The following is a 72089-nucleotide window of genomic DNA, read 5'->3' on the forward strand; positions in this document are numbered from 1 at the left end:
CATGCTGGAAAAGGCATTGTTGGGTGCCAAACTGCTCTTGGACGGTTGGGAGAAGTTGCTCTTGGAGGACATTCTGGTACCATTCTTTATTCATGGCTGTGTTTTTAGGCAAGACTGTGAGTGAGCCGATTCCCTTGGCTGAGAAGCAACCCCACACATGAATGGTTTCAGGATGCTTTACAGTTGGCATGAGACAAGACTGGTGGTAGCGCTCACCTCTTCTTCTCCGAATAAGCTGTTTTCCAGATGTCCCAAACAATCGAAAAGGGGATTCATCAGAGAAAATGACTTTGCCCCAGTCCTCAGCAATCCACTCCCTGTACCTTTTGCAGAATATCAGTTGGTCCCTGATGTTTTTTCTGGAGACAAGTGGCTTCTTTGCTGCCCTCCTTGAAACCAACCCTTGCTCAAAGAGTCTCCGCCTCACAGTGCGTGGAGAAGCACTCACACCAGCCTGCTGCCATTCCTGAGCAAGCTCGGCACTGCTGGTAGTCCGATCCCGCAGCTGAAACAGTTTTAAGATACGGTCCTGGCGCTTGCTGGTCTTTCTTGGGTGCCCTGGAGCCTTTTTGACAACAATGGAAGCTCTCTCCTTGAAGTTCTTGATGATGAGATAGATTGTTGACTGAGGTGCAATCTTTGTAGCTGCGATACTCTTCCCTGTTAGGCCATTTTTGTGCAGTGCAATGATGGCTGCACGTGTTTCTTTAGAGATAACCATGGTTAACTGAAGAGAAACAATGATACCAAGAACAAGCCTCCTTTTAAAGTGTCCAGTGATGTCATTCTTACTTAATCATGACTGATTGATCGCCAGCCCTGTCCTCATCAACACCCACACCTGTGTTAATGGATCAATCACTAAAACAATGTTAGCTGCTCCTTTTAAGGCAGGACTGCAATGATGTTGAAATGTGTTTTGGGGGTTAAAGTTCATTTTCTGGGCAAATATTGACTTTGCAAGTACAGTAATTGCTGTTAAGCTGATCACTCTTTGACATTCAGGAGTATATGCAAATTGCCATTACAAAAAATGAAGCAGTAAACTTTGGAAAAATTACTATTTGTCTCATTCTCAATACTTTTGGCCATGACTGTATGCTGATGACCCACTTATCTACCACTCTGGACCTGTTATCACCTCCTTTCTAACCAGGATCCCACATTGTGTGTCCTCTATTTCATTTTTCTTCTCTGCTAGATTTGTAAAAATGAACATGGATAAAACAGAATGCATCATCTTTCCACCATATCATTCATCGCCCCCCAACTGACCTATCCATCAAATTGAATGGCTGCCCACGCTCCCCAGTCCTACAAACTTGGCTCTGATCTGTCCTTCAAACGTCATATCCAAGCCCTTTACACTTACTGCTGACTCCAACTAAAAAAAAGTATCTCGGGGGGGATCTGCACATTCCTCAACCATGAAACTAGAAAAACACCTGTGCACTCCCTCATCATCTCCCATTTCGACTACTACAAGCTCCTGCTCTGTGGCCTTTCTTCTACCACTCTTGCACCCCTCCAATCTATCCTAAACTGTGCTGGCTGAGTATTCCACCTGTCACCCCATTATTCCCAGGCTTCACTCCTCTGTCAATCCCTGCGCTGGCTTCCGGTTGCCCAGAAACTCCAGTTGAAAAGCCTAACTTTGGCATACCAAGTGTCACGCTGTCTCTGTATACTGGAGGTAGGGGGCCTAAGCTGACCCTAAGCTGGGGCCCTGACTAATCCCTCAACCTGGAGGTACTGTTAAAGGTACAGAGGTCCAGGCCGCCAGCGTAACCCCTACCTCCTGAAGATCCCTGCACCTCAGTAATCTAGTCCTGAGAAGGACCCCGATCACAACCAAAGGGAACAAGAAATAATATGCCCAAACACAGTATTTAGACGAACGAGACAGTACAAGGGAAAAACCAAAACCACCTTGCATACAAACAACTTCTCAACTACAACAGAGGGAAAACCAACGGAAAAGGAGATAAATGATAAAGCGAGGAAAGGGAAAAAACACTTCCAAATACACTTATCTAAGCAACTCCAAACACCACGATCCGCTCTGTCAGTCTGAATGAAATGCTTTCACCGACACCTCCCAAACAGACCAGCAGGTATATGAAGGAGTCTCACTACAGAAGTATTGATTGCAGCTGGGCGAGGCTGGACCTCATCTAGCCCAGAGAGAGAGAGAGAATTAACTCCCTCACTGCCGAGAAACACAAAGCACCAACAAGTCAGCTGCGAGAAGTCAGGCTGTGTACTCGTGACGATCTTCGTGGCAACACACCCGTGACAGTACCCCCCCTTCTACGAGGGGCCTCCGGACCCTCAGGGCCAGGTTTATCCGGGTGAGTCGTGTGGAAGGCCCGAACTAATCGGTCTGCGTTAATATCCAACGCAGGAACCCACATCCTCTCCTCAGGACCATACCCCTTCCAATGAACCAGGTACTGAAGGGACCGGCGATTAAAGCGTGAATCAATGACCCTCGATACCTGGAACTCCAAGTTACCATTGACAACCACTGGAGGGGGAGGTAAAGGTGACGGTACCACCGGCGCCACATACCTCTTAAGCAATGATCTGTGAAACACGTTGTGAATTTTAAACGTAGGGGGGAGGTCAAGGCGGAATGCCACCGGATTAATAATAGAACTGATTCTGTACGGCCCGATGAACCTGGGACCCAGTTTCCAGGAGGGAACCTTAAGTTTTATATTCCTGGTAGACAACCATACCCGATCGTTCACACTTAGGTCCGGACCAGACACTCTCCTCCTATCAGCCATACGTTTGTATCGGTTCCCCATAGTATTCAGATTCTTCAGCACCCCTCTCCATACTGAAGCGAGTGATGAGGAAAATCGTTCCTCCTCAGGAACCCCCGAAGAGCCCCCCCCACTGAAAGTACAAAACTGGGGGTGAAAACCATATGCCCCAAAAAACGGGGACTTACCAGTGGACTCGCTCCGCCTATTATTAAGAGCAAACTCTGCCAGAGGTAAGAAAGAAGCCCAGTCCTCCTGGTTCTCTGACACAAAACACCGGAGATATGTCTCCAAGCTCTGGTTCATACGTTCCGTCTGACCATTGGTCTGAGGATGAAAAGCCGATGAGAATGACAACTGCATCCCCCGCCGTGCACAAAACGCCTTCCAGAACTTGGACACAAACTGAGACCCCCGATCAGACACCACCTCGGAGGGTACCCCGTGAAGCCTCACAATCTCCCCAATGAACACCTGCGCAAGAGTTTTAGCATTAGGGAGAGCCGGAAGAGCGATTAAATGTGCCATCTTGCTGAACCTGTCCACTACAACGAGTATGACCGTTTTACCCGAAGACGGAGGGAGGTCCGTAATAAAGTCCATAGACAGATGAGTCCAAGGACGCTCCGGGATCTTCAAAGGTAAGAGGGCCACAGACGGACGGGTATGTGAGGTCTTAGAGCGCGCACAAACCCCACAGGACGCGACAAAAGTTACCACCTCCTTATGTAAGTTAGGCCACCAAAACCGACGCGAGAGGAGATCCACAGTTGCTTTACTCCCCGGGTGTCCTGCCAAAACTGAGTTATGGTGTGCCTCGATCACCTTTTGTCGCAACTGATCTGGAACAAACAGTCTCCCCGGAGGTCCAACAGGGGCATCCCCCTGAGCCTCCAATACCTCCTCCTCCAACTCAGAGCATACTGCCGAAACCACCACCCCCTCCTGAAGGATAGGAATCGGGTCGTCCGTATTCCCGGCCCCCGGGAAACTACGAGATAAGGCATCCGCCTTTACATTTTTTGACCCAGGACGATATGTAACGACAAAATTAAACCTGGTAAAAAACAATGACCACCTAGCTTGTCTGGGATTCAGACGTTTCGCGGACTCCAGATATAGCAGGTTCTTGTGATCGGTGATGACGGTGACCGGATGAACTGCCCCCTCCAGAAAATGGCGCCACTCCTCAAAAGCTAACTTAATGGCCAAGAGTTCCCTATTGCCGACATCGTAATTCCTCTCAGCGGACGACAATTTTTTAGAAAAAAAGGCGCACGGATGCCACTTACCAGGGGACGAACCCTGTGACAATACTGCTCCCACCCCTACCTCGGAAGCGTCTACCTCTACAATGAATGGCTGAGACGCATCAGGTTGAATGAGTATGGGCGCCGAGGCAAAACATTTTTTCAAAGAGGAGAATGCTTAACAAGCCTTGTCAGACCACCTAGAAAAATCCGTCCCCTTTTTAGTCATGTCAGTGAGAGGCTTAACCATGGACGAGAAAGTACGAATGAACTTCCGGTAATAATTAGCAAACCCCAGGAAACGTTGTAGTGCCTTAAGATTCTCTGGCCGATCCCACTCAAGAACTGCCCGCACTTTCCCAGGGTCCATACGAAAACCGGACGCTGAAACCAGGAAGCCTAAAAACTGGAGTTCCTGTACGGCGAACACACACTTTTCCCACTTGGCATACAGTTTATTATCCCGCAAGATCTGTAACACCTGCCTAACGTGCTCCTGATGAGACACCAGATCCGGCGAGTAAATTAGGATATCATCCAGATATATGACAACAAACTGTCCCACCAAGCGGCGAAAAATGTCATTAACAAAGTGTTGGAACACCGCCGGGGCATTAGTCAGACCGAATGGCATGACAAGGTTCTCATAATGCCCCTCCGGAGTGTTAAACGCCGTCTTCCACTCATCCCCCTCCTTCATCCTAATCAGATTGTACGCTCCCCTGAGATCCAACTTAGAAAACCATTTGGCGCCCACGATCTGATTAAAGAGATCGGGAATAAGTGGGAGCGGATACGGATCTCGGACCGTAATCCGATTAAGTTCACGGAAATCCAGGCAAGGGCGTAGGCCTCCATCTTTCTTCTTAACAAAGAAGAACCCCGCAGCCACCGGTGAAGATGAAGGTCTAATATGCCCCTTAGCCAGACTTTCTGAGATATAATCCTTCATGGCCTGCCTCTCAGGACCAGAAAGGTTATACAACCTAGCTTTAGGTAACTTGGCCTCAGGGAGCAGTTTTACAGAACAGTCATACACGCGATGAGGAGGTAGTTCCTGACACCCTTTCTCCGAGAATACATCCTCAAAGTCCGCCAGAAATGGAGGTAAGACCCAAGGAGTAACCGCACCAATGACCGTGTTCATGCAGTTTTTATTACAGAATTTACTCCATTGGCTTATCTCCCTGGTTTGCCAATTAATAACCGGGTTATGCTTAGCTAACCAAGGAAGGCCCAACACAATAGGAGTGGGAAGACCCTCCAACACGTAGCAAGACAACAGTTCTTTATGTATTGCCCCCACTTGAAGTTTTACGTCATGCACAACTTGCAAAAAACTTCCCTGCCCGAGAGGCCTGGCATCGATCGAGAATATGGGGATGGGTTTAGCCAACTCACTCAACCGCATACCTTGAACCCGGGCAAACCGAGCATCAACCAGATTAGCCCCGGCCCCACTATCCAGAAGAACAGATATCCTCTCAGTTCTTGTACCCACCACCACCTCCGCCGGTACGAGAAACTGAGACGAACCTAGGGACGAAATACCTACTCCCAGATTGCCGTCCACCACACAACCTGGGATCAACAGTTTTCCGACGACTCTTCACTCTGCAAGGGACGGGATGGACACCCCCCAATAAAATGTCCCTTTCTGCCGCAGAAGAAACACCTTCCTGCCTTATGGCGCACCACCGGTCCCCTCCCCCGAAATGATGTCCCTCCTAATTGCATAGGCTCCTCTGGACTGACCAGGGGAACCACCATATGAGGGGACCTTGTAGGAGGTGGAGTCATCACAGGGGGTAGAGTTATCCCGTACCTCTCCCGAAGCCGTCTGTCCACGCGAATAGCGAGGGCCATAGCGGCTTCCAGAGACACGGGAGAGTCATACTGTGCCAACACATCCTGTAATTTGTCGGATAAACCATGACAAAACTGGCTCCTAAGAGCCGGGTCATTCCACTGGGTGTCCGTGGCCCACCTACGGAACTCCGAACAGAATTCCTCCGCCGGACGATCTCCCTGCTGGATCCTACGTAACTTAGACTCAGCAAGGGAGATCCGATCTGGGTCATCATATACGAGTCCCAGGGCAGCGAAAAACCTATCCACTGACTGGAGAGCCGGGGAACCCGGGGGAAGAGAGAATGCCCAAGATTGTGGGTCCCCTTGTAGGAGCGAGATGACAATTCCCACCCTTTGTTCTTCACTCCCCAATGACCGAGGCCGCAGCCGAAAGTACAATTTACATGCCTCCCGGAAAACAAAAAACTTGTCCCGCCCCCCAGTGAACCTATCAGGGAGAGCTACTTTAGGTTCTGGTCCGGCTTGCTCCTGAGGATGCCAAACCTTGGACCTAACGTCCGCCAGCTCCATGGACAAACTCTGCAATTGCCGAGCTAGACCGGCTACTGGATCCATAGTAGCTGGAGAAAAACTAAGTGGGTCGGTGAAAATGTCACGCTGTCTCTGTATACTGGAGGTAGGGGGCCTAAGCTGACCCTAAGCTGGGGCCCTGACTAATCCCTCAACCTGGAGGTACTGTTAAAGGTACAGAGGTCCAGGCCGCCAGCGTAACCCCTACCTCCTGAAGATCCCTGCACCTCAGTAATCTAGTCCTGAGAAGGACCCCGATCACAACCAAAGGGAACAAGAAATAATATGCCCAAACACAGTATTTAGACGAACGAGACAGTACAAGGGAAAAACCAAAACCACCTTGCATACAAACAACTTCTCAACTACAACAGAGGGAAAACCAACGGAAAAGGAGATAAATGATAAAGCGAGGAAAGGGAAAAAACACTTCCAAATACACTTATCTAAGCAACTCCAAACACCACGATCCGCTCTGTCAGTCTGAATGAAATGCTTTCACCGACACCTCCCAAACAGACCAGCAGGTATATGAAGGAGTCTCACTACAGAAGTATTGATTGCAGCTGGGCGAGGCTGGACCTCATCTAGCCCAGAGAGAGAGAGAATTAACTCCCTCACTGCCGAGAAACACAAAGCACCAACAAGTCAGCTGCGAGAAGTCAGGCTGTGTACTCGTGACGATCTTCGTGGCAACACACCCGTGACACCAAGCCATCGAAAACATGTCTCCTCCATACATGTTTGACCTAGTCTCCCTGTACTAGTTACCTGCACGCAACCTTCCATCCTTCCAAGATCTCCTTCTCTACATCCCTCTTATCTCTTCTTGTCACAATCGCATACAAGATTTGTCCCGTTCATCTCCCCTACTGTGTAATTCAGTACCCCAAAACATCAGACTGTTGCCTTTTCTTCCAGGATTGCCTTGTATATAGATAGATAGATTGATTCAGAGATGAAAACAGTTGAACTTAAACATTTTTGCGGTGCTAAAAATGAATAGAATGCTTAAATTTGTTGATTGGCTCTAATTTTCAAGATCCAGAGGAGGTTGTAATTACTTATGACATCTTTCATGCAGGCTTAAAGAAAAATTGCGTTTTTATATTTTCATCATAATTATTGCATTGTTAGTAGCTAGTCTATTACATCATCTATTTAGTCTGTTGAGCCTTCAGTATTCTATCATCTTAGGGTGATCAATCAATTGATGTAAATACTTTTATGCCCAAAAATGACAAAAGTATTCTTGGAGTAATACCTTTATTGGCTAACCATAAAAAATATATATGTACAAGCTTTCAGAGCATTGAGGCTCCGTCATCAGGCGATATTACAAATGAATTCATAAGGCAAGGGACACAACATTTGAGAGATGTTACAGTACGACATTTGTTTATGAAGGGGGGGGTGATTCCTACTATTGATAAGGCCGAGAGATGTCTTTGGGAATGCTTTATTATTTCGAGACCATCAGGTGGAGGTGTACATTGACTCCATGTAATGAGTCATAAACCCAGGTGTTAGATTGAGTCCTGTTGTCAGTGAATTGAACATCTTTATCAATTTGAATTCCCAGATTCTTCGCTGTCGTCTTTGAAGTGACCTTATAGTACTAAAACTTTTAGATCTTTCATACAATGTCCCTGACTAGATAAATGGTTTCCCAGAGGCATGACCAATTCATTCTTAATTGTGTGTCTGTGTAAATTCATACTCGTTTGCATCCTTTGCATAGTTTCTCCAATGTAAACTACTTTTGGGCACCTTGTACAATGTATCATGTACAACACATTGGAGGATGTACATGAAAAGACATCCATGATTTTGTAGTCCTGATTTGTGTTTGGTATACGGACTGTATTTGAAGGTAATATGTGGGTACACGTTTTGCATTTTTTGTTTTTACATGGGAATGTGCCCATCACTGATGGTGATGAGAGGACACTTCTGACAAGGAGATTCCTTAAGTTAGGGGGCTGTTTGTAGGAGAGAAATGGTAGTTTTGGGAATATTTCTTTCAGTTTGTGGTCTCTATGGAATATGGTATGGATATCAGCACTAATTTTCCTCAAGATGTTAATGTGGGGGTTGTATGTGACCACAAGAGGTACCCTGTTGTCCTCCCTTTGTCTGTAATTCAGGAGGCTACTTCTTGGAAGTCTTTGAAAAAACCTGGAGTCTGAACTGAAACGTAAATTGGTGTGCATGCAAAATGTAAATGCATGTTCACATAAGGCCATTAGACAGAATATAACAAAAGACAAAAGCACAATACACAAATACCCAAAAGTAAATGGATAAATCGCACAGTGCATAAAAATAATGATAAATAATGAAGTGTATTTAGTTAACATAAATGTTGATCAAAATTTTTAATATTAGAGTTAGGACTGTCCCATAAGGGGTGCCGTGACGTGGCGGGATGGCTTTTACATTAGTTTGGTCAAAATTTTATGTTAACTAAATACTAGTGTTGAGCGAGTATGCTCGACACTGCTCAGTAATCGCCCAAGCATCACGCTACTCGGGATGTTCGGCGAGCACCGAGCATTTCCGGGTTGCTCAGGCGGGAGTTCGGGGCTCCGCCCTGCATGTTTGGCACTCTTTACAGAGCCAATGAACATGCAGGGATTGCCAGCCAGTCACTGTAATGCCGCAGCCATGTTGTTTGTGGGCATTACAGTGAAAGGCTGGCCGCACAGCGTCACTTCGAGTATTGAAAACCGGGCGCCGCCATCTTGGACACAGTCGCTCCGGATCAGACAGTGTAGGGACAGCGCTGCTGATTTAGGGAGAGATATATCCTGCAAAATAGTTAGTGTAGGGTCTGTAAAGGCTTCCAGATCAAATAAACAGTCCTTCTCAGGACTAATATCCATCCCAGATATCAGGCAGGCAGGCAGGCTGTATAGGAGACGCAGGGGTTATACCGGCAAACGGTGAATTAGAGTCCTGTGTGCTTCTGTTGCTGAAATTGCTGGATTTAGCTCCAGGTGTCAGGGGCCAGGAAAAATCCTTTTTTTTCATCTAAACCCTCTTTTTTTTTTCCTCCTTCACACTGTACAAATACCCATCTTATTAACCTTTTGGTGTCCCCCCCCCCCCAAAAAAAAAGTGTGTCTCTGATTTTTCAGACACAAATATATCTGTTGAAAGTAGTATCTAAAAAAAACAGTTTTAGTGTGTCACTCACTGTTCAGCTGCAAATATATATATTTAAAAAAGTCTGGTATACACCAGTAAATTATAACTGTGTTTTTGCTGTTCCACGGTAAAAAATCTCTATTATCCTGCTCTTGGCATTTTTTGCCGTAAGAAAAGCTAATAGTGTCTCCCTGATTTTTCAGACACAAATATATCTGTTGAAAATAGTATGGTGTAGGCCAGAGAGACAGAAGTGTGCTTTTGCTGTTCCACGGTAAAAAATCTCTATTATCCTGCTCTTGCCATTTTTTGCCGTAAAAAAAAAAATAATAGTGTATCCCTGATTTTTCAGACACAAATATATCTGTTGAAAATAGTCTGGTGTAGGCCAGAGAGACAAAATTGTGGTTTTGCAGTTCCATGGGTAAAATCTCTATATTATCCTGCTTTTCGCAATTTTTGGTCGTAAAAAATAAATAATAGTGTCTCCTGTTTGTTCAGACACAAATATATCTGTTGAAAATAGTCTGGTGTAGGCCCGAGAAATACAAGTGTGGTTTTGCTGTTCCACGGTTCAAACCTCTGTATTATCCACTTTTGGGCCATTTGTATCTAAAAAAAACTGTTTGTCGCTCACTGTTCAGCCGCAAATATATATATTTAAAAAAGTCTGGTATACATACACCAGTAAATTATAACTATGGTTTTGCTGTTCCACGGTAAGAAATCTCTATTATTCAGCTTTTGGTCTTTTTTTCATAAAGAAAAACAGTAATATTTTCTCCTTGATTGTTCAGACTGTTTAAAAGAGTCGGGTGTAGACCAGAGAAATATAACTGTGGTTTTCCTCTTCCACGGCTCTAATCTACTTTTTATTACCCTTTTTCCATTGATAGTGCGAGTGTAAGCAATTTTACTTACTTTACGATGGGCAAGGCGCATGGCAAGGGACGTGAAAGTGGTGATGGTGCGTGCAGAGGACGGGGCCGTGGCCAAGGTGAAAATGTGCCACAACCAACAGCCACATCTTCTCGCTCCCACTTCTTGACCGAATTACTAGGGAAGCACAGAACAACACCAGCATTGCAAACTGATCAGTGTGAACAGGTTATTAATTGGATAGCAGATAATACTTCCAGTTACCAGGGCACCACCACCTCCGGCCTGTCTTCCACACAGTTGACTCTTAGTAGCCGTGAGTCTCGACCGCATACTCCTCCTCACCCTGATGCTCCTTCCTCCCACCATGCGGAGTGTCGTCAGACAGCAGCTGATCCCACACTTGGACACTCTGAAGAGCTGTTCACTGGTCCATTTCCAGATTTGTACCCCTCGCCTGCTCCGCTTGAAGTGGTGGAAGAGGAGATCCCATGTAGCGATGCTCAAATATTTGAACAGCCACGGCCACAGGAAGTCGACCCCAACAGGCAGGAAGAAGCAGTGTGGTGGCCGCAGACATAAGGCGGGCAACCGTTCCATGTAACACCAACACGAGGGACGTTGCCAGTACAACCGGTAGGTCTTCCAGAGTCTGGAATTTTTTTAAAGACTCTGCTGATAACCCCAAAAAGGCCATTTGTACCACCTGCCATGCCAGCATCAGCAGGGGTGACAAAACTACCAGCCTGACCACCACGAGCCTGATTAGGCACATGGCAGCAAAGCACCCGACTTTGTGGGGTGAACCCCAGGGTCCACGACCAGTGTCAGCGGGTGTCACCACTGCTTCTTCCACTGTTGTGCGTGTAATAGAACCCCCTGTTGTGTGTGCAATGCAAACCCCTGTCCATACTGCATGCAAAGATGCCCCCTCCTCTCAGTCTTTACTTGTTATGGCAGTTTCTCAAGAAACAGCATCAACATCCACGTCCACATCCCACCGCAGCGTTCAATTGTCCATATCCCAGACCTTTGAATGAAAGTGGAAATTCGCAGCTTATGCCCCACAGGCCACAGTCCTAAATTTGCACATTTCAAGACTGCTTGCGTTGGAAATGCTGCCTTTTAGGCTGGTGGAGACGGAATCCTTCCGCAACCTTATGTCGGTGGCCGTCCCTCGGTACTCGGTACCCAGCCGACACTATTTTGCCCGGTGTGCCATCCCCGCACTACATAAGCACGTGTCCCAATACATCTGCCGTGTCCTCAACAACGCAGTTACTAGGAGAGTCCACCTGACAACGGACACGTTGACAAGTGCTTGTGGCCAGGGACAGTACATCTCCCTGACAGCACACTGGTAAACATAGTGGAAGCCGGGACCCAGTTGGACCTTGGTGACGGAACACATCCTCCCCACACCGAGGATTGCGGGCCCTATGTCAGTCAGAGTTGCTCCCACAGTGTACAGCTCCTGTACATCCTCCTCCTCCTCATGTTCAGCCTCCATCTCAGATATCACCACATCAGTTACAAGCTGGAAGCACTGCAGTACTGCCTCAGCCAAGTGGCAACAGTCTGTGCTGAAACTCCTAAGTAGAGATGAGCGGTGTTCGACTAGAACTGTTTGCCAATCTCAAATTCGAGCTGTTTTGGGCGGTGTTCGAGTTGTTCGACTAACCCGAACGATTTGCAAAAAATTCGGCTGTTCGAGGTTATGTTCGATAACTGTTCGTGCACCAAAAGCGTGTCCTGCATGTCTGGCGCTCTTTAGGGAACCAATCATGCAGGGATTGTCTGCCACTCACTGTAATGCCACAGCCATGGTGGTTGTGGCATTACAGTGATTGCCCAAATCGATGGGAACAGTGCCAACAGTGAAACATGAAAAGCCGGCAATTCAGCAGCGGCATACACCTGTACCCGACAATTTAGAACCGAAAGAATAGAGCTTCACACATAGATTAGATAGATATAAACATGTCAGCCGCATATATACGAAGTACAGTGAAAGTGCTGCTTACTGTACTTGTCATTTAGCGTAAAGGATTTATCAAAAAAAATAATAGTGTTTTCATGCACCGTCTCTTTAAAAAAGCCGGCCGGCAATTCAGCATCTGTACCCGACAATTTATAACAGACAGAATAGAGCTTCACACATAGATTAGATAGATAGAAACATGTCAGCCACATATATACGAAGTACAGTGACAGTGTTGCTTACTGTACTTGTCATTTAGCGTAAAGGATTTATCAAAAAAAATAATAGTGTTTTCATGCACCGTCTCTTTAAAAAAGCCGGCCGGCAATTCAGCAGCGGTACCCGACAATTTATAACACACAGAATAGAGCTTCACACATAGATTAGATAGATAGAAACATGTCAGTCACATATATATGAAGTACAGTGATAGTGTTGGTTACTGTACTTGTCATTTAGTATTAAAATAAAGGATTTATTATTAAAAAAATTGGCGTGAGGTTCCCCTTAATTTTAGGCTCTAGCGGAGGTTAAGCAGACGGCTGGGGCAGATGTTTGAGACCTGGGAAGGGGGTAATACCCACGGAGCTTCCCAGGCTACTAATATCAGCCCCCAGCTGAATACATAGCCTTTACTAGCTATTAAAATGGGGGACCCCCCCAATAAAATGACGTGGGGTCCCCCCTAATTTAATAGCTAGCAAAGGCTAGGCAGACAGCTGGGGGCTGATATTAATAGCCCAGGAAGGGAGCCATGAATATTGGCCCCCTCCCAGGCTAGAAACACCAGCCGTCAGCCGCCCCAGAAATGGCGCATTCATAGGATGCGCCAATTCTGGCACTTAGCCTCGCTCTTCCACGCTGCCCTGGTGCGGTGGCAGGGGGTAATAGGGTTGGGGTTGATGTCAGCTTATAATGCCAGCTGACATCAAGCTCAGGTTAGTAATGGAGAGGCGTCTATAAGACACCCCCATTACTAACCCCATAGTCAAAGTTAAAAAAAACACAAACACCCAGAATAAAGTCCTTTAATTGAAATAAAGACACAATCCTTTATTGTTCTAAATTAAACCATACTTACCGTCACGCCCATTCCAGCTGAAGCCAACGATCTCCTGCAATAAAAGAAAAATAATAAAGCAACCTCATCCTTACCTTTCCATGGTTCCCACGACAGCTTCAGCTCTGCTACATCGAGATGACAGGCTGGACCGCAGCAGAACGCTGCCATCCAGCCTCTCATCCCGCAGACACTGAGAAGCGCAGGCTTGCTTGCGCTGCTCAGCGTCTCTCTGTGACGACATCCAGATGAGCCGAGTTCATGTCCAATGAACTCAGCTCACCTCCTGCACGTCACTGACAGCGTGGGAGAATTCTCCTGCACTCAGCGCTTCAGCGTGAGAATTCTCCCACGCTGAAGCGCTGAGTGCAGGAGAATTTTCCCACGCTGTCAGTGACGTGCATGAGGTGAGCCGAGTTCATTGGACATTAACTCGGCTCATCTGGATGCCCTCACAGAGAGACACTGTGGAGCGCAAGCAAGCCTGCGCTTCTCAGTGTCTGCGGGATGACAGGCTGGATGGCAGCGTTCTGCTGCGGTCCAGCCTGTCATCTCGATGTAGCAGAGCTGAAGCTGTCATGGGAACCATGGAAAGGTAAGGATGATGTTGCTTTATTATTTTTCTTTTATTTCAGGAGATCGTTGGCTTCAGCTGGAATGGGCGTGATGGTAAGTATGGTTTAATTTAGAACAATAAAGAATTGTGTGTTTATTTCAATTAAAGGACTTTTTTCTGGGTGTTGTGTTTTTTTTAAATACTTTACTAGAAATTCATGGTGGTCATGTCTAATATTGGCGTGACCCCATGAATTTCGGGCTTAGGGCCAGCTGATAATGACAAGCTGGCCCTAACCCCTTTATTACCCAGTGAGCCACCGCATCAGGGCCCTGGATGAGTTGGGTACAGCGCCAGAAGATGGCGCTTCTATGAACGCGCCATTTTCCGGGGTGGCTGCGGACTGCAATTTGCAGCGGGGGGGGCCCAGAAAGCTTGGGCCTCCCTGCGCTGCAGATTCCAGCCCCCAGCTGCCTAGTTGTACCTGGCTGGACACAAAAACAGGGCGAAGCCCCACGTCAATTTTCTTTAAATTATTTCATGAAATAATTAAGAAAAAAAGGGCTTCCCTATATTGTTGTGTCCGGCCAGGTACAAATAGGCAGCTGGTGGATGGGGGCAGCCCGTTCCTGCCTGCTGCACCTGACTGGACACAAATATAGTGCGAAGCCCCACGTCAATTTTTTTAAAATTATTTCATGAATTTCCTGAAATAATTTAAAAAAATTGAAGTGGGGCTTCGCACTATATTTGTGTCCAGCCAGGTACAGCAGGCAGGAACGGGCTGCCCCCATCCACCAGCTGCCTATTTGTACCTGGCCGGACACAACAATATAGGGAAGCCCTTTTTTTCTTAATTATTTCATGAATTTCATGAAATAATTAAAAAAAATTGAAGTGGGGCTTCGCACTATATTTGTGTCCAGCCAGGTACAGCAGGCAGGAACGGGCTGCCCCCAACCAGCAGCTGCCTATTTGTACCTGGCCGGACACAACAATATAGGGAAGTCCTTTTTTTCTTAATTATTTCATGAATTTCATGAAATAATAAAAAAAAAAGTACGTGGGGCTTCGCCCTATTTTTGTGTCCAGCCAGGTACAACTAGGCAGCTGGGGGCTGGAATCTGCAGCGCAGGGAGGCCCAAGCTTTCTGGGCCCCCCCCGCTACAAATTGCAGTCCGCAGCCACCCCGGAAAATGGCGCGTTCATAGAAGCGCCATCTTCTGGCGCTGTACCCAACTCATCCAGGGCCCTGGTGCGGTGGCTCACTGGGTAATAAAAGGGTTAGGGCCAGCTTGGTATTATCAGCTGGCCCCAAGCCCAAAATTCATGGGGTCACGCCAGTATTAGACATGACCGCCATGAATTTCTAGTAAAGTATTTAAAAAAAACACAACACCCATAATAAAGTCCTTTAATTGAAATAAAGACACAATTCTTTCTTGTTCTAAATTAAACCATACTTACCATCACACCCATTCCAGCTGAAGCCAACGATCTCCTGCAATAAAAGAAAAATAATAAACCAACCTCATCCTTACCTTTCCATGGTTCCCACGACAGCTTCAGCTCTGCTACATCGAGATGACTGGCTGGACCGCAGCAGAACGCTGCCATCCAGTCTGTCATCCCGCAGACACTGAGAAGCGCAGGCATGCTTGCGCTCCTCACTGTCTCGCTGTGACGGCATCCAGATGAGCCGAGGTCATGTCCAATGAACTCGGCTCACCTCATGCACGTCACTGACAGCGTGGGAAAATTCTCACGCTGAAGTGCTGAGTGCAGGAGAATTCTCCCACGCTGTCAGTGATGTGCATGAGGTGAGCTCATGTCCAATGAACTCAGCTCACCTCCTGCACGTCACTGACAGCGTGGGAAAATTCTCCTGCAATGAGCGCTTCAGCGTGAGAATTTTCCCACGCTGTCAGTGACGTGCATGAGGTGAGCCGAGTTCATTGGACATGACCTCGGCTCATCTGGATGTCGTCACAGAGAGACGCTGAGCAGCGCAAGCAAGCTTGCGCTTCTCAGTGTCTGCGGGATGACAGGCTGGATGGCAGCGTTCTGCTGCGGTCCAGCCTGTCATCTCGATGTAGCAGAGCTGAAGCTGTCGTGGGAACCATGGAAAGGTAAGGATGAGGTTGCTTTATTATTTTTCTTTTATTGCAGGAGATCGTTGGCTTCAGCTGGAATGGGCGTGATGGTAAGTATGGTTTAATTTAGAACAATAAAGGATTGTGTCTTTATTTCAATTAAAGGACTTTATTCTGGGTGTTTGTGTTTTTTTTAACTTTGACTATGGGGTTAGTAATGGTGGTGTCTTATAGACGCCTCTCCATTACTAACCTGGGCTTGATGTCAGCTGGCATTATAAGCTGACATCAACCCCAACCGTATTACCCCCTGCCACCGCACCAGGGCAGCGTGGAAGAGCGAGGCTAAGTGCCAGAATTGGCGCATCCTATGAATGCGCCATTTCTGGGGCGGCTGACGGCTGGTGTTTCTAGCGTGGGAGGGGGCCAATATTCATGGCTCCCTTCCTGGGCTATTAATATCAGCCCCCAGCTGTCTGCCTAGCCTTTGCTAGCTATTAAATTAGGGGGGACCCCACGTCATTTTTTTTGGGGGGTCCCCCATTTTAATAGCTAGTAAAGGCTATGTATTCAGCTGGGGGCTGATATTAGTAGCCTGGGAAGCTCCGTGGGTATTACCCCCTTCCCAGGCTTCAAACATCTGCCCCAGCCGTCTGCTTAACCTCCGCTAGAGCCTAAAATTAAGGGGAACCCCACGCCAATTTTTTTAATAATAAATCCTTTATTTTAATACTAAATGACAAGTACAGTAACCAACACTATCACTGTACTTCATATATATGTGACTGACATGTTTCTATCTATCTAATCTATGTGTGATGCTCTATCTTTCTGTTCTAAATTGTCGGGTACCGCTGCTGAATTGCCGGCCGGCTTTTTTATAGAGACGGTGCATGAAAACACTATTATTTTTTTAAATAAATCCTTTACACTAAATGACAAGTATAGTAAGCAACACTATCACTGTACTTATTATATATGTGACTGACATGTTTCTATCTATCTAATCTATGTGTGAAGCTCTATTCTTTCTGTTCTAAATTGTCGGGTACAGATGCTGAATTGCCGCCGGCTTTTTTAAAGAGACGGTGCATGAAAACACTAATATTTTTTTTTATAAATCCTTTACACTAAATGACAAGTGCAGTAACCAACACTGTCACTGTGCTTCTTATATGTGTGACTGACATGTTTCTATCTATCTAATCTATGTGTGATGCTCTATTCCTTCTTGTCTAAATTGTCGGGTACCGGTGTATGCCGCTGCTGAATTTGCCGGCCGGCTATTTTAAAGAGAGTGTCTTCTGAGCAGTTTGTCAGCTTTTGGACACCTTTGCAGGTGTTTTCTATGTGTTTCTATGTGTTTTTGTTTGCCTGCCATTGGTTTTAACGGTGTTCGACGGTGTTCTAAGGTGTTCGACGAACAGTTCGACGAACAGTTCCTCGAACATCCCGGTGTTCGACGAACCGAACCGAACCCGAACACTACGGGGGTGGCTCAACACTACTCCTAAGCTTAGGTGAGAAACCTCACACTGCTTGTGAGTTGTGGACAGCTGTGAAAGAGCAGACAGATCTGTGGCTGAGACCGCTGAACCTACATCCAGGCATGGTCATGTGTGACAATGGCCATAACCTGGTGGCGGCTCTGAGGCGAGGCGAGATCACACACGTACCATGCCTGGTTCATGTGCTTAACTTTGTGGTTCAGGGGTTTCTTAAATCACACCCCGAGTTGCCAGATCTGCTCATCAAAGTACGCTGCCTGACAGCTCATTTTCACAAGTCGGCTACAGCTTCCGCCACCCTTGCTGTGTTGCAGCAGCATTTGCAGCTTCCGTCACACCGACTGGTGTGTGATGTCCCCACATGTTGGAACTCTACCCTCCACATGTTGCAAAGGATTTTTGAGCAGAAGAGAGCAGTTGTGGAGTACCAGCTGCAACAAGGCCGTCGATATTCAGGTCAGACTCCACACATAAGACCTCAGGAGTGGACCTGGATGTCTGACATATGTACCATCCTGACAAAATTTGAGGAGTTCACCAAGATGGTGAGTTGCGATGACGCCATCATTAGCGTCAGCATTCCACTCGTCTGTCTTTTGCAACGCTCTCTGCAGATAACAAGGCTATGTGCCCACGCTGCAGAAATGAAGCAGAAATTTTCTGCTTCATTTCTGCATGTCCTCTCCTGGATAAACGCATGCGGAATTCCGCACGTGTTTATCGTGCGTTTAACGCGCTATTTTCACATGAGGAATTGCCTTGCATTTTTTATTGCATTGCAAAGGCAATTCCGCTTGCTTAAACGCAAAATTAATTGACGTGCTGCGGATTTTTCCCCGCATCATAAACGCAGCGGAAAAATCCGCAGTATGGGCATTAAGCTTGCGGAATCCCCTTGGGGAAGATGGGGGGCAGATTACATAGCATTCCACAAGCATTTACGCTGTGGAAATTCTGCAGCATATACGCTTGAAAAACGCTACGTGGGCACATACCCTTAAAGAGGAGGCATTGCAGCCAGAGTATGATGAGATAGATCAAGAAGGCGTAGCGGTCGATTACACACAGCCGAGCCTCATTTCATCCCAACGTGCATTGGGGGACAATGAGGGAGAGGAGGAGGAGGAAGAACAGGAGCTTGTATCATGCGCTGTAGACGGTAGTACCTGTACAACTGTCATACCGTCGGTTCAGCATGGGTGGCCTGAGGACAGGGGGGAGGAGGAGGAGGAAAGCATGGTCAGTCGTCATCTTGGTGAAGACACAGAAGTCTTGCCCGCTACCAGTCTGGCACGCATGGCTGACTTTAAGTTACGCTGCCTTAACCGTGACCCTCGCGTTGTCAAAATGTTGGGTGACAGTCATTACTGGTTGGTGACACTTTTAGACCCCCGCAACAAGGAGAACTTTCACTATCTTATTCCTGAGGTGGAGAGGTCTACAACAATGGGGCAGTACAAGAAGGCCCTTGCTGCAGAACTGTTAAAAAAGTTCCCATTTGAACACGCTAGCTGCAGAGGTCACAGTTCGTTGACCAACTAAGGCGTACAAGCGAGAGAGAGGCAACTCCAATCCAGCAGAGGCAGGGGAACACTGTCAACATTCTGGGACAGTTTTCTCAGACCCTCCCTTCGGACAGAACCTGAGGGGTACTCTCACAAGGAGTGGAAAGTTTCAAATGATTGTGAGGGAGTACCTTGCCGACCGTACCAGCATCCTCCGTGATTCCTCTGTACCTTTTAATTATTGGGTATCCAAGCTGGACACTTTGAATGAACTCGCTCTGTACGCTTTGGGGGTCTTGGCCTGCCCTGCTGCTAGCGTGTTATCGGAGCATGTTTTTTGTGCCACTGTGGGAATTATAACTGATAAGCACACTCGCCTGTCAACTGACAATGCTAACAAGCTGACCCTTATCAAAATGAACAAAGGCTGGATTGGGCCAGACTTCTCATCACCACCAAATGACAGCAGAGTAACATAAAGTCAAATCCACTGTGTTTTTTCGGGAGGTATATTCCCATTCACCGCTTCACACCCACACATGGGTATATGCTTCCTCGTTTCGGCTGTTTTATGTTCTTCTCCTTATCCTCAGCCTTCACCACCACTATACCACCATGGTGACCGTGGTCCGTGTTGCCATTATTGAAAGTTCATCCGTCCTTATTTTTGTCAGCTTTTGCTTGGAAGGCATAAGCAAAGATGGTGGGAGACCCACTCCCCAATAATGGGAATAATATTTTTAAGATGCTGTACGGTATGGCTCTTGTAAGGGGCATTGCAAATTCCTCCGTCCTAAATTTTGGCAGCTTTTGCTTGGAAGGCATAAGCAAATACTATGCGAGACCCACTCCCCAATCATGGGAATAATGTTTGTAATATGCTGTACTGTATGGCTCTTGTAAGGGGCATTGCAAGTTCCTCTGTCTTAATTTTTGGCAGCTTTTGCTTGGAAGGGATGAGCAAATACTATGGGAGACCCACTCCTCAATCATGGGAATAATGTTTGTAATATGCTGTACTGCATGGCTCTTGTAAGGGGCATTGCAAGTTCCTCCGTCCTAATTTTTGACAGCTTTTGCTTGGAAGGCATAAGCAAATGCTATGGGAGACCCACTCCCAATCATGGGAATAATGTTTGTAATATGCTGTACTGCATGGCTCTTGTAAGGGACATTGCATGTTCCTCCATCCTAATTTTTGGCAGCTTTTGCTTGGAAGGCATAAGCAAATACTATGGGAGACACACGCCCCAATAAAGGGAATAATGTTTTTAAGATGCTGTACTGTATGGCTCTTGTAAGGGGCATTAAAAACGTCATGTTAAGCTACTGCGACCTTCACCACTTTTCCGAGGGGCATTAAAAGCGTCTTGTTAAGCTACTGGGACCTCCACGTCTCTTCTTTGGGGCATTAAATGCGTCTTGTTAAGCTACTGTGACCTCCACCACTTTTCCGAGGGGCATTAAAAAAGTCTTGTTAAGCTACTGGGACCTCCACGTCTCTTCTGAGGGGCATTAAAAGCGTCTTGTTAAGCTACTGTTACCTCCACCTCTTTTCCGAGGGGCATTAAAACCATCTTGTTAAGCTACTGGGACCTCCACGTCTCTTCTGAGGGGCATTAAAAGTGTCTTGTTAAGCTACTGGGACCTCCACCACTTTTCCGAGGGGCATTAAAAGCATCTTGTTAAGCTACTGTGACCTCCACCACTTTTCCGAGGGGCATTAAAAGCATCTTGTTAAGCTACTGTGACCTCCACCACTTTTCCGAGGAGCATTAAAAGCGTCTTGTTAAGCTACTGGGACCTCCACGTCTCTTCTGAGGGGCATTAAAAGTGTCTTGTTAAGCTACTGTGACCTCCACCACTTTTCCGAGGGGCATTAAAACTGTATTGTTAAGCTACTGGGACCTCCACGTCTCTTCTGAGGGGCATTAAAAGCGTCTTGTTAAGCTACTGGGACCTCCACTACTTTTCCGAGGGGCATTAAGAACGTCTTGTTAAGCTACTACCACCTCCACGTCTCTTCTGAGGGGCATTAAAAGCGTCTTGTTAAGCTACTGGGACCTCCACGTCTCTTCTGAGGGGCATTAAAAGCGTCTTGTTAAGCTACTTTGACCTCCACCACTTTTCCGAGGGGCATTAAAACCATCTTGGTAAGCTACTAGAACCACCACGTCTCTTCTGAGGGGCATTAAAAGCGTCTTGTTAAGCTACTGGGACCTCCACGTCTCTTCTGAGGGGCATTAAAAGCGTCTTGTTAAGCTACTGGGACCTCCACCACTTTTCCAAGGGGCATTAAAACAGCCTTGTTAAGCTACTGGGACCTCCACGTCGTTTCTGAGGGGCATTAAAAGCATCTTCTTAAGCTACTGGGGCCTCCACGTCTCTTCCAAGGGGCATTGAAATGTTGTTTTTAATTACCTATAACCTCCACGACTCTTCCAACGGGCATTGCATTTCCTCCTAATTTTAGTCAGCTTTTGCTTCTCAATGAAAAGGTGAAAACTAAGGGAGACCCACTCCCCAATAATGGGTAGAAGATTTTTAGTACGCTGTAATCCACGTCTGTTTCAAGGGGCATTGCAGTTCCCCATAATTTTTGGAAAGCATTCCATTCACTGCTTAGGCCCACAGTGTACAGGAGACTCAGTTGCTATAAATGGAAAAAATGGTTTAGCTAAGGCCCTCTGACCTCCATGTCATTTCCAAGGGGCATTGGAGGGCCTCAAAAATTTTGGTAGGCATTGCACTCACTGTATGCCCTCTAACTGTGTAGCCGAACCGCTCATTTTGTTACAGAAACATATCCTACAAGACATATGTTGTTGACTGGCCAGATATTGATGTGAATGGTCCCTGTTCCTCCTGCTCTTTCTCCTTTGCCACTACCTCATTCATCATTTATCACTTGAAGCTTTGTTTTAACAGGAGTCGTAGAACTGGGATAGTAGCAGGAAAACATCCAGCAATCCTCGGAGGAGGTAGGATATGCGCCAGAACGCTGACCACCTCAGGCCTCGCCGCTACTACATACATTCGCTTGGATTCCAAGAAAACAAAGCAGATGCTAACTTGTATCATCATCATCATCATCATGGTCCTCACCTTGGCACTCTCAACTCCCCTGATGGAGAAGCCAGGGCCCAACGGATGAGTCTGGTTCTCTGGTGGGTTCGTCCAATGCTGCCCTAAAGCAGGCCGGGCTAAGAAAAGTGTGTGGGGGGATGTTCCAAGGAGCGGGGCGGCTGGGGACTGAGTATGGACACCCGGATGCCTCCTGGCGGCTGGGAACCGAGTGTGGTTGGCTGCATATTTGCGCTTGCTTTGCAAGGAATGGGAGAGGTACAATTGAACACTGCCCTGGGACAAGGACTTGAACGGGGATAGTTGCAAGTCTGCAACGACAGGTGCAGGGTGGGAGGCATCTTCTCATGTACCATGAACAGGGGTTTGGCATGCACACACTACAGCAGAATAGGCTGTCCTTCCCACTAAATGCACTGGGGAGGGCACAGGTAATATTTTGGCATGCGCGCTTAATCTTATGTATAAGGCACACCGGGAGAAATATGGGCGGCTGGGGACTGAGTATGGATACCTCGCTGCCGAAGCAGCCAAGAGGTAGTGGCCAGCTTCGGCCTCCTCCAAACTAAAAGGCCCCATTTCAAGTGCAAGCTAGCAGTATGGCATTGAAGCCTGGGGGTGGGTGGGTGGCAGGCTGCACACTTACGCTTGCATTCCAAAAAAGCAAAGCAGATGCTAACTTCTATCATCATCATCATGCTCCTCACCTTGGCACTCTCAACTCCCCTGATGGAGAAGCCAGGGCCCACCGGAGGAGTCTGGTTCTCTGGTGGGCTCATCCAATGCTGCCCTAAAGCAGGCCGGGCTAAGAAAAGGAAAAGTGTGTGGGGGGATGTTCCAAGGAGAATTAGGGGCGGTTGGGGACCGTTTATGGACACCCAGCCGGGGACCGAATATGGACACCCGGCTGCCCGCTGGCAGCTGGGGACCGAGTGTGGACACCCGGCCGCCAGGCGGCTGGGGACTGAGTATGGATTCCAGGCCGCCAACGCAGCCATGATATGGTGGCCAGATTCCGCCTCCACATGCCTAAAAGGCCCAATTTCAAGTGCAAGCAAGCAGTATGGTATTGCAGCCTGGGGGTGGGTGGGTGGTTGGCTGCATATTTGCGCTTGCATTGCAAGGAATGGGGGAGGTACAATTGAACAGTGCCCTGGGACAAGAACTTGCATGGGGATAGTTGCAAGTCTGCATCTTCTGATGTGGCAAGGATGACTTCTGATGGGCACACTTTTAGGCAGTGACCTGGCTGTCAGAGAGATGCTTCCAGGGGTCTTCCCCATGCTGTTCCCATGTATTTTCAGCACTGTATGCATGTGTCACACAGCACATGGCCAGATAAGGTTGTAAAATGTTAAAATTACATTTCCCGGTGAATGCATTTGTCACGGTTGAAAGCAATACAAAAGTGCAAAAACACATAAAAATGCTACTTGTGAACATAACCCAAGGTGTGGAGCAGTATTTTTTTTTTTTTGTTATTTATTTTACCTTATACACAAGTCTTTACCCTGGAAAGGAACTTCCTTAACATATTTCACAGGAAAGCAGTTTCAGTTTCGTTTTTGAACTTTTTATTGTGAGCCTGTAAAAGTGACTTAATACCTCTGACCACATTGTTGACAGCAGTGACCTGGGGGTCAGAAATGCTTCCTGGGGCGATCCACATGCTTTCCCCATGTCATTTGAGCACTGTCACTATCGTTTTGGGCACTTGTTAGGCTTTTAAAAGACTGCCGGGGGTGCCGCCGCAAAAATGATTGGGTCTCCCATAGACTAACATTGGGCTCGTTGCTCGGGTCGAGCACCCGAGTATCACGGCGAGCTCGGCCCGAGCTTCGAGCACCCGAGCATTTTACTGCTCGCTCAACACTACTAAATACCCTTTATTATTTATCATTATTTTTATGCACTGTGAGATTTATCTATTTACTTTCGGTATTTGTGTATTGTGCTTTTGTCTTTTGTTATTTTCTGTCTAATGGCCTTATGTGAACATGCATTTACATTTTGCATGCACACCAATTTACGTTTCAGTTCAGACTCCCAGGTTTTTTCTTTGTAATTTAATGTGAATTAGTATATATAAGAGTGTGGCCGCCCTTTTTCTGAGCTGGAAGGTTCATTCTGCCTCTCAGGTCCATGCTTCAACTATTGGTTCAGTCTCTCTGCCCTTATCAATATGTATATCACTTGACAAATGGTAAGGTTTTAATATTACAGTTAGGACTGTCCCACAAGGGTTGTCGTGACGTGGCGGGATAGGTTTTATATTATTTTGATCAAAATTTATGTTAATCAAATACTAGTGATGAGCGAGCACTGAAATGCTCGGGTACTCGTTGCTCGAGTAGAGCAAATTGGAAAACTCGAGTGCTCGATCCAAGCAACGAGCCCTATTTAAATCTATGGAAAACTCAAGCATTTTTCCGGCAGATTCCACCGGTGGTCTGCAGAGGGCCTAAAAATTGCCCAAATCGATAGGGACAGTGCTCAAATGACATGGGAACAGCATGGGAAAGACCCCTGGAAGCATTTCTGACTCCCAGTTCACTGATGTCAACAACGTGGTCAGAGGTATTACACCACTTTTACAGAATCACAATAAAACATACAAAAACGAATCCAAAATGGATTTTCCTGTGAAATATGTTAGGGAACATCCTTACTAGGGTAATGACTTGTATATAAGGCAAAATAAATAACCAAATCCAAAAATACTCCTTCACACCTTGGGCTATGTTCACACATAGGATTTTTGATGCATTTTTGAACTTTTGCATTGCTTTCAACCAAGACAAATGCATTCACTGGGAAATGTCATTTTAACATTTAACAGCCTTATCTGGCCATGTGGTGTGTGACACATCATCAGACACATGCATACAGTACTGAAAAGACATGGGAACAGCATGGGAAAGACCCCTGGAAGCATCTCTGACTCCCAGGTCACTGCCTAAAATTGTGCCCATCATAAGTGATCCTTGGCGCATGCGAAGATGCCTCCCACCATGCACCTGTCATTGCAGACTTGCAACAATCACCGTCCACGGTCCTCGTCCCAGTGCAGTGTTCAGTTGTCCCCACCCCATTCCTTGGAATGCAAGCGCAAATATGCAGCCAGCCACCCATCCACAGGCTGCAATACTATACTGCCAAATTTTTGACAGCTTCTTGCACTTGAAATGTGACCTTTTAGGCTCGTGGAGGCGGAAACTGTCCACAATCTTATGGTGCCGGCAACTGGGCATCCATACTCGGTCCCCAGCAGGCACTATTTGTCCTGGTGTCGTCTCCGCCTTCCACAAGCACGGGTCCCACAACATTAACTGTGCCCTCCCCAGTGAACTTACTGGGAAGGACCGCCTAACCACAAACACGTGGACTGGTGAATGTGGCCAGGGATGGTACAGAGCCAGTCCATAGATTTTTTTGCTGAGTTGTATTTCACCACAGCCATATTCTTTAGCTTGGTGAAAGGACTTGGGAAACAATATCTACTCCAGCTGTCATTTCTCCCAGGAAGTCCTCTAAAGCTGCTTTCACTTGAAATGTGGCCTTCTAGGCTCGTGGAGGCGGAAGCTTTCCACAACCTCATGCCGGCGGTGGCCGGATGTCCATTCTCCGTCCCCAGCCGCCACTATTTCTCCCGGTATTGTCTCCGCCTTCCACAAGCACGGGTCCAACAACATTACTCGTGCCCTCCCCAGTGCACTTACTGGGAAGGACCACCTAACCACAAACACGTGGAGAGGTGAATGAGGCCAGGGACGGTACGTAGCCAGTCCACAGCTTTTTTTTGCTGAGTTGAATATCACTACAGCCATATTTTTTAGCTTGGTGAAAGGACTTGGGAAACCATATCTACTCCAGCTGTCATTTCTCCCAAGAAGTCCTCTAAAGCTGCTTTCACTTGAAATGTGGCCTTTTAGGCTCATGGAGGCAGAAGATTTTCATAACCTCATGCCAGCGGTGGCCGGGTTTCCATACTCGGTCCTAAGCAGCCACTATTTCTCCCGGTGTTGTCTCCACCTTCTACAATGCTGGTCCCTGAAAATTACAGCTGGTACTTTTCTGTGGGAATCTGCTTGCCTCCTACTAGCCTGGAATATTTCCAATAAACTATGGTATGACGCCATGGTATTAGCACTGCCCCCAGTACCAGTAGTGAAGCCATCCCCAATTGACTTCTCAGGAATTTTATTTGGTAGAATGAGTGGCTGCCCAAATAAATTAGTTTCACACAAAGGAGCTGAAGAAAGAGTGTCAGTAGGTGCAAGTTTCTCCAGCCTGTTAGATATCAGTGTGTGAACGGCAGTACATTGGATCAATGCGTTGGATTGATGCCTTGCAGCGTTGGGATCCTGGGTTCAAATCCCAGCAAGGACAACATCTGCAAGGATTTTGTATGTTCTCCTCGTGTTTGGGTGGGTTTCTACCTCTGTAAAAAAGCAGCCATAGAGTGTCCGGGAACCTTCCCACACACTTTTCTTAGTCAGGACTGCTTCTCAGCAGGGTTGGACGGTCCCACAAGAGGATCCTCTGGTGTGCCCTGACTTCTACATCTGGAGAGTTCATGATAGCGCTAACTTTGCAGCTTGCTATGGGGCTCCTGAGTGGGGGAGAAAGGTGAGCCCTCAGAATCAAATCCTCTGGTAGGCACAAGGTTTTTCAATCTGAAACAGCTTCTCAGTGGGAGTTGTCTTTCACCACAGCCATATTCTTTAGCTCGGTAAAAGGACTGGCATAGAGGGAAACCATATCTACTCCGGCTGTCATTTTTTTCCGTAACCAGGTTCCGCCCATTGTCACACACGACCAGGCCTGGCTGTATGTTCAGTGTAGAGAGCCACAGAACAGGCTGCTGTGTTACAGCTTTCAAAAACTCTGTAGCACTAGGCGGTTTGTCACCTAAGCATTTAGCATGTTATCTTCAGCACAGCCTGTTGCCGCTTGGCCAAGGCAGTGCTGCAGTGCTGTCAGCTTGTGACTGATGTTGTCATTTCAGAGATGGAGGAGGAGGTGCAGGAGCTGAACAATGTGATTACATTGAGGTTAAATTGGCAACGCTGTTTTTTATACTAAAGAAAGATCCTATTGTTTTGGGTTTTTTTACGTTATTTTTTAAAACAAATGCATTCACCGGGAAATGTCATTTTAACCCTGCTGTTCTGTTTCCATGTACTATACACTTGTATTGCTCCTGGGTCATTATGACCCGGTTTATTAAATCTTGATTTTAGATACTCTAACTCAATTATTTTTATACCTTTTGCTTACTAGACTGTATGGACACATGTTTGGAAATAAAAAAAAAAATGAAATTGAAATTCTTTTTTTTTTTTTTTTATTCCGAAAAAACTTAGTAATAAGCAAAACGAAAAATAGCAAACTACACATATGTGGTAAAAAAAAGCAAACCAAAACAAGTAAATCAAACATTTTGTGAAAAAAAATTAAAGATAATAAACACTTCAATTTGAACATATTTACATGGTAATATTAATTTATGTATTCTTGCATGAAGAACAATAAACATGGGCTTTGCATAAGATTTTTTTGCATCCAGAACATGTAATACTTGTTTTATTATCACAAGAATAAGGGCAATAGCTGCACCTTTCTCTTTTTATTCTGAAAGCACCGCTGGTAGAGGTCATGGGGGTAGAAGTGCTTGTGGAGGCCATGGTTTCACTTTCCTGAGCATATTGCTGGATGCTCTGTTCAAGGCCTGCTGCTCCTTCCGTTCTGGGTGGTACCTTTCTTTCCTCAATATACAGCCTAACCAGTGATTTTCCAAGTTCTTCTAGAAAGAGTCTTCGTTTATGGAGTTTGTTTGCATTCCAATTCGGGTTGATTTTCCACCACAACACAAAAGCATTTTATGCCGACAAATCCAGAATGTTGTAAAACACAATCTTAGGCCACCGATTTGTTTTTCTTTTGCAGGTATATGTACTAATGAGCTGATCTAATGTGTCTACACCACCTTTGGTTGCATTATAGCCCAAGATCATGTTAGGTTTTGTAACATACCTGGTGGCATGCTTGCATGGTGCACCATCTCTCACTATGCAATATCGCAAACTTGATCTTCAGTCCAGTCTGGTAGCCTGGCTTCTATTGATGCTGTCTTTTTGTCTCTGTTCTGACTGCTTAGGGCGGCGGCCCGGTTACTTCCTTTTTTTTGTAGCTGCTGTGGGCACACCCTTAATGCGTCCTCAGCCTATTGCTGTCTGTCACTGGATATTTAAACCAGCTCCACCTTGAAGATGGTGCCTGAGCAACTATTATCTTCAGAGGGCTTCTTGCCTCTGATGTGCCAGGTCCTGTTCGGTTTTTCTTGCCTGTCCGCCTTCCTGGAGGCTGTATTCCCAGGCCTGTCTGAACATGCTTCTAGCCTGTTCGTCCTGCCTTCTGGGGGCCGCATACCCAGACCTGTGATCTGTGTCTTCTAGCCTGTTTGTCTGCCATTCTGGGGGCCGCATACTCAGACTCACTCCTGTATCTCGCTGCAGTGTGAGTTCCTGTCTTAACACTCAGTTCCTGTCTGAACACTCTCCTAACCTGTTACCTGTTTTTCTTTAAGTCTGTACCTTTCCTTTTTCTGCAGAGTCTGAACCTGCACCTAACTCCTACTCATTGTCGCTGTACTTCCGTTTGTGAGTTTGGAGTCCACTCGCTACTTCTTTGCAAGTACCTTAGGTGTATCTGGTTCTGCCTTTCCCTTCCAGTCTGTTCCATGTGAACAGAGCCCTGTCCCCTCTGCTCTGTCTTTGCTCACCGCTTTGGCGGTTTCCCCCTTGCTCTGCCTTGCTTACCGCCCCGGCGGTTTATCTCTGCTCTGCCTTACTTACCGCTCCGGCGGTTCCTGCCCGCTCTGCCTTGTCCACCGCACCTGCGGTTTCGCTCTGCTCAGCCTTGTCCACTGCACCTGCGGTTTCGCTCTGCTCAGCCTTGTCCACCGCATCTGTGGATTCGCTCTGCTCAGCCTTGTCCACCGCATCTGCGGTTTCGCTCTGTTCAGCCTTGTCCACCGCATCTGCGGTTTCGCTCTGCTCAGCTTTGTCCACCGCATCTGCGGTTTCGCTCTGCTCAGCTTTGTCCACCACATCTGCGGTTTTGCTCTGCTCAGCCCTGTCCACCACACCTGCGGTTTCGCTCTGCTCAGCCCTGTCCACCGTACCTGCGGTTTCGCTCTGCTCAGCCCAGTCCACCGCACCTGCGGTTTCGCTCTGCTCGGCCTTGTCCACAGCACCTGCGGTTTCGCTCTGCTCTGCCCTGTCCACCGCACCTGCGGTTTCGCTCTGCTCAGTCTTGTCCACCGCCCCTCCGGTTTCGCTCTGCTCAGCCTTGTCCACCGCACCTTCAGTTTCGCTCTGCTCAGCCTTGCCCACCGCACCAGTGGTTTCGCTTTACTCTGCTTGATTACCGCATCTGCGGCTCTGAACCCGTCTCCCAGTCTGTAGTGGACCCCTACCCATCCGGTGCTCAAACCTGCCTGTTCCTGTTTTCCCCGGTGTGGGTCAACAGCCGTGTCCGGGGTCTGACCTGGAGAAGCAACTGGTCACTCTGCTCGGTTCCTCCCTGGTGCACGGCATTGTAGCCGTCGTGCGACCTGGGTCGGATGGGGTTGATACTTAGTTACGCCCCTCCAGGCACTCTCCTGTTCATGGCACAGTGGGATCACTAATCACGCACACGCCAGTCAGTCCGGGCGTGTGCATAACAGGTTTTTTATCTTCTCGGGTACTTACTGCATTATCATGGTGGTTCGCACTCATTAGTATTACCTGTTTATTTTTTTTTGGAGCATACGCAACAATTGTTTTATTTTCAGTAAAGTAGAAGATGGAATTATATACATTTCTTTTACTCAAGATACCTTGTGGTAGTACAGGCTTGTTTTTTCGAATCGTAACCAACATGATAAGTTGTCGCTTTTGTAACATTTCCCCTAGTTGGTAGGAAGCAAAAAAAATTATCACATGTGACATTTTGTCCTTTGAGTCCAAATGTAAAATCAAGGACAACTCTCAAATCAAGGACTTAGCAAAAAAAAATCATTTGCAGGCCTTTAGAGCTCAGCTTTACAAAATGAGGCCCTCTTACACAGCGCGTTCTGTGCAATCCGTTCTGCGCAGAATATACAAGTGTAGTGCACACCTAGTGATCTCTCTGGATGCGCTCTACATTTTAGTATAGACTGTGCACCAAAAATAAGCAATTTAAAGCCATTTTTACGGTGCGCAGATCTCAATGCATACACCCGGCAAAGAGCGTGTACTACCCCATTGAAATAATTTAGGAAATAAATAAATTGATATACAATAGTAGATGCATTAAATAGACCCAACTGAGGTTATAACTCCTTTATTTCACTGAAAATATGGCCTCACAGCTGTAAAAAATGATGACGGGTCACAATGACCCGAACATGACAAGTGTACAAATCGGCGTGTATCAAAAAGTAAACACAAAAAAAAAAAAAAAAATACTCATAGATAGGTCCCCTCAAATGAGGAAAAGTCAAGTAACCTCAAGTTTTAGAAACTTATAGAAAAATATCTACAGGCCTCACAAATTCTCTACGGGTCACTATGACCCGAACAGAACAGCAGGGTTAACATTTTACAACCTTATCTGGCAATGTGGAGTGTGACACATCATCCTGTTTCATTTATGATGGAGGGACTCTGAAAGTCACAAAGCCTATTTTTATAGGGCAATCAGGAGGCCCTTTCTTTTCTTAAAAGGCCAGCAGTTGGTACTCACGATTGTTAGAGAGCCATCAGCCGGCTATGCTTTGTTGTCCCCATTATTAACGAGAGGGTCTCTTATACTGTTATTGCGTATGCAGTTACTGCAAGGACTGCCAAAAATTCGGATGCAACCCAATACCTTTTTGAAGAGACAAAGAGGAGGGTCTCAGTAAAAAAAATGTTCTCCTTATAAAGGAACATGGTAATGCCCAAGTTGTGACTGCAAGGGCCACAGTATCGAGTATGACATGTTCCCATTAGAAAGAAGAGAGTCTGCTATACAGTTATAGGGTATGCAGTGAGTCCAACCGCTGCCTAATTTAGGAAAAACCCCACTGAGAATTTAAAGACACATAGAGCAGGGCCACAGTAACGAGTATAACATGTTCCCATTAGAAAGAGAGAGTCTGCTATACAGTTATAGGGTATGCAGTGAGTCCAACGGCTGACCAAATTTAGGAAAAATCCCACTAAGCATTTAAAGATACATAAAGCAGGGCCACAGTAACAACAAATTCCCATTAAAATGGAGACAGTCTGCTATAGAGCTATAGGGTATGCAGTGAGTCCAACGGCTGACCAAATTTAGGAAAAATCCCACTAAGAATTTAAAGACACATAGAGCAGGGCCACAGTAATGACAAATTCCCATTACAGGAATTAGAGGCCAACATTATGGGAGAGAGGTTCTCCCATAGTGTTGGCCTATACAGTGAATGCAAGGGCTGCCAAAAATTGGAAGGCACTACAATGTCCCTTGGAAGAGACTTATGTTCACATTAGAGAGGAGCGGGTCTCCTATACTTGTAATACCCATGCACTTAGTGTATGGGCTGACAAACATTTACCCCTGGGGGGTATACATGAACATACTGTATAAAAAAATTTTTTTACGGGCATCATAAACACCCTTTAAAAAATTATGTGGGTGTTGCATCACGGACCACGGTCACCCTGGTGATATGGTGGTGGAGGATGAGGATGAGGAGAAGAAGGACAAGAGCAAATAGCCAAAATCAGGAAGCGTATACCCATCTGTGGGTGTGAAAAAGTGCATGGGAATACACCTCCCAAAAAAAAGATACTGGATTTGAATCTATCATTTGGTGGTGTTGAGAAGTCTGGACCAATCCATTCCTTGTTCATTTTTATAAGAGTCAGCCTGTCAGCATTTTCAGTTGACTGGCGGATACAATTATCAGTTATAATTCCACCAGTGGCACTAAAAACCCGCTCTGATAAAACGCTGGCAGGAGGGCAGGCCAGGACCTCCGAGGCGTAGAGAGCCAGTTCATTCAACGTATCCACATTGGATTCCTAATAATTATAAGGCACAGAGGAATCACGGAGGATGTTGGTACGATCGGCAAGGTAATCCCTCAACATCTTCCCAAACTTTGCATTCCTTGTGAGAGTACCCCGTGCCTCAGGGCTTGTGCGATGGGAGGGGCTGAGAAAATTCTCCCAGAACTTTGACAGTGTTCCCCTGCCTCTGCTGTATTGGAGTTGTGTCTCACTCACCTGTAATCCTTGGTTGTCCAATGAGCAATGACCTCTGCCGCCAGCGTTTTCAGATGGGAATTTTTTTAATACTTCCTGGTACTGACCCATTTTTGTAGACATGTCCGCCTCAGGAATAATAAATATAAAGTTCTCCTTGTAGCGTGGGTCTAGAAGTGTCACCAACCTGTAATGACCATCACCCAAAATTTTGAGAACGCAAGGGTCATGGGGAAGGCAGCGCAACATAAACTCAGCCATGCGTGCCAGAATGCTAACAGGCAAGACTTCCATGTCCTCACCAAGAGGACGAGTGACCATGCTCTCCTTCTCCTCCTCTTCCTCCTCTACTCTGTCCTCAGGCCATCCACGCTGAACAGAGGGTATGACAGATGTGCAGGTAGTACCGTCTATAGCGCAAGAAACTAGATCCTGTTCTTCCTCCTCCTACTCTTCCTCATTGTTACCCAATCCACATTGGGATGAGATGAGGCTGGACTGTGCGTAATCACCCTGTATGGTTCCTTGCTCCATCTCATCGTTCTCTGCCTGCAATGCATCCTCTTTGATCGTGAGCAGAGAGCGTTTCAAAAGACAGAGAAATGGGATGGTGACGCTAATTATGGCATCATTGCCGCTCACCATCTTGGTGGAGTCCTCAAAGTTTTGGAGGATGGTACATATGTCTGACATCCATGTCCACTCCTGAGGTCTTATGTGTGGAGTCTGAACTGAATACCGATGCCCTTGTTGATGCTGGTACTCAACAACTGCCCTCTTCTGCTCATAAATCCTTCCCAACATCTGCAGTGTAGAGTTCCAACGCATGGGGACATCACACACCTGTCTGTGAGCTGAAAGCTGCAAATGCTGCTGAAGCACGGCAAGGGCGGCTGAAGCTGTAGCTGACTTTCCAAAATGGGCACACAGGCGGCGTACTTTGAGAAGCAGATCCGGCAGCTCTGGGTAGAAATTCTAGAAATCTCTGAACCACAAGGTTAAGCACAAGGACCAGGCATGGTACGTGTGTGAGCTCGCCTCGCCTCAGAGCTGCAGTGCTGCAGTGCTTCCAGCTTGTGACTGATGTGGTCATTTTGGAGATGGAGGCTGAAGAGGAGGAGGAGGCTGAGGAGGAAGAGGTGCAGGAGCTGTAGACAGTGGGGGCAACCCTGATTGACCTAAGGCCTGTGATCCTTAGCGTCGGGAGGACGTGTTCCTTCCCAGGGTACAACTGGGTCCCGGCTTCCACTATGTTAACCCAGTGTGCCATCAGTGAGATGTACCGTCTCTGCCCACAAACACTAGTCCACGTATCCGTGGTTAGGTGGACTTTCCCGGTAACCGTGTTGTTGAGGGGCACAGCTAATGCTTTGGGACTCGTGCTTGTGTAATGCGGAGACGGCACACCAGGAGAAATAGTGGCGGCTGGGGACCGAATACCGAGGAATGTCCGCCACCATCAGGTTGCGGAATGCTTTCGTCTCCATGAGCCTAAAAGGCAACATTTCTAGTGCAGTCACGAAATGTGGGAATTAAGAAGTATGGCCTGTGGGGCGTTGGCTGCGTATTTGCGCTTGCATTCAAAGGACTGGTGTATGGACAACTGAATGCTGCGCTGGGATATGGACGTGGACGTGCTTCCTGATGCTGCTCCTTGAGAGTGTGCAATGACAGGTGCAGGGCAGGAGGCATCTTTGCATGCACCATGGACAGGGGATTGGCTTGCATACACAACAGCGGAAGAAGCAGTGGTGCCACACGCAGACACTGTTCCTGGATCCTGGGGTTCAGCCCACAAAGTCGGGTGCTTTGCTGCCATGTGCCTGAACATGCTGGTGGTGGTCAGGCTGGTCGTTTTGCCACCCCTGCTGATGCTGGCCTGGCAGGTGATTAAAATGGCCTTTTTGGGGTTATCGGCAGAGTCTTTAAAAAGCAACCAGACTCGGAAAGACCTAACAGTTGTACTGGCAACTTCTTTGTGTTGGTGATACGGGGAACAGTTGCCTGCCTTCTTTCTGCAGCCACCACACTGCTTCTTCCTGCCTGTTGGGGTGCTCTGCCTCCCTCCCCCTGTGTGCTGCTCTCCTCACTTTGCCTATCCTCCTGCCAGGTTGGGTCAGTTACTATATCATCAACCACCTCGTCTTCCACTTCCGCACTCTGGTCCTCCTCCTGACTTTATGGCAATTGTGTCTCATCATCGTCCACCTCTTGTGACACTTTCCCGCCGTCACCTTCGTGTGACCGTGGCTGCTCAATTATTTTTGCATCGCTACATGCAATCTCCTCTTGTCCCGCTTCAAGTGGACAAGGCGAGAGGCCCGAATCTATAAATGGAAAATTGAACAGCTCTTCAGAGTGTCCAATTGTGGGATCAGTTATCTCCGGGCACTCGGGCACTCCGGGAAGAAGGTTCAGGGTGAGGAATATGTGATCCAGACTCACAGCTACTGAGACTTGACCATGTGGAAGACAAGGTGGTGGAGGCGGTGGCTATCTGCTATCCAACCAATAACCTTTTCACACTGCTCTGTGTTCAGTAGGGGTGTTCTGCGGTCCCTTATTAATTGGGACTGGAAGGTTGAGCGAGAAGATATGGGTGTTTGTTGTGGCACAATTTCTGCTTACTCACGGCCTCAGCCTCTGCATGCACCATCACATCCAGTTCCCCATCCCTTACCACATGCCTTGCCCATTTTAAATGGAGGACAATATCTTCCACGCTCACTACAAGTGACTGAATTTGGAGCGAACTTATATGTGATCCGTGTGACGGAGAAAGCACAGTTTTAAATATCTGGCCTGTAGGTAACAATTTTGAACAGCAAACTGGTGTCAATTGCTTCACTGACACTCTGAAAAAAAAATTAATAGAGGACAGAAATGGCAGTATTTTCTGAAAACGTATATGTGATCAGTGTGACGGAGAAAACACTGTTTTAAATAGCTGACCTGTAGGTAACTATTTTGAACAGCAAACTGGTGTCAATAGCTTCACTGGCACACTGAAATTTTTTTTAATGGAGGCCAGAAATGGCAGTATTTTCTGAAAATTTATATGTGATCCGTGTGACAAACAAAACACACTATTAAATTGCTGGCCTGTAGGTAACTATTTTGAAGAGCAAACTGGTGTCAATTGCTTCACTGACACACTGAAAATTTATAAATTTGAGGCCATTAATGGCCGTATTTTCTGAATGCTGCCACCACCATGTTTGACTGTAGGGATGGAATTTTATGAGTGATGTGCAGTGTTAGTTTGCTGCCGCACATAACATTTTGCATTTAGCCCAAAAGTTTCTACTAGAGCACCTTTTTGCATATGCTAGCTGTGTCTCGTAGATGGCTTTTTTGCAAACTGCAAACAGGATTTCGTATGGCTTGATTTAAAAAATGGCTTTTTGGTTGCTACTCTCCCATAAAGGCTAGATTTGTGGAGTATATGACTAATAGTTGTCCTGTGGATAGATTCTCCCACATGAGCTGTGGATTTCTGCAGCTCCTCCAGAGTGACCATAGGCCTCTTACATGCTTCTCTATTTAGTGCTTTAATTGTTTGGGATGTGAGTTTAGGTGGACGGCCATGTCTTGGTACGTTTGCAGTTCCATGTGTTGATGATGGATTGAACAGAGCTTGTTGAGATATTCAAAGCTTAGGCTATTTTTATAACCCAACCCTGCTTTACTCTGCCTGTCTGATGTGTTCCTTGATTTTCATGATGCTATTTAATCCCTACAGTTCTAAAACAAACTTCTGAGGCCTTTACAGAACAGCTGTAGTTATACTGAAAATAAATTACATGCCTTTAGGAGGCAATTGGGTACTCTGGATTTTATTTAGAGGTATCAGGGGGGCTAAATACAAATGCACGTTACCATTTTCAGATTTATGTTTTTAAAATAATTAGAAAACCATTCATAATTTCCTTTACACTTCACAAATACTTCCTACTTTGTGTTGGTATATCACATGAAATAATAAAATACATTTAATTTTGTTAGTATAATTAAAATGAAAAAACGTGGAAAAGTTCACGGGGTATGAATACCTTTTGAAGTCACTGTCTCACACTGGTAACGTCGCTTTTCATGTATAATTTCTCTGGAATGAAACATCAGATTGCAGATATCAAGATATCACGTTGTTCAGCTTCCTATGACCTATATTCCCATATAAATAACTCAGGAGGGTTGATCGTACTGTCATATTCTCTTTAAAGAAGCCCTTCCACTAACATTTTTTTCATTAAATGTGTGTGTACATGCATGTAATGTAGTGTAAGTGTATTAACCCCTTTACGATGTTGGAAACATGAGTATGTCCAAGGTCATACCCCTGCACTCCATGCGGGCTCCGGTGATGAACCTGCATGTTTTCAGGCACATGACAGCTGATCTATACAGCTGTCATGTGCCCCTAACACCCACGGCTGTTAACATGTTAAATGCTGCTGTCAATCTCTGACAGCGGCATTTAACATGATCGTGCAGGTAGTGCATGACTAATCCCCCCCATTGGCGCCCATGTCACATGACCGCATGCAACACAGGGTCTGCAGGAGAACCCTGCGGTTGTCATCTCTGGGATGCTATGACCGCCACCTAGCTGTCGGCGCTCATAGGAAGTGAGCATTTTTGATGCACAGGCAATCAAATGATCGCAGCTTCTAGTCCCCGAAGGAGACTATTGAAGTAAGTGAAAAGTAAAAAAAAACTGTTTTTAAAAATATATATAAAAAAAAGTATATATAAGTACAAATCACCCCCCTTTCGCCCCATTCAAACTAAAAAAATAAAAAAAAATCAAATATACACATATTTGGTATCACTGAGTTCAGAATCGCCCGATCTGTCACTATAAAAAAGGAAAAGAATTAATCCGATCGGTACATGGTGTAACAAGAAAGAAAATAAGACAGAATTATGTTTTTTGGTGGCTGCAACATTGCAATAATATGTAATAAAGGGCAATCAAAACATAGTTTTCACTCCAAAATGGCATCAATAAAAACATCAGCTCAGCTCGCAAAAAATAAAACCTCACCTGGCCCAAGATCCCGAAAATTGGAGATGCTACAGGTCTCAGTGACTTTTTTTTTTTGCAAACATTCAATTTTTTTTTCACCACTTAAATAAAAAAGAACCTATACATGTTTGGTATCTGTGAACTCCTAATGACCCAATCATAATGGGAGGTCAGTTTTAGCATTTAGTGAATACGGTAAAAAAAAAAAGTAAAAAACAAATTTGTGGAACTGCACTTTTTTTTGCAATTTCACCGCACTTTGAATTTTTTGCCCGTTTTCCAGTACACAATATGTTAAAACCAATGGTGACGTTCAAAAGTGCAACAGCAAAAATACAAGCCCTTACATGGCCATATTGACCGAAAAATAAAAAAAAGTCATGGCTCTAGGAAGAAGTGGAGCAAAAAACGAAAACTCAAAAACGGAAAAACCCAAGGTAGCAAGGGGGTTAATATACTCCCCTACCGCTGCTGTCTCCAGTGTCCAGCTCCATTCTTCTCTGCTTGTATGTGACATCACCGCTCTGCAGACTGGTCAGGTCACGCTATGCTCTCTGTGACCCAGAAGTCTCTTTTATTGTGTAAGCCAATGGAGCGTCACAACGAGGCTCTATGCGTGTGCATTGTAACAGCGACGCCAGACTCACGCATAGAGCATAGAACGAATCAGCTAGTCGGTGGTGGCATCACTCAGAAGCAGAGAAGAACGCCGCTGGACACAGGAGAAAGCAGTGGTAGGTGAGTATATTAATACAATCACACTAAACTACATGTGTATATACACACACATATATTAATTAAAAAAGTTAATGGGAGTTCTTTTTTAGGATTCTTCAAGGGGAAGTTACTGTTGACGTATTATTTTAATAAAATATAGTATTTAGTGTTGAGCGAGCATACATCTCACTACTCGGGGTGTTCGGCGAGCACCAAGCGTTTTTGGGTTACTCGGGCGGGAGCTTGGGTCTCCGCCCTGCATCTCTGGCACTCTTTACAGAGCCAATGAACACGCAGGGATTGCCAGCCAGTCACTGTAATGCCGTAGCCATGTTGGTTGTGGGCATTACAGTGATTGGCTGGCCGCACAGCGTCACCTTGAGTATTTAAAACCGGGCGCCGCAATCTTGGACACAATCGCTTCGTATCAGACAGTGTAGGGACAGTGCTGCTGAGTTAGGGAGAGATTTATACTGCAAAATAGGTAGAGTGTCCTATGTGCTGCTCCTGCTCAAATTGCTAGACTTAGCCCCAGATCTCAGGGGCCAGGAAAAATCCTTTTTTTTTTCATCTAAATCCTCTTTTTTTTCTCCTCAGTCATACTGTACAAATACCCGTCTTATTAACCTTTCGGTATTTTTTCCCCCTTTAAAAAAAAATTCAGCGTGTCTGTGAGTGTTCAGACACAAATATATCTGTTTAAAAGATTCTTGCATAGGCCAGAGAACTAGAACTGTGGTTTTCTTCTTCCACGGTTCAAATCTGAGTGTAATCTATCTTTTAGCCTTTTATACATAAAAAAAACAGTTTGAGTGTCTCGCTGAATTTTCAGACACAGATATATCTATTTTAAAAAGTCTGGTATATGCCAGGAAATTAAAACTGTGGTTTTCCTTTTCCACAGTTCAAATCTGGGTGTTATCCACCTTTTTGCCTTTTTTACATAAAAAAAACTGTTTGAGTGTCTCGCTGACGGTTCAGACACAGATATATCTATTTTAAAAAGTCTGGTATACGCCAGGAAATTAGAACTGTGGTTTTGCAGTTCCACGGTTCTAGTCTCTGTATTATCCACATTTTGCCATTTTTCCATAAAAAAAAAACAGTTTGAGTGTCTTGCTGACTGTTCAGACACAAATATATCTATTTAAAAAAGTCTGGTATATGCCAGGAAATTAGAACTGTAGTTTTCCTCTTTCACGGTTCAAATCTGGGTGTTAGCCACCATTTTGCTTTTTTTCCATAAAAAAACAGTTTGAGTGTCTTGCTGACTGTTCAGACACAGATATATCTATTTAAAAAAGTCTGGTATACGCCAGTAAATTAGAACTGTGGTTTTCCTCTTCCACGGTTCTAATCTCCTTTTTATTACCCTTTTGCCATTGATAGTGCGAGTGTAAGCTATTTTACTTCATTTACAATGGGCAAGGCGCTGGGCAAGGGACGTGGAACTGGACGTTCTGGTGATGGTGCATGCAGAGGACGGGGCCGTGGCCAAGGTGAAAATGTGCCACAGCCAACAGCCACATCTTCTCACTCCCAGTTCTTGACCGAATTACTATGGAAGCATACAACAACACCACTATTGCGAGATGATGAGTGTGAACAGGTTATTAATTGGAGAGCAAATAATACTTCCAGTCACCTGGGCACCACCACCTCTGGTCTGTCTTCCACACGGTGAAGTCTTAGTTGCCATGAGTCTCGACCGCATACTCCTCCTCACCCTGATGCTCCTTCCTCCCACCATGCCGAGTGTCGTCAGACAGCAACTGATCCCACAGTTGGACATTCTGATGAGCTGTTCACTGGTCCATGTCCATATTTGGGCCCCTCGCCTGCTCCGCTTGAAGAGATCCCATGTAGCCATGGCCAAATATTTGAACAGCCACGGCCACAGGAAGGCGATGCTGGTAATTTGTCACAAGAAGTGGATGATGACGAGACACAATTGCCACGAAGTGAGGAGGAGGATCGTGATGCGGAAGTGGAAGAGGAGGAGATGGTGGATGATCTAGTAACTGACCCAACGTGGCAGAAGTACACGCAGAGTGAGGCCAGCAGCACACAGGAGGAGGGAGGCAGAGTACCCCAACAGGCAGGAAGAAGCAGTGTGGTGGCCTCAGACAGAAGGCGGGCAAACATTCCCCGTAACACCCACACGAGGGACGTTGCCAGTACAACCAGTAGGTGTTCCAGAGTCTGAAATTTTTTTTAAGACTCTGCTGATAACCCTAAAAAGGCCATTTGTACCACCTGCCAGGTCAGCATCAGCAGGGGTGACAAAACTACCAGCCTGACCACCACCAGCATGATCAGGCACATGTCAGCAAAGCACCCGACTTTGTGGGGCGAACCCCAGGGTCCACGACCAGTGTCAGCGGGTGTCACCATTGCTTCTTCCACTGTTTTGCGTGTAAGAGAACCCCCTGTTGTGCGTGCAAGGCAATCCCCATGCAAAGATGCCCCCTCCTCTCAGTCTTCACTTGTTATGTCAGTTTCTCAAGAAACAGCATCAACGTCCACGTCCCACCGCAGCATTCAATTGTCCATATCCCAGACCTTTGAATGAAAGCACAAATTCGCAGCCAACGCCCCACAGGCCACAGTCATAAATTCGCACATGTCATCACTGCTTGCATTGGAAATGCTGCCTTTTAAGCTGGTGGAGGTGGAATCCTTTCGCAACCTTATGGCGGTGGCCGTCCATCGGTACTCGGTCCCTAGCCGACACTATTTTGCCCAGTGTGCCATCCTCGCACTACACAAGCACGTGTCCCAAAATATTAGCCGTGCCCTTAACAACGCAGTTACTCGGAGAGTCCACCTGACAACGGACACGTGGACAAGTGCTTATGGCCAGGGACGGTACATCTCCCTGACAGCACACTGGGTAAACATAGTGGAAGCCGGGACCCAGTCGGACCTTGGGACAGAGCACATCCTCCCCACACCGAGAATTGCGGGCCCTATGTCAGTCAGAGTTTCCCCCACAGTGTACAGCTCCTGCGCATCATCCTCCTCCTCAAGTTCAGCCTCCATCTCAGATATCACCACATCAGTTACAAGCTGGAAGCACTGCAGTACTGCCTCAGACAAGCGGCAACAGTCTGTGCTGAAACTCATAAGCTTAGGTGATAAACCATATACAATGCCTGGCTCATGTGCTTAACCTCGTGGTTCAGCGGTTTCTTAAATCGTACCCCGAGTTGCCAGATCTGCTCATCAAAGTACGCCGCCTATCAGCTCATTTTCGGAAGTCGGCTACAGCTTCTGCCGCCCTTGCTGTTTTGCAGCAGCGTTTGCAGCTACTGTCACACCGACTGGTGTGTCATGTCCCCACACGTTGGAACTCTTCCCTCCACTTGTTGCAAAGGATTTGTGAGCAGAAGAGAGCAGTTGTGGAGTACCAGCTGCAACAAGGCCGTCGATATTCAGGTCAGACTCCACACATAAGACCTCAGGAGTGGACCTGGATGTCTGACATATGTACCATCCTGACAAAATTTGAGGAGTTCACCAAGATGGTGAGTGGCGATAATGCCATCATTAGTGTCAGCACCCCACTTGTTTGTCTTTTGCAACTCTCTCTGCAGAGAATTAAAGAGGAGGCATTGCAGCCAGAGTATGATAAGATGGATCAAGAAGACGTAGCGGGCCATTGCACACAGCCCAGCCTCATCTCATCCCTATGTGCACTGGGAGACAATGAGGGAGAGGAGGAGGAGGAGGAGGAGGAATAACAGGAGCTGGTATCATGCTCTGTAGACGGTAGTACCTGTAAAACTGTCATACCGTTGGTTTGGCGTGTGTGGCCTGAGGACAAGGGGGAGGAGGAGGAGGAGGAGGAGAGCATGGTCAGTTGTCATCTTGGTGAGGACACGGAAATCTTGCCCGTTACCAGTCTGGAACTCATGGATGGCTTTATTTTACGCTGCCTTAACCGTGACCCTTGTGTTGTCAAAATGTTGGGTGACAGTCATTACTGGTTGGTGACACTTTTAGACCCCCGCTACAAGGAGAACTTTCACTCTCTTATTTTGGAGGTGGAGAGGTCTACAAAAATGGGGCAGTACCGGAAGGCTCTTGCTGCAGAACTGTTAAAAAAAATTCCCATCTGAACACGCTAGCGGCAGCGGTCACTGTTCGTTGCCCAACCAAGGAGTACAGGCGAGAGAGACACAACCTCAATCCAGCAGAGGCAGGGGAACACTGTCAATGTTCTGGGACAGTTTTCTGAGACCCGCCCAGCTTACAGGCCCTGAGATGCGGGGTACTCTCACAAGGAGTGGAAAGTTTCAAAAGACGGTGAGGGAGTAAATTGCCGACCGTACCAGCATCCTCCGTGATTCCTCTGTGCCTTTTAATTATTGGGTAACCAAGCTGGACACTTGGAATGAACTCGCTCTTTACGCCTTGGAGGTCCTGGCCTGCCCTGCCACTAGCGTGTTATCGGAGCGTGTTTTTAGTGCCGCTGGGGGAATTATAACTGATAAGCGCACTCGCTTGTCAACTGACAATGCTGACAAGCTGACCCTTATCAAAATGAACAAGGGCTGGATTGGGCCAGAATTCTCATCACCACCAAATGACAGCAAAGTAACATAAAGTCAAATCCACTGTGTTATTTCGGGAGGTGTTTTCCCATGCACCACTTCACACCCACACATGGGTATATGCTTCCTCAGTTTTGCTGTTTTTTGCTCTTCTCCTTATCCTCAGCCTCCACCACCACTATACCACCAGGGTGACCATGGTCAGTGTTGCCAGCATTGCAAGTTCCTCCGTCCTAATTTTTGGCAGCTTTTGCTTGGAAGGCATAGGCAAAGACTATGGGAGACCCACTCCACAATAATGGGAATAATGTTTTTACTATGCTGTACTGCATGGCTCTTGTAAGGGGCATTGCAAGTTCCTCCATCCTATTTTTTTGCAACTTTTGATGGAAGGCATAGGCAAAGACTATGGGAGACCCATTCTCCAATAATGGGAATAATTTTTTTAATACGCTGTACTGCATGGCTCTTGTAAGGGGCATTGCAAGTTCCTCCATCCTAATTTTTGGCAGATTTTGCTTGGAAGGCAGAGGCAAAGACTATGGTAGACCCACTCCCCAATAATGGGAATAATATTTTTAATTACTGTACTGCATGGCTCTTGTAAGTAGAGATGAGTGGTGTTAGACTCGAACAGTTCGTCAATCTCAAATTCGAGCTGTTTTGGGCGGTGTTCGAGCCGTTCGACGAACCCGAACGATTTGCAAAAAATTTGGCTCTTCGAGGTTATGTTCGATAACTGTTCATGCACCAAAATCGTAACTGGATTTTTTCACAGTAATGCTGTTAATCAATGTTAATAGATAGTTTCAGTGTACAGTGGGTGGGGGGAGGGGCAGGGGATGGATCTCTGCATAAATAATGCCTTTCTCCATTTTTTTTTCTTTCCCGCATTTACAGTGGGGCTGTGCAGTCTGTCAGCCTATCAGCAGTAAACACACGCAGCGAAGTGCTTTTTTTTCACACAAGCAAGGGCATGTTGTAAATGTTTTTTCCCAGCAATATGCGCTCCTGAAGGATGATGATGGAACTTGATATTCGGATTCAAAGAATTTTTATTTCAAACTAAAATACAACCGGTTTCGACTTCTTTGAGCCTTCCTCAGGTATAACATCATGCATATAAACAGATCTATCTACACACATTTTATAGCAGATATCCCTGCTTGTCATTTTGGGTGGAGACTGAAAGATCTGTTTTTCAGACACACCCAGATACTCAGATATGCAGGATTTTGCACTCTGAGGAATCTAACAAAACCCATATACTAAATGACTTTCATACAGTTTTAAAAAGAAAAATAATTTTTTTACACACAAATTTTTTCTTTTTTTTCTCCCTTTCCTTCCTTCCTTCACACAGAAAGCATTTTCTTTTCTAAAAACACTGTAAATATAATTATAATTTTACCAAAAATGTCTTCTAAAATGTTATTGAACATACTAAAAGTGTGATTTCATACAGAAATGTAAAATCCTGCAAAAATGTACATTATGACAAAATTTAAAACCTTTTCTTTCTTCATATTAAAACCATTATCAAATACAATTTAGTAACAAAAAAAAAATATACACACATATATATACATACATACACATATATACACATACATGTATATATGCATATATACACACGAAAAAATATATACACATATATATATATATATGTATATATATATATATATATATATATGCATGCACATGCATACCTGTCGACATTTGCATGTCAAATACCCTCTATAATATCATTTAATCCATCTGGGTATAATGTACCCAGACGGAAGATCCAATATGATTCTTTCCGGTTTAAATTTTGTACCCTATTAGTACAATTCTCTCATTTAAGCCATGGTGAGTTCCAAATGACCACCGCCCTTCCTCTGCTGCCACAAAGCATCCTGGGAGTTGCAGTCTGAGGGCTCAGGGAAGAGGTCATTTTTGGACATTGGAGGCAGATCATCTAGCTCTCTCCTGTTCCAAGCGAAAATCATCAATACAATGCTGTGGGGTGCAAGATTTCCTTTCCCAATTGGGAGTAGCTAACACTCTGTCATTTGCATACCATGGATTAAGTCTCCTGAGAAACCAACAAAAATTGCCGATGCTGACTGTATTTCAAGTTATCATGGCGGGATATTGGGAAAAGTTTTAAGCAATAATCACACCTCTGTTAAACCTCATGGGCCATGATAAAATAACTGCACAAAGTTAAAGTTACTCAGGTGACCAAGAAATCCCAGGTTCTAGGAAAAGTTTGTTTAAGCCATGGTGAGTTCCAAATGACCACTGCCCTTCCTCCGCTGCCGCAAAGCATCCTGGGAGTTGCAGTCTGAGTGCTCAGGGAAGAGGTCATTTTTGGCCATTGCGGGCATATCAGCTCGATCTCTCCTGCTCCAAGCGAAAACCATCAATACGATGCTGTGGGGCGCAAGATTTCCTTTCCCAATTGGGAGGAGCTAACACTCTGTCATTTGCATAACATGGATTAAGTCTCCTGAGAGACCAACAAAAATTGCCGATGCTGACTGTATTTCAAGTCATCATGGTGGGGTATTGGGAAAAGTTTTCAATTAGCAATAATCACGCCTCAGTTAAACATCATGGGCTACGATACTGCCACTGCGCAAAGTTAAAGTAACTCAGGAGACCAAGAAATCTCAACTTCCAGGAAGAGCTTGTTTAAGCCATGGTTAGTTCCAAATGACCACTGCCCTTCCTCCGCTGCCGCAAAGCATCCTGGGAGTTGCAGTCTGACGGCTCAGGGAAGAGGTCATTTTTAGCCATTGCGGTCAGATCAGCTCGATCTCTCCTGCTCCAAGCGAAAACCATCAATACTATGCAGTGTGGCACAACATTTCCTTTCCCCACAAGGAGAAGCTAACACTCTGTTATTTGCATACCATGGATTAAGTCTCCTGAGAAAGCAACAAAAATTGCCGATGCTGACTGTATTTCAAGTTATCATGGCAGGATATTGGGAAAAGTTTTCAATTAGCAATAATTACGCCTCGGTTAAACCTCATGGGCTAAGATACTGGGTTGTATGGTATCAGCTTTTTCAATAGTTTTTCCTTCATTCGTATCTTTACACCCTGCTGTTCGATCCATTATAGCAAAATGTCTAATAAGTGTTAATTTGCGGACATATTTATTTAGATCTAGGAATAAATCAAAAGGCCTGGCTCTCTGTGTGGGACGGAAGCCCAGACCTTTAGATAGAATTGCTTCTTCAGCCTTAGAGAGTTGGTATTTAGATAAATTAAATAATTTTATCGTACTGTTCTCTACATTCCCTTCAATATTATTCTTTTTTATACACCTCCTTCTTATGGGGAGACCAGAGTTTTTTCTTTTCTCCCTCCTCTAGAACCTCTGGTCCTCCTTTTCTTTTTGAGGATTGCAACGGTGTTGGAGGAGGCCTGCAATACGTGGGTCGGACAATCCAGTCCCTACGATCCCGTATGAATGGCCACAGGCACAATACCAAAAATGGGTTTTTAAAACAGAGCTTATCTCGGCACTTATGTTTGAAGCATAATAAAATATTTAATATTTCCGTGACCCCGTTGGAGCAAATACCTGAGAATTGTACTAATATGGTACAAAATTTAAACCGGAAAGAATCATATTGGATCTTCCGTCTGGGTACATTATACCCAGATGGATTAAATGATATTATAGAGGGTATTTGACATGCAAATGTCGACAGGTATGCATGTGCATGCATATATATATATATATATATGTGTATATATTTTTTCGTGTGTATATATGCATATATACATGTATGTGTATATATGTGTATGTATGTATATATATATATGTGTATATATATATTTTTTTTCTTACTAAATTGTATTTGATAATGGTTTTAATATGAAGAAAGAAAAGGTTTTAAATTTTGTCATAATGTACATTTTTGCAGGATTTTACATTTCTGTATGAAATCACACTTTTAGTATGTTCAATAACATTTTAGAAGACATTTTTGGTAAAATTATAATTATATTTATAGTGTTTTTAGAAAAGAAAATGCTTTCTGTGTGAAGGAAGGAAGGAAAGGAGGAAAAAAAAGAAAAAATTTGTGTGTAAAAAAATTTTTTTTTTTTTTAATACTGTATGAAAGTCATTTAGTATATGGGTTTTGTTAGATTCCTCAGAGTGCAAAATCCTGCATATCTGAGTATCTGGGTGTGTCTGAAAAACAGATCTTTCAGTCTCCACCCAAAATGACAAGCAGGGATATCTGCTATAAAATGTGTGTAGATAGATCTGTTTATATGCATGATGTTATACCTGAGGAAGACTCAAAGAAGTCGAAACAGGTTGTATTTTAGTTTGAAATAAAAATTCTTTGAATCTGAATATCAAGTTCCATCATCATCCTTCAGGAGCGCAGATTGCTGGGAAAAAACATTTACAAAGTGGTATTGCCTATGAAAGCTCTGTCCAGTGCTCTCATCAGCTCCCAGATTTCTGCAGCAAACTGAATGGAAAGAGGAATGGAGTGATCCACTGATTGGATTTACATGCTTTACCATAAGATACCAAATAGGTGAGTGGATTTATACTGAGTATATACCCTTGGAATCTAACTACTACACTTAGAAGCCTGCGCTTCCTATTTTCTCTCCCTACAATCCCCTCTTGTTTCAAGCAAGGGCATGTGTCATTGTCTGTGTTTGTCACATGTCCTTGCCCTATAAGGCCCAGCCATTTTCCCCGTCGCCACCATTTTCTCACTGCTACAGCTGAGTGTTAAACGGCACCGCTGCTTCTGTGGGCGCTATACAGTATAACTGTGTGAATTGCGAGCAAATTTGCAGTTAAATCGAGAGATTTGTTAAGGGAGTAGGGACTAGTTGTAATAGCAGCCATTTTGAGGGCTAGGTTACAGCAGTTCCTAGCACTTTTTGCCAGGCAGGTCTGTGCCAGTGCTGTGCAAGTGTTTTTCACTGCATTTGGCTAAATGTAGCTAAGCCAATCCTTTTGGGCCTGTAGCAGGGTCTGTTAGTCATTCGAGTAGCCCATCTGAACCAAGCTACACCACCGGTGTATCTAATACCATTTTTTTCCGCATCTAGCCCAGTAAATCCTTTTGGGCATAGTAGCAATGTCTGGTAGTCAGTGGAGAAGCCTATCTGTGTTGCAAGCTACACCACCTGTGTATCTAATAACAATTTTTTACTGCATCTAGCCCAGTAAATCCTTTTGGGCATAGTAGCAGTGTCTGGTAGTCAGTAGAGTAGCCTATCTGTGTTGCAACCACCTGTGTATCTAATAATTTTTTACTGCATCTAGCCCAGAAAATCCTTTTGGGCCTGTAGCATTGTCTGTTACTCATTGTGTAGCCCATCTGAACCAAGCTACACCACCTGTGTATTTAATAACAATTTTTTACTGCATCCAGTCCAGTAAATCCTTTTGGGCCTGTAGCAGTGTCTGTTGCTCATTGTAGTAGCCCATCTGAACCAAGCTACACCACTTGTGTATTTAATAACAATTTTTTTACTGCATCTAGCCCAGTAAATCCTTTTGGGCCTGTAGTAGTGTCTGCTACTCATTGTAGTAGCCCATCTGAACCAAGCTACACCACCTGTGTATTTAATAACAATTTTTTACTGCATCTAGCCCAGTAAATCCTTTTGGACATAGTAGCAGTGTCTCGTAGTCAGCGGAGTAGCCCACCTGTGAAGCAAGCTACACCGCCTGTGTATCTAATAAAATAGTTTTACTGTATCTAACCCAGTCAATCCTTTTGGGCTAGTACCACAGTTTGGCCACTCAGCTCTGCTTGGTTTCCATCCATCGTTTTTTTGTGCAAACAACTACAGAGTTGCCAATTAGTTAACCACCAAAATGAGTGGCAAAAGGCCTGCTGCTGGTGGAAAGGGGAATAGGTGTGATGGAAAGGGGAAAAAAAAAGGTTGTGTCCATGGGGTAGGTGTTAAAGCAACAGTAACATCTGCAGAAGAAAGACCATCTTCCAGCCAAACTAAGATGTCTACTTCTTTTCATAGACAATGTGATACGATCCCTTCGCTACAAATTCCAGATGAGGCACAAAAACAGCAGGTGCTTCAATGGATAACAAGTGCTCCTTCAAGTGGGCTCTCCTCCACCTCAACTTCAACATCACAAATACTCCAGTCCTCAGAGGTGTCACCCCAATCGCACTTGCTTCCTCACAGCTCCCAAGTCTCCAGCTGCCCATCTGAGTATGGGGTAACACAGATGGTTGAGTCTGCAGAGCTGTTTACTCATACTATAGCCTGGGAATCAGAGGTCTGCTTGAGAGCTTCTCTGAATTCAGACGAGGAAATGATCTGCACTGATGCCCAGAATGTTTATGAGTCGAATCCAGGCCCAAATGAAGAAGGTTCTGCGCATAATGTAGACCCTCGTTTCCAAATTGTAACTCCTGTTGGTGGAGACAATGATGAAGACGATGATGAGACTCAGATACCTGATTGGAGCGACAACTTGACTTTTCGTTCAGGATAAGAATAGGTTGGCTCTGAGGACGAGGGTGTGAGAACACACAGAGTGATGATGATGAGGTTGGAGATCCCACTTACTGTCAACCCCCAGTCAGCCAAGAGATGAGGTCAGCAGAGGAGGTGGAGGAGGATGCTATTGACGAGGAGGTTAGGTTGCGCCTTCCTGGACAGAGACGGAGTACTGTAAGCATGTCAACAACTGCCTCCTCAACCACAACTCTGCCTCTGACCACAAGTCGAGGAGGCTCTTCAGGTCGCATGAGCTCTAAGCCTTGCATAGCGTGGGCATTTTTTCAGATCGATACGGATGACCCAACTCATGTTATCTGTAAAATTTGTCACCAAAAGCTAAGTAGAGGCCAAAAAATCCATAGTTTGAGTACTTCATTCATGAACCGTCACATGGATATGAAGCATAAGTTGCAGTGGGAAGCACACTGTGCTACAATGTGGCCTAGCGGGTCGGGCCAACCACCGTCTGCCCCATCTTGTGCATACGCGGCCTCTTCATCCTCTGTGACTGGGGGGACAGCAGTCACACATGTTTTTGGACGCAGACCTGCCACCTCTTTAACTGCAACAGCCAGTGTGATTGGCAGATCATCAATTCATTTGGAAGTGGAAACACCAGCTGGTGTTCAGCACTCTCCGACATCGATAACACCACCTTTGGATCAAGGCAACCTAACATGTCCGCCTGCAGTTTGCAGTTTGCCGGGGACACCCTACTCAAACCCATCTAAGCACAACGGCCAGCCCTCGGTCCCTCAGATGTGGACAAGTAAAAGATCATTTTCTCCTAGCCATGACAAAGCTAAGAGGTTGAATTTCACCATCTGCAAGCTGTTTGCTACAGAAATGCTGCCTTTCCGCCTGGTGGACACAGAGGATTTTTGAGACCTTATGTCCGTCGCAGTGCCCCTGAACCAGATGCCCAGTCGTTACTACTTCTCAAAGAAAGGTGTGCCTGCGCTACACCAGCATGTCACACACAACATCACCGCTTCTTTGAGAAACTCTGTGTGTGACAGGATGCATTTTACCACAGACACTTGGACGAGTAGGCATGAACAGGGGCGTTACATGTCGCTGACTAGTCACTGGGTAACTATGGTGACAGCAGGACAAGGGGCTGCTGTCCAAGTCTTGCCGTCCCCACGAGTTGTGCGTCAATCCTCTTTATCTAGAAGTTCCTCCACTGCTTCTGCCTCCTCAACCTCCTCTTGGTCCTCTACCTGCACCCAAAGCTGTCTGGTAATGCTACCCGCGTTCTAACTGCTCAGAAGGAATCCTGCACACCTCCTTACTATGCTGGCAGCAAGGCTCAACGGCATCAGGCGGTGTTTACTTTGAAATGTCTGGGAAATGTGAGTCACACAGCTGAGGAGTTGTGGTCAGCTCTGGAGACCGAGCTTCATGAATGGTTTGCTCCACTGGACCTGCAGCCAGGGAAGGCCGTGTGTGACAATGCTGCAAACCTGGGTGCGGCCCTTCGCCGGGGCAATGTCACACACGTGCCTTGTATGGCTCACGTGTTGAACCTGGTTGTCCAGCAATTTTTTGCCCACTATCCCGGACTAGATGGCCTTCTGCAGAGGGCTCGGTCGCTGTGTGCTCACTTCTGCCATTCGCATCACGCAGCTCAACGACTTACATCTCTACAGAAGTTGTTGGGCCTGCCAGTTCACCGGCTGAAATGCGACGTGCCGATACGGTGGAATTCAACTCTGCACATGTTGCAGTGACTGTGGCAGCACCGACGAGCTCTGGTGCAATACGTTCTGACGTATAGCCTGGGCCAACGATATCCAGAGGTGGGGCAAATCACACTACAGGAGTGGTCTCAGATCAGGGACCTATGCACCCTTCTGCACAGTTTTGAAATGGCGATGAAGATGTTTAGTGCTGACGATGCCATTATCAGCATGGCTATTCTGGTGATTTACATGTTGGAGCACACGTTAAACAGAATTCGGAGTCAGGTGGTGGCACAAGAGGAGGTGGAGGAAGAAGAGGAGGAGGAGTTGTATGCAGAAGGGCTAACATCTGCAATGTCCAGACGGTCGGCAGCACCAAGGCGGCAGGAATGGGAGGGTTGGGGAGAGGGATTAACGAGGGCGCATGGTAGCAGCCAAACTGTTGAGGAAGGTGCAGGAGCTGAGGAAGAAGTGGAGGACAAACAGGCAATGGGCATGGAAGACTCATCAGATGAGGGAGACCTTGATCACATTTCTGTTGTGCGTGGCTTGGGGGAGAGGGCAGAGGAAGGAAGCATGATTCTTACCTCGCCACCAACACAACAAGGACTTGGTCCTCCTGGATGCGCAAGACACATGAGTGCCTTCTTGCTGCACTACCTGCAACATGACCCTCGGATTTTCGGTATTATAAGTAATCCCGACTACTGGGTTGCCACACTCTTAGATCCCCGGTACAAAAGTAAATTTTTCGAAATAATTCCTGCCATAGAAAGGGATTCACGCATGCAGGAGTATCAGCAGAGGCTCTTACAAAATCTTACATCTACTTTTTCACAAAACACCAGTGGTGCACGTAGTGAATCTTACAGTTCTAACTTGCCAACCGTGGGACTGTCAATTCTTCATCACTCAAACCGTAACAGTAACACAGTATCTGCTGGTAACAGTAATTTTGTGGAATCGTTTCACCAATTTTTTAGACCATCCTTTGCAAGGCCACAGGAGACAACAAGTCTAACACATAGTCAACGCCTAGAGAGGATGGTACAGGAGTATCTCCAAGTGAACATCGAAGCCATGACTGTGTCACTGGACCCTTGCTCATTTTGGGCTTCCAATCTGGAAAAATGGCCTGAGCTCGCCACTCACGCCTTAGAGATCTTGTCATGCCCCGCAGCCAGCGTTCTATCTGAACGTGTGTTCAGCGCTGCTGGTGGTGTGCTGACAGATAAGCGCACGGGCTGTCCAATGTAGACAGACTCATGTTCATAAAGATGAACAAATCCTGGATCCGCAAGGACTTTTCTACCCCTGTGTCATCCTGGGGAGACTAAAAGCTTGAGGATTTGGGAAAATCACCTCACCAACCATTTTTTTTTAATACTGTAACACGTGTTGCCTTGACCTGTATCGGGTAGTTAGTGGCTATTAATATTGCTACCCCTCCCTTTTTGTTGTTATTATGGGCCGAATATACTGTGGGGTATTGTTGGGAAGCAAAATTGAACGTGCTCTTATTGTCAAAGTGGGTCTCCTGCAGGAAGACTCATCTCCTGAAGCACGAGACATCTCTTTCTTGGGGATTTAACACCCCTTACATTAAGTGAAATTATACGTGCCATGTTTATATCTTGTTGCATGGAATGTGCCTTTTAATGTGCCTCTACTTACGGAACGCTTCCGAAGACCTTCTCCATCTGGAAACCTTTGTGCTGGGAATCTCTGAAATCCCCCATCCTCTGACGAAGAAACCTCAGCCCACATAGGAAAGGAAGGGAGGGGAGACACATGAGGGAAGTGGGGAGACACTGACGAGAAAACAAAATATGCATTAAACACACTGACACTACACCAAATTCTACGTTCAATAGACTTGTTCCCAGGATATCTCCTGGAGAAAAAGGGGGACCCTCCTGTAGCACAAAATGAGCCCACAGATTAAGCAAATTTAAAGTGAACCCCCCTGGAACTATCCAGGTATTCGCTCATAAACTATAGATGAATAAAGGGAATACCCCTTTAACTAATTAATTCGGGAGGGTGCCCTGAAAGATTCTTTAACTAGCAACTAGGGAAGGGAGTTTTCGTCTCCCAAAGGGGAACCCACTAAAAGTAGAGAGGATGGAAAACTGAACAAGAGTACAACACCTCTCAGTGACTCCCTGGGCACTTATTATATATAATGAATAAAACATGTCCAGCAATTAAGTGATGGATTGTGCCACCACTATCACATCTTGTTTAGCACCGGCCTGTGCTAGGCTCCCCCCCACCCAAGGCATACAAAAGAGAGGGGGGACAAAGAAACTATAGAAACCCCTAAGCTAGGAGGTTAGTGATCAATGGGGGGAATTTTGGAGAGATGACTCCACGTCTCCCTCCTCCCCTCCTCTCTTCCTTCCTCGTCGCTCCTTCCGGGACCACAAAGGTGGGGGAGCTTCCTGGGGGTTAGGAGCCTCCCAGTCCTGAGTTTTTGGGCACGACAACCCCAGGGAGTCACAAAAAATCCGCAGGTCCTCCAGGACTCTCAAGGTTGACGTTGTTCCATTGCAGCTCACATGCAGGGCAAAGGGGAAACCCCATCTGTATGAAATCCGCTGGTCTGTCAAGATTTTTAGTAGCGGTTTAAGGATTTTTCTTTTCTGAAGAGTTATTCTGGAGAGGTCCGGGAACAGCTGCAGATCGCTGCCTTTATACGTTATGGATTTTTATGTTTCGGCTTTGTACATTTTCTTCTCTTTGGTTTCAAAATCATGCAAGCAACAGATGTTGTCCCTCGGGAGTGCAGAGGAGCCCTTTGGTTGAAGGGCCCTGTGAGCTCTGTCCATCTTTATATTGGATGTAGGGGGTTCCCCTAGGACAGAGTTGAAAATCGCTTGGAGAATTGCTTTGGGGTTTTCCTGCCCCTCAGATTCTGGGGACCCCCGGACTCGTATGTTACAACGTCTGGCCCTGTTGTCTAGATCCTCCATGTGGGACTGCAGCTCTTTCACCATCTTATTTTGTTTGGCTATGACATGCTGTAAGTCCTCCAGAGTATTCAACCGCCCTGCCAGGATCTTAGATCTTGCCTGACGCATGATATTTCAGACCAGCAGGCTTCTTTCACTTCAGCTATTAGGGTTTTAAAATCTTCTCTGCAGGGAATCTGGGACAATAATTTCTTCCAAGCATACTGGGAATCTGGGGGTGTTTCACACCACCCCTCCTCCTCTAACTCACAAGGCAAGGAGTCATGTTCCAGTGCACTGCAGGGAAGGCACTGTGGCTGGAAGGGGGGCCGCCCCTCTCCTGCCCCCTCAACTCCTGCTCTCTGTGAGGTTCATCAGTCTCCAATCCTCCAGTGCCAGGCGAAACATGTATACTCTCACCATGAGAAGTCCCCTCATTGTCAGTGCTGATGCTTATAAAGCTGCTTCCTTGTATTTTTCTCTGTTGGCAATTAGCTTTCAGGGAGGGGAGGGAGGCTGTTACTCTGGAGGTGCAAGTTTCTCCTTCCAGTCAGCATTCTGCTGGGGGGGGAAAGGGGGGGCTGCTGCAGTGAGGAAATAGCTGTGGCTCCGTTCTCCTGAGCCTCCCTGCTTATCTTCCCTTACTGTGCGTACAGAGCTGAGAGCCTGCTTCACCCCCACCCTTCTGGAAGGAGAGCCCTCAAGCCTCCTACCATGTCATCTGCTACTTCTCCTCTGTCCTCCTGGGCCAGCATGATCTCTCCTCTGGAGCAAGATGGCACCTGCCCTCCTGTCTCAACCGACCCTCTGATTAGAAAGGCATCCAGGGCTGTCTCTGGGGGAGCCTTGCTTCCACCCCTGGGGGCAGGGGTCCTTGTTCTTCTGGGACCCATAGTTTTTTGGTTATTGGCTGGTGCTGTGAGTTAGAAATCTGCTGGATTGCTCGGTGCCTGGAGGAGCTCCACACTCCTGCTTCTGCTCAGGTCTGCATCTAGGACACGCCCCTCTCACCAACCATTTTAAGCAACTCTGGGGCAATTGATGCCACTTAAGTGGTGTCTGTGCCACAATTTTTGGAAAAAATGGAGACTCTTTTTGGAGTCCCCTTGCTGTGTTTTACATGACTTTGGCATCGTCAATTCCAGATGTGTCGGGTCGCTCCCCCCCCTTTTAACCGTAAGAAACTACATACACTATGGCTTGGGGTAACACAGATGGTTGAGTCTGAAGAGCTGATTACTCATACTATAGGCTGGGAATCAGAGATTTGCTCCAAAGCTTCAGTGTCTGCTAGTCAGCGGAGTAGCCCAGCTGTTATTCAAGCTACACCACCTGTGGTTTGGACACCTAATTTTTCAAAGGAAAAGCTTCGGGCCCCCGGGATACTTAGCGAAGAGCATCGGGGAGGCGCCCCAAAGCAAGGGGGCTGGGACTGGTGGTAGCACGCCTTGCGGAAGACCACCAAACTCGATCCTTCTAAAAGCTTTTTAACTGCAGCAGCTTTAGTGGACGGTACTGGAGCTGGAATTTCCGTGGCTGCTGTCACTAGACCTGCCCTCCAATAGATCCTTGTAAAAGGATTTAAAGTGTACTCATTCAAATTACAGAGCTTAGACCTGCCTCCACCGCAGGGGGCCTCGACCCACCAGTGGACAGGCACCAGTATTGGGAGAGTGGGGCTGGCCGTCAGGGTCCACCGTGGCTCTGGCACAAACCCGGCGACACGGAGGTCGCACGGGCAGGAACGGCTTGGCCATGTCGGCTTCACACTCCAGCGTAGTCCCTCTGCCAGCTCGCGCCCGTAACCTCAAAGGGATGCGCAAGCAGCTTTTCTTCCCAGGGCTGTTCCCCGCCCATCAGGAGGTGCGTGGGGGAGCTCAGGTCGGCCTTCCACCATACTCCCTTACCTCCCTCGCCCTTTTCCATCTTCCGTTCTCCATCTAACCCTTTGGCTCTGTGGTGTGCGCTCTCCCTCCAGCTCTCTCCGTCTCACAGGTGGACTACCATGTGTATTCACATTGTGGCGAATCTTTTGGGCCCAGGCATAAGAAGTCGTCGAGCTAATGGATAATATATGCCCCCTTTGAAACGTCCATGACGACCTATTCGAGGAAGCAACTAAATGCCTCAAATAGTGAGCAGGATCTGGAGCACTCCATGGGCAAACAGCGATAGCCTACCTGATATATTCAGAGGGACTCCGGCTGCAAGAGCGGTACCGGACCCCGACACCCGACCTTGTACTCTACGTCCTGGATGGGAAAGCCCGGTTAGGCCCAGAGGATCCCACCGGGTATCGTATGGAGAGGAAGTGCCACACGTACCCTTGTTCAGAGAGGAGCTCAGAGGGAGACCCGGCCTATTCATACACACACGGACAGGAAAGGTTTCGGTTTGTAGTTCAGGAACACTCTGCTGTAAGGTTGCGACTGAATGCTGGACTCACTCAGAGGTTGTCTGACCCCATCTCTGGTGAATGCAGGACTCCTCGGGGAGCAGGGAGTTGCCTTCCTTTGCCATCTAAGTGAGTAAAAGCCTTGGAAGTTAACTCCTATGGCCTCCGGACTGTTATTTCTGCGCCACACCACAGGATGCGGGATCCCTTCTCCTCTACTACTACCCCCTCTATCCTGGCCCACTGCCTGAGGCCTTGCTCCGCCTGTGGGGAGTAGTAATAACTTTGGCCTCGGTAACACTATGCCTCAGCAGTCTGCAGCAGCGCTGCTGACCCGTCACCAGGCACCACAGGTGGCGTAGTCGTTAAATAGCCACTCAACCCGGACAAACCCACAACATCTTCCTTTTCATGTGACGGCCCTGAGCACGGGTCGGGTCCGGGCCATGGCTACATCCCATCTCTTCATCACAGGACCCGACTCCGAGTCCCCCATCACCCAGGGTAAGCCAAGAGGGCTCCTTCGAGAATGAGGTGCGTCACATTTTTATTCCACTGGGACCTCCACGTCTCTTCCAAGGGGCATTGATATTGTCATTTTATTCCACTGCGACCTCCACCTCCCTTCCAAGGGGCATTTAAACCATCTTATTAAGCTACTATGACCTCCACGTTTCTTCCAAGGGGCATTAAAACCATCTTGTTAAACCACTCTGAACTGCACAGCTCTTCCAAGGGGCATTGATATTATCTTTTTTTTCCACAGCGACCTCCACCACTCTTCCAAGGGGCATTAAAACCATCTTGTTAAGCTACTGTGACCTCCATTTCTCTTCCACGGGGCATTGATATTGTCTTTTTATTCCACTATAGCTTCCACCACTCTTCCAAGGGCCATTGATATTGTCTTTTCATTCCACTGCGACCTCCACCACTCTTCCAAGGGGCATTAAAACCATCTTGTTAAGCTACTGTGACCTCCACGTCTCCTCCAAGGGGAATTAAAACTGTCTTGTTAAACCACTCTGATCTCCTCAGCTCTTTCAAGGGGCATTAAAACCATCTTGTTAAGCTACTGTGACCTCCACGTCTCTTGCAAGGGGCATTGATATTGTCTTTTAATTCCACTGCGACCTCCACGACTCTTTCAAGGGGCATTAAAACCATCTTGTTAAGCTACAGTGACCTCCACGTCTCTTCCAAGGGGCATTAAAACCATCTTGTTAAGCTACTGTGACCTCCACTTCTCTTCCACGGGGCATTGATATTGTCTTTTTATTCCGCTGGGACCTCCACGTCTCTTCCAAGGGGCATTGATATTGTATTTTTATTCCACTGGGACCTCCACGTCTCTTCCAAATGGGCATTGATATTGTCTTTTTATTCCACTGCAACCTCCAGCACTCTTCCAAGGTGTAGCGCCGGCGTCCCTGCCCTCTGCAAGGCAGGGACGCTGTTCCCCTCACCTCTCTGCTCCGTGCCCGGCGTCCTCCTCCCGCTCTGCTGGCAGCGCGCGCTCCTTCCCGGCCACTGTGCTTAGGGCGCGCGCGCTCTCCCTCCCTCTTAAAGGGGCCGCGCGCGCTGTCCTAAGGAGTCCCCGGCCAAGGGCCGGAGGACTTCACCATATATAAGGCACCTCCTCCAAAATGGAGGTGCCCGAGCAATGTTGTTGCACTGTTCACTACTCTGCTTCAGCCCTCAGGTCCCGTTGCCAGTTACCTGCCAGATACCTGCCAGATTCCTGCCAGCTTGCTGTTTTATTCCTGCCTGATATTCTGCTACCTGCCTGCTAGCCTGAGGTCCGACGGTCTGCCTTACAACTCCTGTCAGTCTGTCTAAGGACCAGCTTGCCCGCTCACCTGGGAGCGCACATCAGTTATCTTCCTGCTTGCCTGAGGTCCGACGGTCTGCCTTCCAACTCCTGTCAGTCTGTCTATGGACCAGCTTGCCCGCTCACCTGGGAGCGCACATCTGCTACCTGCCTGCTAGCCTACCTGGAGGCTCCGCCGTCATGTGCTGTGACTACCTGCCTGTCCAGTGACTCCTGCCCGCTCACCTGGGAGCGCTCATCTGCTGCCTGTCTGCTAGCCTACCTGGAGGCTCTGCCGTCACGTGCTGTGACCACCCGCCTGTCCAGAGACTTCTGCCCGCTCACCTGGGAGCGCTCATCTGCCGCCTGTCTGTTGGTCTTCCTGGAGGCTCCGCCGTCACATGCTGTGACCACCCGTTTATCCAGAGACTCTCGCCTGCTCACCTGGGAGCTCACGTCTACCATCAGCCGCCACAGGTCGTACCAACCCTTTACCCAGAGACTGCCCCGGTCACTTGCCGTGACCATCTGCCCGTTCTTCCAGAGACTGTCCCGGTCACCTGCTGTGACTGCCTGCCTGGTCGCCACCCGCTCCCTTACAAGGACCGCCTTGTAAGCTCAGAGGTTCCACCTCCCAGACCCGTTACAGTTTGCTCGGGCCATGGAACCCGGTGGCACCCAAGCTCCCTCGCTCTCGGACCTGTGTCATGAACTGTCCCGTCAGAGGTCCCAACAGGAGTCCATCCTGGGTCGCCTGCGGAATGTCAATTCTCGCCTGGACACTCTGACTGCTCCGCCAGCAACCTCCGCCTGTGCCATGACTCGCAATCCGGCAGCTCCGCTGCCCACTAATACCATGGTATCCTACCCCGGACCCCGGCTTTCTGCACCTCCTCGCTTCGGAGGCGACTCTGCCCAGGCTCGGGGCTTCATAAATCAGTGCACCCTGCACTTTGAACTCCTGTCCCACCAGTTTAACTCCGACCGGGCCAAAATTGCCTTCATCATGTCCCATCTCACCGGGGAGGCCCTGGCCTGGCTAAATCCTCTATGGGAGAGAGGAGACCCCCTGGTGTCCGACTTGCCTGCCTTTCTCACGGCTTTCCGGAAAGTCTTCGACGAACCCGGACGGAAGACCTCATCCGCATCATCACTGCTACGCCTCCGTCAGGGAAGTCTCACCGTGGGCCAATATGCCATACGGTTCCGTACCCTTGCCTCGGAGCTGGCCTGGGATAACGACGCTCTGGTATCCGTCTTCTGGGAGGGTCTGTCCGGCCGTATTAAAGATGAACTTGCCGGTCGGGACATTCCTACCACTCTCGATGACCTAATAACTCTTGCCACCCGGATTGACCTACGGTTCCAGGAGCGTGCCAAAGAGGTCACCCATGAGAGGAGGTTTCCACGTCTAGCTCCTACTTTCCAGAAACCCGTCACTCCCTCCGTCTCTCCTCAGGTACACTCTCCTGAGCCTATGCAGGTCGACCAGACCAAGATGGTCAAAACCCGTCAGGACTTACGCCGTGCCGAGGGGAGCTGCTTCTACTGTGGCAGTAAGGAGCACCGGATCCGTGCCTGCCCGGAGAGGTCGGGAAACGCCTGTGTCTAGGTTCGCTCAGAGAGGTCGACCTAGACAAGAATAAATCCTCTCCATCTCTGCTGCTGTCAGTCTCAATCGTCTGCGGGGAGAATCGTTATTTCGAACTAGCCCAACTTGACTCTGGAGCAGCCGGGAATCTTATTTCACAGTCCCTGGTAGAGAAATACCGCATCCCCACCAAACCTCTGGCTGTACCCTTGTCTGTTGCTGCCGTGGATGGGGGTCTCTTACCACGCTCCATCCAACTCATCACCGAATCCATTACTCTGCAGGTGGGAATGCTGCATTCTGAGAGTATCTCCTTTCATGTTCTGCCTGGACTCTCTCACGCCCTCTTGCTAGGTCTACCTTGGCTCCAGAGACATGCACCCGTGCTTGACTGGCAGACCTGAGAAGTCCTTCGCTGGGGACAGGACTGCCATAAGACCTGTCTGGTTCCCGTCCATCCCGTCCGTCCTTCTCCTACCCCAGCTAATCTACCTGGACTTCCGATTCCTTATTGGTCTTATGCTGATGTCTTTAATAAAAAGGAGGCAGAGACACTACCCCCTCATAGACCATACGACTGCCCTATCGACCTGTTACCCGGTACTACTCCTCCCCGTGGGCGTATTTATCCATTATCCGCTGCTGAGACCTGGTCGATGTCCGAATATATTGAGGAGAATCTGGCCAGGGGATTCATCCGGAAATCTACCTCCCCGGCGGGAGCAGGCTTCTTTTTCGTCAAAAAGAAGGACGGCTCTCTCCGTCCCTGTATAGACTATAGAGGCCTTAACCAGATCACGGTGAAGAATAAGTACCCCCTTCCGCTCATTCCGGAGTTATTTGATCGTCTGAGGGGGGCTAGAATCTTCACCAAACTGGACCTCCGTGGGGCGTACAACCTGGTTCGTATCCGTCAGCGGGATGAATGGAAGACGGCATTCAACACCCGGGACGGCCACTATGAATATCTGGTAATGCCCTTTGGTCTCTGTAACGCTCCTGCCGTCTTTCAAGAGTTGGTCAATGACATCTTCCGGGACCTTCTCTACTCCTGCGTAGTGGTGTACCTGGACGACATCTTGGTCTTCTCTCCGGATCTCCAGACTCACCGGAGGGACGTTCGTCAGGTCCTGCTCAGGCTCAGGCAGAATCACCTCTTCGCTAAATACGAGAAGTGCCTCTTTGAGCAGACCTCGCTTCCGTTTTTGGGCTACATTGTTTCTCAGACCGGCCTACGAATGGATCCAGAGAAACTGTCTGCCATCGAGAAATGGCCTCGACCGGAGGGGTTGAAGGCCATTCAGCGGTTCCTGGGCTTCGCCAACTACTACCGCCTCTTCATACCACACTTCTCTTCCCGGACAGCCCCAATTTCCGCGCTCACCCGTAAGGGTACTAATCCCAAAGAGTGGCCGCCCGAAGCAGAGGAGGCCTTTCTTTCCTTAAAACAGGCCTTCTCTTCCGCCCCGATGCTGCATCGCCCGGACGGCAACAAGCAGTTCTTCCTGGAAGTTGACGCCTCCTCCTCTGGAGCCGGAGCGGTACTTACTCAAAAATCATCTTCCGGGAGGATGGTAACTTGCGGCTTCTTCTCTAAACTCTTCTCCTCCTCAGAGCGCAATTATTCCATAGGAGACCGAGAGTTATTGGCCATCAAACTGGCATTGGAGGAGTGGCGTTACCTGCTCGAGGGGGCTCTTCACCCGGTAATAATTTACACTGACCACAAGAACTTGGCTTACCTCCAGCATGCCCAGAGACTTAACCCGCGCCAAGCCCGGTGGTCCTTGTTTTTTGCTCGCTTTGATTTTGTTCTTCATTTTCGCCCGGCTGACAAAAATGTCAAGGCGGACGCCTTGTCTCGATCCTTTCTGGTGTCTGATCTCGAGGAAGATCCGAAACACATCATCGATCCCGCCAGAGTAATGCAGGTGGCTCCCGTGAGTCTAAATCGTCTCCCTCCCGGAAAGACGTTCGTATCAGTACGTGATCGGGAGAAGATCCTTCACTGGGGTCACTCATCTAAACTGGCTGGCCACGCCGGTCAGAAAAAGACCCTCCAGCTTATTACCCGGCACTACTGGTGGCCTACCCTGCACAAGGACGTAATAGACTTTGTTTCTGCCTGTGTGTCCTGCGCCCGCAACAAGGTTCCGAGACATCTGCCAGCCGGTCGCCTCCTTCTGCTTTCTGTACCTGCTGCCACCTGGCAGCATATAGCAATGGACTTTATAACTGACCTCCCAGTCTCTGCCGGTTGTACGGTCATTTGGGTGGTCGCTGACCGCTTCTCCAAGATGGCTCATTTCGTTCCCCTGCCAGGCCTCCCGTCTGCACCCGAGCTAGCTAAAGACTTTATTCGTCACATCTTTCGTCTTCATGGCCTGCCCCTCCACATCATGTCGGATCGTGGGGTACAGTTCACCTCACGCTTCTGGAGAGCCACTTGTAAACTGCTAGACGTCACCCTGGACTTCTCTTCCGCTTACCACCCACAGTCCAATGGTCAAGTGGAGCGGATCAATCAGAACCTGACCAGTTACCTCCGGCACTTCGTTAATGCCCATCATTCAGACTGGGTGGATCTCCTACCATGGGCCGAGTTCTCTTATAACAATCACGAGAGCGAATCCTCCTCCAAATCCCCGTTTTTTGTAGTCTTCGGTCAGCATCCTCAGATTCCTTTTCCTGTCTCCACCTCTGTGTACAACCCGGCTGCGGAATCTCTCGTTAGCAAATTTTCCTCCATTTGGGAGAGTACCCGATCCGCACTCCTTCAGTCGTCCGAACGGATGAAAAGACACGCTGACAAAAAACGCCTGGATCCTCCACAATTTCGTCCTGGAGATAAAGTCTGGCTCTCATCTAAATATGTCCGACTCAAGATACCTTCTTACAAGTTAGGGCCTCGGTTCATCGGCCCTCTGGAGGTCATCAGTCAGATCAACCCGGTGGCCTATAAATTGAAACTCCCGGCCAACTTACGGATCCCTAACTCCTTCCATGTATCTCTCCTCAAACCTGTGGTACTCAACTCTTTTTCCAAGTCTACAGGTACGCCTCCTGCTCCGGATTCTGCTGAGGACGAGTTTGAGGTAGAGAACATTCTTGCCACCAAAAGGGTAAGAGGAAAGACCTTTTTTCTAGTAGATTGGAAGGGGCTTGGTCCTGAGGAGAGAACGTGGGAGTCCCGGGAGAACATCCATGCCCCTCTTATCCTTGCTAAATTTCTGTCTGGCCTAAAAAAGGGGGGGCCTAAAGGGGGGGGTACTGTAGCGCCGGCGTCCCTGCCCTCTGCTAGGCAGGGATGCTGTTCCCCTCACCTCTCTGCGCCGTGCCCGGCGTCCTCCTCCCGCTCTGCTGGCAGCGCCAGCTCCGTCCCGGCCACTGTGCTTAGGGCGCGCGCGCTCTCCCTCCCTCTTAAAGGGGCCGCGCACGCCGTCCTAAGGAGTCCCCGGCCAATGGCCGGAGGACTTCACCATATATAAGGCACCTCCTCCAAAATGGAGGTGCCCGAGCAATGTTGTTGCACTGTTCACTACTCTGCTTCAGCCCTCAGGTCCCGTTGCCAGTTACCTGCCAGATACCTGCCAGATTCCTGCCAGCTTGCTGTCTTATTCCTGCCTGATATTCTGCTACCTGCCTGCTAGCCTGAGGTCCGACGGTCTGCCTTATAACTCCTGTCAGTCTGTCTAAGGACCAGCTTGCACGCTCACCTGGGAGCGCACATCAGCTACCTGCCTGCTTGCCTGAGGTCCGACGGTCTGCCTTCCAACTCCTGTCAGTCTGTCTATGGACCAGCTTGCCCGCTCACCTGGGAGCGCACATCTGCTACCTGCCTGCTAGCCTACCTGGAGGCTCCGCCGTCACGTGCTGTGACCACCTGCCTGTCCAGTGACTCCTGCCCGCTCACCTGGGAGCGCTCATCTGCTGCCTGTCTGCTAGCCTACCTGGAGGCTCTGCCGTCACGTGCTGTGACCACCCGCCTGTCCAGAGACTTCTGCCCGCTCACCTGGGAGCGCTCATCTGCCGCCTGTCTGTTGGTCTTCCTGGAGGCTCCGCCGTCACATGCTGTGACCACCCGTTTATCCAGAGACTCTCGCCTGCTCACCTGGGAGCTCACGTCTACCATCAGCCACCACAGGTCGTACCAACCCTTTACCCAGAGACTGCCCCGGTCACTTGCCGTGACCATCTGCCCGTTCATCCAGAGACTGCCCCGGTCACTTGCCGTGACCTCCTGCCCGTTCTTCCAGAGACTGTCCCGGTCACCTGCTGTGACTGCCTGCCTGGTCGCCACCCGCTCCCTTACAAGGACCGCCCCCTTGTATAGTAGCTCAGAGGTTCCGCCTCCCAGACCCGTTACACAAGGGGCATTAAAACCGTCTTGTTAAACCACTCTGAACTCCACAGCTCTTCCAAGGGTCATTGATATTGTCTTTTTATTCCACTGGGACCGCCACGTCTCTTCCAAGGGGCATTGATATTGTCTTTTTATTCCACTGTGACCTCAACCACTCTTCCAGGGGAGGAGTACTGAGGACATAATTTGCATATTCCCTACCGGCGCGCGCATTTTGAAGCTTTTTTTTTAAGCTTTTTTCGCTGTTTTCAGAACATTAACAATAAGAACATGGAAGAGTCCAGGAGCCATTTGGTGAGCTGCATATCCTGCTACATGTTCACAGACTTGCCAGTGGAAAAGCCAAACTTCACATGCCAGAAATGCAAGCTTGTGTCCCTGTTGGAGGAAAAGTTGCGAAATCTAGAAGAGAGGTTAACTACCTTGAAAATCATTAAGAAAGGTGAAGAGTTCTTAGACAGAGCAGAATTATCTCTTCATGATTCAGAAAGAGAAGAAATTCGAACTGCACCTGACGAAACAGAGGAATGGAAGCATGTGACCCACAGAAGCAGGAGGATCGAGAGGCAGTCAGCACCCATACTGCTCAGGAACCAGTACCAGGCTCTCACGCAGGAGAACCATGAAGAAATACAGCAAAATAAGACTTTGCCAGCAATGAATAACCTTGTAAGCCCTCAGAATCCTCCTGGATGGAGAAAGAAGAATGTTGTGAAGAAAAAACGGAGAGTGGTGGTCATGGGGGATTCCCTGTTAAGAGGAACAGAGGCCGCTATCTGCAGACCAGACATAACCTCAAGAGAAATGTGCTGTCTTCCAGGAGCAAAAATTAAAGATGTGTCTGACAGGATATCAAGAATTTTCAGACCTACAGATCACTACCCATTCCTGCTAATACATGTGGGGACAAATGACACCGCAAGAAAGGACCTGGAAACCATCTGCAGTGACTTTGAAGACTTAGGTAAGAAAGTGAAAGAATTGGGAGCGCAGGTGGTCTTCTCATCCATCCTTCCAGTGGATGGCCATGGAACAATGAGGTGGAATAAGATTCTACAGGTGAACAACTGGCTACGTCGATGGTGCCGTCAACAAGGATTTGGATTTCTGGATCACGGAATGAATTACCTATACGATGGACTACTTGCTAGAGATGGGGTGCACCTTACGAAGACTGGAAAACATGTATTTGGAAGTCGCCTTGCTACACTCATCAGAAGAGCTTTAAACTAGAACAATGTGGGAAGGGAAGCAAAAGGCCAGAAAAAGCCATACAGCTGACAAATACTATTGAGATCTCTGCTACTGGAAGTGGAAAAGAAGAACAAAGACAAAACAATTTAAATAATAAAAATATGGGAGGAAGAGAAACCAATCACAAACTAAAATGTTTTTATACAAATGCACAAAGCATGGGCAATAAACAAGGAGAATTGGAACTACTAATGCAGGAAAAGGAATATGATGTCATTGGAATCACTGAAATTTGGTGGGACGATACACATGATTGGAATAAAAGGCTAAAAGGATACAACTTATTTGCAAGAAACAGACTTGATAAACGAGGAGGAGGTGTTGCATTGTATGATAGAAAAGCGTATATCTGCACAGAGATTGAAGCTTCAGAGACTGGGAGTTCTGTGGAAACTGTTTGGGTAAGAATAAAAGGAGAGAACAACGGAAAGGACACCATTGTAGGCATTTACTACAGGCCACCTGGGCAAGCTGAAGATATGGATGAACTCTTTATGTATCAAATGACCAAGTTCTCCAAAAAATATGACGTAGTGGTCATGGGAGATTTCAACTATCCAGACATTTGTTGGGAATCTCTCTCAAGTAAAACTAACAGGTCAAGCAAATTCTTATCCTCTCTTGCTGACAACTTTATCTTCCAAAAGGTAGGGGAGAAAACAAGGGGATCTGCTACTTTGGATCTAATCCTTATAAACAGGGAGGAAATGGTTGAGGAGGTAAAGGTGGCTGGGACACTAGGAGGCAGCGATCATGCTATTATAGAATTTTGGATAACTAGAGGAGGAAGACATGGGAAGACTCAAACTTCAAGGTTAGATTTTAGAAAGGCAGATTTTAAGAGACTCAGAAAGAGAATAGGAGGGATCCAATGGCTGGATGTCCTTAAGGACAAAAATGTCCAGGAAGGATGGGAAATTTTTAAAAATTAGATTCTCAAAGCACAATCGTTAACAATCCCGAAAAGTAGGAAGAATGGGAAGCATTTAAGGAAACCAGGATGGATGAACACAGAACTTAAACACATGCTAAAAAGAAAGAAAGAAATGTTTATTAAATGGAAAGAGGGAGGCATATCTAAAGAAGATTATAATGCAGACTGCAGATCCTGCAGGGCACGTATCAGGTTAGCTAAAGCTGACAATAAATTAAGGCTTGCAAGAGATGTCAAAAGCAATAAAAAAGGATTTTGGGGGTATGTCAAAAGTAAAAGGAAAGTCAAAGATGCTATAGGATTTTTACAGGATGAAAATGGAGAAATGGTAAGAGAGGATGTTGAGAAGGCCGAACTTTTTAATTCCTATTTTGCATCTGTTTTCTCTCAGAAAGAAAATGTAACATCAACTGATCTTCACTGTCCTTTTAAAGGAATAGAGGAATCCAAGTTATCTGTAAACAGAAAGATTGTGAGGGAATATTTAGCTAACATAAATGAGTTCAAGTCTCCAGGTCCAGATGAATTACACCCCAAAGTACTGAAGGAGATCGTAGAAGAAATTTTAGAACCACTCTCCATAATCTTTGAAAATTCTTGGAGAACAGGGGAAGTCCCAGAAGACTGGAGAAGAGCAAATGTTGTTCCTATCTTCAAAAAGGGGAAGAAGGTGGACCCACGGAACTATAGGCCGGTGAGTCTGACTTCTATACCAGGAAAGATCTTTGAACAAATTATTAAACAACATGTATGTAAGTACATGGATAAGAATGAAGTGATTAACCAGAGTCAGCATGGGTTTGTAACTAACAAGTCATGTCAGACTAACTTAATTTCCTTCTATGACAGAATCACTGACTGGGTGGATCAGGGAAATGCTGTAGATATAGTATATCTTGACTTCAGCAAAGCATTTGACAAAGTATCTCACACCATCCTTATTGAAAAAATGACCAAGTATGCAATGGACCAGGCAACTGTTAGGTGGATTCATAACTGGCTTAGTGATCGGACTCAAAGGGTGGTTGTAAATGGCTTCACATCCAGCTGGATGAATGTCTCAAGTGGGGTACCACAGGGCTCCGTCCTGGGACCTGTATTGTTCAACATCTTTATCAATGATTTAGATGAAGGAATTGAGGGTAAACTGATTAAATTTGCTGATGACACAAAGCTAGGAGGGATAGCTAATACTAGAGAAGAGAGAGAGAGGATTCAAAAAGACCTAAATAAACTGGAGCAGTGGGCAGCAACCAACAGAATGGTTTTTAACAGGGAAAAATGCAAAGTACTACATCTGGGCAATAAAAATGAAAAAAGCATATACAGAATGGGAGGAATAGAGCTAAGCAACAGTACATGTGAAAAAGACTTAGGTATATTAATAGATCATAGACTGAACATGAGTCAACAGTGTGATGCAGCAGCAAAAAAGGCAAATACAATTCTGGGATGTATTAACAGAAGCATACAGTCTAGATCACGTGAAGTCATTATCGGTCTTTACTCCTCTTTGGTCAGACCTCATCTGGAATACTGTGTACAGTTTTGGGCACCACATTTTAAAAAAGACATAGACAAACTGGAGCAAGTTCAGAGAAGAGCGACCAGAATGGTGACTGGTCTGCAAACCATGTCCTATGAGGAACGGTTGCAGGATTTGGGAATGTTTAGCTTGCAAAAAAGAAGACTGAGAGGAGACTTAATAGCTGTCTACAAATATGTCAAGGGCTGTCACATTGTAGAAGGATCATCTTTATTCTCATTTGCACAAGGAAAGACTAGAAGCAATGGGATGAAACTAAATGGGAGGAGACACAGATTAGATATTAGAAAAAACTTTTTGACAGTTAGGGTGATTAATGAGTGGAACAGGCTGCCACGAGAGGTGGTGAGTTCCCCTTCAATGGACGTCTTCAAACAGAGGCTGGACAGACATCTGTCTGAGATGATCTAGTGAATCCTGCTTTGAGCAGGGGGTTGGACCAGGTGACCCAGGAGGTCCCTTCCAACTCTACCATTCTATGATTCTATGATTCTATGATTCATTTTTTCAATAAGGATGGTGTGAGATCAGGGGTGAATTAAGAGTAGCCAGGGCTCCCGGCAGTTTGGAAGGCTTGGGCCCCAGATACCGGATGTATCACGTGACATGTCACATGATCCCATTTGATAGATCATGTGATAGGTCATGTTAGTAACACACAAAATTTTTCTCTTAAGTACAGCGCCATACATAACAGAGCAGGGGTGAGAGACCATGACTGTTCTGGAGGCCGAACCAATAGGCTGAAATTAATTCTGCTCAATATTACCATAGTATCTATAACATACTTGCCTTGTGATGTCTTCACATCCTGTTCCATCCAGATGTGTCCAGAGCCCAGAATTACAAGCGTCAGAAGTACCAACCTCTTGTGCGGTACCATCAGCTGAACACCGTCGCAAACATGTCGTACATTCCGCCTCCGGGATTAGCTGAATGATTCACTGACCGCCACCATCTTTGTGTAGGCAGATAGCGGCAGTCACATTAAAACTGCGCATGTGCTCCTCCTGTACAAAGATGGTGGCGGTCTGATTTACTGCATGGGGAGAAAGCTCAAACGAGAGAACACATGAGGGAAGAATACAGCACAGGGGTGGAGAGAGAGAGCAGACAATGGGGAGAGCACACGAGGCACACAGGTCAAAGAAGAGATCACATGAGAGGAGAAGACAGCAGATGGGGAGAGAGACAGAGCACAGGGGGGAGACAGCTTAAATGGGACAGCACATGAGGGGAGAACACAGCACAGGAAGGAGAGAGACAGCAGACAAGGGGGATAGCACATGGGGTAGACAGGTCAAAGAAGAGAGCACAGATGAGAGAAGTCAGCACATGGGGGAAAGAGAGAGTGGATAGGTGGGTGAGCACATGAGGGGGGAGAGATTCTCAACACTGCAAAGACTGCCCCCATCGTGACATTACCGCCCTCCCGATGCCATAGCATTGGGTCTCCATCAAGTAAAAAATAATTATTATTCGTAATTGTATGACTTAATATTGAGCAGAATTAAGTATCCTGACTAGTGTTGAGCCACCCCCGTAGTGTTCGAGTTCGGTTCGGTTCGTCGAACACCCGTGTGTTCGCCGAACTGTTCGTCGAACTGTTCGTCGAACACCTTCGAACACCGTTAAAACCAATGGCAGGCAAACAAAAACACATAGAAACACATAGAAAACACCTTCAAAGGTGTCCAAAAGCTGACAAACTGCTCAGAAGACACAACTAACACATGGAAAAGTGACAAGTACATATAGTCATGCGAAAAGAAAAGAGGTGGAGGAGTAAAAGGAGGGGGAGACACAGATATAGGCATGTCATGCCCTTCTAAAATCCAAAAAGTGAGAAGCCGAGACGGCCAGTCCGCTCCTGCCCGTGCCACCTCCGTGTCGCCGGGTTTGTGCCAGAGCCGCGGTGAACCCTGACGGCCAGCCCCCCTCTCCCAATACTGGTGCCTGTCCGCTGGTGGGTCGAGAGAGCCCCCCTGTGGTGGAGGCAGCTCTAAGCTTTTTAATTTAAATTGTCCCTCTAATTTGAATGAATACACTTTAAATCCATTTACAAGGATCTATTGGAGGGCAAGTCTCATGCCAGCAGCCGCGTAATTCCAGCTCCAGTAGCGTCCACTAAAGCTGCTGCAGTTAAAAAGCTTTTATAAGGATCGAGCTCGGCTGTCCACCGCAAGGCATGCTAGTGCCAGTCCCAGCCCCTATGCCTTGGGGTGCCTCCTGATGCTCTTCACTGAGTATCCCGTGGTCCCGAAGCATTTCCTTTGAAAAAATTAAGTGTCCAAACTACAGGTGGTGTAGCTTGCTTAACAGCCGGGATAATCCGCTGACTAGCAGACACTGCTACTAGGCACAAAGTATTTCCTGGGCTAGATGCAGTTAAAAATTTGTAAGTAGATACTCTCGTTGGATGCTGAGAAAGCATTCCATAGAGTCTCCTGGCACGCCATATATGATTCTCTTAAAAAGCTTGGGGTAGGGGTCTAGGGGACCCTTTTATAGCCAAAATCACGGCCCTGTATCACAAGACGTCACCTAGGCTGAAGATAAATGGAACTGTAGCATCGAGGGCTCGGTTGCTACAGACGTATTGCACCTCACCCAGAGGTGTGATATCTCACTCTCAGATAAGGATGGAGTGTGGATCAGGACCCGACACCTGCATGCATTACACCACATTGCCGTGGGGCAGGGCGACCAATATGCCCCTGAGATGGGCACGACAGTCCCTGTCCCTGGCTGGAGTGGGGGGAGGGAACACTGAGGAAGGGGAACCCTGCAGTGCAGGAGCAGGGAGGAAGCAGTTCCTGGGTGCATTGAGAAGGGAGTATAAAAGGTGGGCACCATCTTAGTTCAGTGCAGAGAAGTCTGAGCAGAAGTGGCAGGGAGCAGGGGCTCTGCATGAGCTCTGCTCCGGAGGCGGGCCTAGTAACAGAGGCCCAGGCCTGCAAGAGGGAGAAGGAAGGAAGAGGAGCGGAGAAGGCTCCAGGAACGAGGAATGAAGGGATCCCAGGGGTGCGGACGGGCGAGTCGCCACCGCACGCCCGAATCCACCTGCGTGGAGGGGTCAGGCCAAAGGGGGAGACCGGTCCCCGAACTAGTGGAGGCAGGAAACGACCCTCAGCTAGAAACCGGAGGCTCTGACATTTTATGTGGCGCAGCCCCTTGCTCCACCCGCTAGGAAGGCACCACATAGGGTCAGGGAAACTGGCGCCAAGTTTACCAAGAGGAGGCCCGAGGCAGCCGGACAGAAGTGTTGGTAAGAAAGGCCAGACAAAGGACACACAAAGGGGGTCCTGTGAAGCGCTCCAAAGTTATCTGGGAGTTGTCTGAGCCCCTCACCTGGTGAGCACAGTACGACGTGGGCAGCCGTTACCTGCAGACGTGGTCTGGATAATAAGAACTGTGAGTAAAGGCCCTGAACTGCATCACTGACTCCGTGTCGTTACTGCTGCTGCCCTGCACCATCACCCCCATCCTCCGCATACACTGCCCTGAGGCTATACTCCTCCCGTGGGGAGTTATGCTACGCTCTGCTGCACCCACAACACCAGCCTTAGCGGTCTGCCCTGTAGCGGCGGTTCACTCTGACCGCAATCCACGGGTGGCGTAGTCGGACATTTAAACATCAAAACCACATAAATAGTTCCGCCACTGGTTTGACCGCCCTGAGCCACGGAACCGGATCGCCGCCACGAAGACTACAACCACCAGCATCCACCAAAAAGGGTCCGGCTCCGGGTGTCCCAAGGCCCAGGGGGTGCGTCAGAACATTTTCATCACCTTTCACAATCACCAATGGGACAAGGCAGGGATGTCCTCTGTCCCCTCTCTTATACATCCTAGTGACGGAGCACCTGCTCTCATCAATTCGCCATAACCCCAATATTAGGTGGATTGAGGTGGGAGGCACCGAGTACAAGTGCTCTCTATTTGCTGATGATGTCCTAGTATATATCACTCAATCACATATATCCATCCCTGCTGTTATGGCTGAAATAGATCACTTTGTTACATGGTAAAATTTTAAAATCAATGCAGCGAAGTCTGAGGCCCTCGATGTCTCCCTCCCTAAATCCATATAGGATTCCATCCAGTCCAACTTTCCCTTTGCCTGGCCCTCACAGGGTATCAAATACTTAGGAATTCCTATTCATAGAGACCTCTCCCATCTATGTTATCTTAATTTTGGGCCCTTTATTGAACAATTCCATACAGACCACGGTTGGCAAGTTAGAACTGTAAGATTCACT

General features: G+C 47.2%; 2 non-coding genes and 1 pseudogene across 2 annotated transcripts; all 3 read right to left on the reverse strand.

The window, feature by feature from the left end:
* Positions 1–44856: 44856 nt before the first annotated feature.
* LOC141167986 (U4 spliceosomal RNA) lies at positions 44857–44993 on the reverse strand. Its single transcript, XR_012251759.1, has one exon. It is a non-coding gene; the product is annotated as a U4 spliceosomal RNA (small nuclear RNA).
* A 280-nt stretch (positions 44994–45273) lies between these two features.
* LOC141168312 (U4 spliceosomal RNA) lies at positions 45274–45414 on the reverse strand. The gene has a single exon (XR_012252053.1). It is a non-coding gene; the product is annotated as a U4 spliceosomal RNA (small nuclear RNA).
* Positions 45415–45694: 280 nt separating this feature from the next.
* On the reverse strand, positions 45695–45824 carry LOC141167987 (U4 spliceosomal RNA; annotated as a pseudogene).
* Positions 45825–72089: the final 26265 nt, after the last annotated feature.

The sequence above is a fragment of the Phyllobates terribilis genome, unplaced genomic scaffold, assembly GCF_046119375.1.
Source record: "Phyllobates terribilis strain yellow unplaced genomic scaffold, ASM4611937v1 Scaffold_11__3_contigs__length_659146591, whole genome shotgun sequence".
NCBI lineage: Eukaryota > Metazoa > Chordata > Amphibia > Anura > Dendrobatidae > Phyllobates > Phyllobates terribilis.